Here is a 72,089-nt window from a genome sequence, read left to right as displayed (position 1 = left end):
CGGTCAAAAGACGACCGTAACCCTAACCCTAGCCCCATAACCCTAACCCTAACCCTAGCCTCAGCCTTAAGCCAGCCTCATGAAACATTGTCCCTCTCACTAAAATATTCGCCAAAAATACAAATTTCACCCGAATCCAATGGGGACTGCTGTGTCTCGTTCAGCCAGTATAGGACCACGTCTGGGAGAAATTTCGAGTCAATCGGTCCAAAGACCTGGAAGCTATTGAAAAAATCGGCCGACGTTTTCATGAAAGATGCCATTTTTTCTTTAAAATATTCGCCAAAAATACAAATTCCACCAGAATCCAACCAAAACCGGCGAGCCTCATTCCACCAGTGAGGAGGACATGCGTGTGCAATTTCGAGTCAATCGGTCAAAAGACGACCGTAACCCTAACCCTAGCCCCATAACCCTAACCCTAACCCTAGCCTCAGCCTTAAGCCAGCCTCATGAAACATTGTCCCTCTCACTAAAATATTCGCCAAAAATACAAATTTCACCCGAATCCAATGGGGACTGCTGTGTCTCGTTCAGCCAGTATAGGACCACGTCTGGGAGAAATTTCGAGTCAATCGGTCCAAAGACCTGGAAGCTATTGAAAAAATCGGCCGACGTTTTCATGAAAAAGGCCATTTTTTTCTTTAAAATATTCACCAAAAATACAAATTCCACCAGAATCCAACCAAAACCGGCGAGCCTCATTCCACCAGTGAGGAGGACATGCGTGTGCAATTTCGAGTCAATCGCTCAAAAGACGACCGTAACCCTAACCCTAGCCCCATAACCCTAACCCTAGCCCCATAACCCTAACCCTAACCCTAACCCTAGCCTCAGCCTTAAGCCAGCCTCATGAAACATTGTCCCTCTCACTAAAATATTCGCCAAAAATACAAATTTCACCCGAATCCAATGGGGACTGCTGTGTCTCGTTCAGCCAGTATAGGACCACGTCTGGGAGAAATTTCGAGTCAATCGGTCCAAAGACCTGGAAGCTATTGAAAAAATCGGCCGACGTTTTAATGAAAAAGGCCATTTTTTTCTTTAAAATATTCACCAAAAATACAAATTCCACCAGAATCCAACCAAAACCGGCGAGCCTCATTCCACCAGTGAGGAGGACATGCGTGTGCAATTTCGAGTCAATCGGTCAAAAGACGACCGTAACCCTAACCCTAGCCCCATAACCCTAACCCTAACCCTAGCCTCAGCCTTAAGCCAGCCTCATGAAACATTGTCCCTCTCACTAAAATATTCGCCAAAAATACAAATTTCACCCGAATCCAATGGGGACTGCTGTGTCTCGTTCAGCCAGTATAGGACCACGTCTGGGAGAAATTTCGAGTCAATCGGTCCAAAGACCTGGAAGCTATTGAAAAAATCGGCCGACGTTTTCTTGAAAAAGGCCATTTTTTTCTTTAAAATATTCACCAAAAATACAAATTCCACCAGAATCCAACCAAAACCGGCGAGCCTCATTCCACCAGTGAGGAGGACATGCGTGTGCAATTTCGAGTCAATCGGTCAAAAGACGACCGTAACCCTAACCCTAGCCCCATAACCCTAACCCTAACCCTAGCCTCAGCCTTAAGCCAGCCTCATGAAACATTGTCCCTCTCACTAAAATATTCGCCAAAAATACAAATTTCACCCGAATCCAATGGGGACTGCTGTGTCTCGTTCAGCCAGTATAGGACCACGTCTGGGAGAAATTTCGAGTCAATCGGTCCAAAGACCTGGAAGCTATTGAAAAAATCGGCCGACGTTTTCTTGAAAAAGGCCATTTTTTTCTTTAAAATATTCACCAAAAATACAAATTCCACCAGAATCCAACCAAAACCGGCGAGCCTCATTCCACCAGTGAGGAGGACATGCGTGTGCAATTTCGAGTCAATCGGTCAAAAGACGACCGTAACCCTAACCGTAGCCTCATAACCCTAACCCTAGCCCCATAACCCTAACCCTAACCCTAACCCTAGCCTCAGCCTTAAGCCAGCCTCATGAAACATTGTCCCTCTCACTAAAATATTCGCCAAAAATACAAATTTCACCCGAATCCAATGGGGACTGCTGTGTCTCGTTCAGCCAGTATAGGACCACGTCTGGGAGAAATTTCGAGTCAATCGGTCCAAAGACCTGGAAGCTATTGAAAAAATCGGCCGACGTTTTCATGAAAAAGGCCATTTTTTTCTTTAAAATATTCACCAAAAATACAAATTCCACCGGAATCCAACCAAAACCAGCGAGCCTCATTCCACCAGTGAGGAGGACATGCGTGTGCAATTTCGAGTCAATCGCTCAAAAGACGACCGTAACCCTAACCCTAGCCCCATAACCCTAACCCTAACCCTAGCCTCAGCCTTAAGCCAGCCTCATGAAACATTGTCCCTCTCACTAAAATATTCGCCAAAAATACAAATTTCACCCGAATCCAATGGGGACTGCTGTGTCTCGTTCAGCCAGTATAGGACCACGTCTGGGAGAAATTTCGAGTCAATCGGTCCAAAGACCTGGAAGCTATTGAAAAAATCGGCCGACGTTTTCATGAAAAAGGCCATTTTTTTCTTTAAAATATTCACCAAAAATACAAATTCCACCAGAATCCAACCAAAACCGGCGAGCCTCATTCCACCAGTGAGGAGCACATGCGTGTGCAATTTCGAGTCAATCGGTCAAAAGACGACCGTAACCCTAACCGTAGCCTCATAACCCTAACCCTAGCCCCATAACCCTAACCCTAACCCTAACCCTAGCCTCAGCCTTAAGCCAGCCTCATGAAACATTGTCCCTCTCACTAAAATATTCGCCAAAAATACAAATTTCACCCGAATCCAATGGGGACTGCTGTGTCTCGTTCAGCCAGTATAGGACCACGTCTGGGAGAAATTTCGAGTCAATCGGTCCAAAGACCTGGAAGCTATTGAAAAAATCGGCCGACGTTTTCATGAAAAAGGCCATTTTTTTCTTTAAAATATTCACCAAAAATACAAATTCCACCGGAATCCAACCAAAACCGGCGAGCCTCATTCCACCAGTGAGGAGGACATGCGTGTGCAATTTCGAGTCAATCGCTCAAAAGACGACCGTAACCCTAACCCTAGCCCCATAACCCTAACCCTAGCCCCATAACCCTAACCCTAACCCTAACCCTAGCCTCAGCCTTAAGCCAGCCTCATGAAACATTGTCCCTCTCACTAAAATATTCGCCAAAAATACAAATTTCACCCGAATCCAATGGGGACTGCTGTGTCTCGTTCAGCCAGTATAGGACCACGTCTGGGAGAAATTTCGAGTCAATCGGTCCAAAGACCTGGAAGCTATTGAAAAAATCGGCCGACGTTTTCTTGAAAAAGGCCATTTTTTTCTTTAAAATATTCACCAAAAATACAAATTCCACCAGAATCCAACCAAAACCGGCGAGCCTCATTCCACCAGTGAGGAGGACATGCGTGTGCAATTTCGAGTCAATCGGTCAAAAGACGACCGTAACCCTAACCGTAGCCTCATAACCCTAACCCTAGCCCCATAACCCTAACCCTAACCCTAACCCTAGCCTCAGCCTTAAGCCAGCCTCATGAAACATTGTCCCTCTCACTAAAATATTCGCCAAAAATACAAATTTCACCCGAATCCAATGGGGACTGCTGTGTCTCGTTCAGCCAGTATAGGACCACGTCTGGGAGAAATTTCGAGTCAATCGGTCCAAAGACCTGGAAGCTATTGAAAAAATCGGCCGACGTTTTCATGAAAAAGGCCATTTTTTTCTTTAAAATATTCACCAAAAATACAAATTCCACCGGAATCCAACCAAAACCGGCGAGCCTCATTCCACCAGTGAGGAGGACATGCGTGTGCAATTTCGAGTCAATCGCTCAAAAGACGACCGTAACCCTAACCCTAGCCCCATAACCCTAACCCTAACCCTAGCCTCAGCCTTAAGCCAGCCTCATGAAACATTGTCCCTCTCACTAAAATATTCGCCAAAAATACAAATTTCACCCGAATCCAATGGGGACTGCTGTGTCTCGTTCAGCCAGTATAGGACCACGTCTGGGAGAAATTTCGAGTCAATCGGTCCAAAGACCTGGAAGCTATTGAAAAAATCGGCCGACGTTTTCATGAAAAAGGCCATTTTTTTCTTTAAAATATTCACCAAAAATACAAATTCCACCAGAATCCAACCAAAACCGGCGAGCCTCATTCCACCAGTGAGGAGCACATGCGTGTGCAATTTCGAGTCAATCGGTCAAAAGACGACCGTAACCCTAACCGTAGCCTCATAACCCTAACCCTAGCCCCATAACCCTAACCCTAACCCTAACCCTAGCCTCAGCCTTAAGCCAGCCTCATGAAACATTGTCCCTCTCACTAAAATATTCGCCAAAAATACAAATTTCACCCGAATCCAATGGGGACTGCTGTGTCTCGTTCAGCCAGTATAGGACCACGTCTGGGAGAAATTTCGAGTCAATCGGTCCAAAGACCTGGAAGCTATTGAAAAAATCGGCCGACGTTTTCATGAAAAAGGCCATTTTTTTCTTTAAAATATTCACCAAAAATACAAATTCCACCGGAATCCAACCAAAACCGGCGAGCCTCATTCCACCAGTGAGGAGGACATGCGTGTGCAATTTCGAGTCAATCGCTCAAAAGACGACCGTAACCCTAACCCTAGCCCCATAACCCTAACCCTAGCCCCATAACCCTAACCCTAACCCTAACCCTAGCCTCAGCCTTAAGCCAGCCTCATGAAACATTGTCCCTCTCACTAAAATATTCGCCAAAAATACAAATTTCACCCGAATCCAATGGGGACTGCTGTGTCTCGTTCAGCCAGTATAGGACCACGTCTGGGAGAAATTTCGAGTCAATCGGTCCAAAGACCTGGAAGCTATTGAAAAAATCGGCCGACGTTTTCATGAAAAAGGCCATTTTTTTCTTTAAAATATTCACCAAAAATACAAATTCCACCAGAATCCAACCAAAACCGGCGAGCCTCATTCCACCAGTGAGGAGCACATGCGTGTGCAATTTCGAGTCAATCGGTCAAAAGACGACCGTAACCCTAACCGTAGCCTCATAACCCTAACCCTAGCCCCATAACCCTAACCCTAACCCTAACCCTAGCCTCAGCCTTAAGCCAGCCTCATGAAACATTGTCCCTCTCACTAAAATATTCGCCAAAAATACAAATTTCACCCGAATCCAATGGGGACTGCTGTGTCTCGTTCAGCCAGTATAGGACCACGTCTGGGAGAAATTTCGAGTCAATCGGTCCAAAGACCTGGAAGCTATTGAAAAAATCGGCCGACGTTTTCATGAAAAAGGCCATTTTTTTCTTTAAAATATTCACCAAAAATACAAATTCCACCAGAATCCAACCAAAACCGGCGAGCCTCATTCCACCAGTGAGGAGCACATGCGTGTGCAATTTCGAGTCAATCGGTCAAAAGACGACCGTAACCCTAACCGTAGCCTCATAACCCTAACCCTAGCCCCATAACCCTAACCCTAACCCTAGCCTCAGCCTTAAGCCAGCCTCATGAAACATTGTCCCTCTCACTAAAATATTCGCCAAAAATACAAATTTCACCCGAATCCAATGGGGACTGCTGTGTCTCGTTCAGCCAGTATAGGACCACGTCTGGGAGAAATTTCGAGTCAATCGGTCCAAAGACCTGGAAGCTATTGAAAAAATCGGCCGACGTTTTCATGAAAAAGGCCATTTTTTTCTTTAAAATATTCACCAAAAATACAAATTCCACCAGAATCCAACCAAAACCGGCGAGCCTCATTCCACCAGTGAGGAGCACATGCGTGTGCAATTTCGAGTCAATCGGTCAAAAGACGACCGTAACCCTAACCGTAGCCTCATAACCCTAACCCTAGCCCCATAACCCTAACCCTAACCCTAACCCTAGCCTCAGCCTTAAGCCAGCCTCATGAAACATTGTCCCTCTCACTAAAATATTCGCCAAAAATACAAATTTCACCCGAATCCAATGGGGACTGCTGTGTCTCGTTCAGCCAGTATAGGACCACGTCTGGGAGAAATTTCGAGTCAATCGGTCCAAAGACCTGGAAGCTATTGAAAAAATCGGCCGACGTTTTCATGAAAAAGGCCATTTTTTTCTTTAAAATATTCACCAAAAATACAAATTCCACCGGAATCCAACCAAAACCGGCGAGCCTCATTCCACCAGTGAGGAGGACATGCGTGTGCAATTTCGAGTCAATCGCTCAAAAGACGACCGTAACCCTAACCCTAGCCCCATAACCCTAACCCTAACCCTAACCCTAGCCTCAGCCTTAAGCCAGCCTCATGAAACATTGTCCCTCTCACTAAAATATTCGCCAAAAATACAAATTTCACCCGAATCCAATGGGGACTGCTGTGTCTCGTTCAGCCAGTATAGGACCACGTCTGGGAGAAATTTCGAGTCAATCGGTCCAAAGACCTGGAAGCTATTGAAAAAATCGGCCGACGTTTTCATGAAAAAGGCCATTTTTTTCTTTAAAATATTCACCAAAAATACAAATTCCACCGGAATCCAACCAAAACCGGCGAGCCTCATTCCACCAGTGAGGAGGACATGCGTGTGCAATTTCGAGTCAATCGCTCAAAAGACGACCGTAACCCTAACCCTAGCCCCATAACCCTAACCCTAGCCCCATAACCCTAACCCTAACCCTAACCCTAGCCTCAGCCTTAAGCCAGCCTCATGAAACATTGTCCCTCTCACTAAAATATTCGCCAAAAATACAAATTTCACCCGAATCCAATGGGGACTGCTGTGTCTCGTTCAGCCAGTATAGGACCACGTCTGGGAGAAATTTCGAGTCAATCGGTCCAAAGACCTGGAAGCTATTGAAAAAATCGGCCGACGTTTTCATGAAAAAGGCCATTTTTTTCTTTAAAATATTCACCAAAAATACAAATTCCACCAGAATCCAACCAAAACCGGCGAGCCTCATTCCACCAGTGAGGAGCACATGCGTGTGCAATTTCGAGTCAATCGGTCAAAAGACGACCGTAACCCTAACCGTAGCCTCATAACCCTAACCCTAGCCCCATAACCCTAACCCTAACCCTAACCCTAGCCTCAGCCTTAAGCCAGCCTCATGAAACATTGTCCCTCTCACTAAAATATTCGCCAAAAATACAAATTTCACCCGAATCCAATGGGGACTGCTGTGTCTCGTTCAGCCAGTATAGGACCACGTCTGGGAGAAATTTCGAGTCAATCGGTCCAAAGACCTGGAAGCTATTGAAAAAATCGGCCGACGTTTTCATGAAAAAGGCCATTTTTTTCTTTAAAATATTCACCAAAAATACAAATTCCACCGGAATCCAACCAAAACCGGCGAGCCTCATTCCACCAGTGAGGAGGACATGCGTGTGCAATTTCGAGTCAATCGCTCAAAAGACGACCGTAACCCTAACCCTAGCCCCATAACCCTAACCCTAGCCCCATAACCCTAACCCTAACCCTAACCCTAGCCTCAGCCTTAAGCCAGCCTCATGAAACATTGTCCCTCTCACTAAAATATTCGCCAAAAATACAAATTTCACCCGAATCCAATGGGGACTGCTGTGTCTCGTTCAGCCAGTATAGGACCACGTCTGGGAGAAATTTCGAGTCAATCGGTCCAAAGACCTGGAAGCTATTGAAAAAATCGGCCGACGTTTTCATGAAAAAGGCCATTTTTTTCTTTAAAATATTCACCAAAAATACAAATTCCACCAGAATCCAACCAAAACCGGCGAGCCTCATTCCACCAGTGAGGAGCACATGCGTGTGCAATTTCGAGTCAATCGGTCAAAAGACGACCGTAACCCTAACCGTAGCCTCATAACCCTAACCCTAGCCCCATAACCCTAACCCTAACCCTAACCCTAGCCTCAGCCTTAAGCCAGCCTCATGAAACATTGTCCCTCTCACTAAAATATTCGCCAAAAATACAAATTTCACCCGAATCCAATGGGGACTGCTGTGTCTCGTTCAGCCAGTATAGGACCACGTCTGGGAGAAATTTCGAGTCAATCGGTCCAAAGACCTGGAAGCTATTGAAAAAATCGGCCGACGTTTTCATGAAAAAGGCCATTTTTTTCTTTAAAATATTCACCAAAAATACAAATTCCACCGGAATCCAACCAAAACCGGCGAGCCTCATTCCACCAGTGAGGAGGACATGCGTGTGCAATTTCGAGTCAATCGCTCAAAAGACGACCGTAACCCTAACCCTAGCCCCATAACCCTAACCCTAGCCCCATAACCCTAACCCTAACCCTAACCCTAGCCTCAGCCTTAAGCCAGCCTCATGAAACATTGTCCCTCTCACTAAAATATTCGCCAAAAATACAAATTTCACCCGAATCCAATGGGGACTGCTGTGTCTCGTTCAGCCAGTATAGGACCACGTCTGGGAGAAATTTCGAGTCAATCGGTCCAAAGACCTGGAAGCTATTGAAAAAATCGGCCGACGTTTTCATGAAAAAGGCCATTTTTTTCTTTAAAATATTCACCAAAAATACAAATTCCACCAGAATCCAACCAAAACCGGCGAGCCTCATTCCACCAGTGAGGAGCACATGCGTGTGCAATTTCGAGTCAATCGGTCAAAAGACGACCGTAACCCTAACCGTAGCCTCATAACCCTAACCCTAGCCCCATAACCCTAACCCTAACCCTAACCCTAGCCTCAGCCTTAAGCCAGCCTCATGAAACATTGTCCCTCTCACTAAAATATTCGCCAAAAATACAAATTTCACCCGAATCCAATGGGGACTGCTGTGTCTCGTTCAGCCAGTATAGGACCACGTCTGGGAGAAATTTCGAGTCAATCGGTCCAAAGACCTGGAAGCTATTGAAAAAATCGGCCGACGTTTTCATGAAAAAGGCCATTTTTTTCTTTAAAATATTCACCAAAAATACAAATTCCACCAGAATCCAACCAAAACCGGCGAGCCTCATTCCACCAGTGAGGAGCACATGCGTGTGCAATTTCGAGTCAATCGGTCAAAAGACGACCGTAACCCTAACCGTAGCCTCATAACCCTAACCCTAGCCCCATAACCCTAACCCTAACCCTAGCCTCAGCCTTAAGCCAGCCTCATGAAACATTGTCCCTCTCACTAAAATATTCGCCAAAAATACAAATTTCACCCGAATCCAATGGGGACTGCTGTGTCTCGTTCAGCCAGTATAGGACCACGTCTGGGAGAAATTTCGAGTCAATCGGTCCAAAGACCTGGAAGCTATTGAAAAAATCGGCCGACGTTTTCATGAAAAAGGCCATTTTTTTCTTTAAAATATTCACCAAAAATACAAATTCCACCGGAATCCAACCAAAACCGGCGAGCCTCATTCCACCAGTGAGGAGCACATGCGTGTGCAATTTCGAGTCAATCGCTCAAAAGACGACCGTAACCCTAACCCTAGCCCCATAACCCTAACCCTAGCCCCATAACCCTAACCCTAACCCTAACCCTAGCCTCAGCCTTAAGCCAGCCTCATGAAACATTGTCCCTCTCACTAAAATATTCGCCAAAAATACAAATTTCACCCGAATCCAATGGGGACTGCTGTGTCTCGTTCAGCCAGTATAGGACCACGTCTGGGAGAAATTTCGAGTCAATCGGTCCAAAGACCTGGAAGCTATTGAAAAAATCAGCCGACGTTTTCATGAAAAAGGCCATTTTTTTCTTTAAAATATTCACCAAAAATACAAATTCCACCGGAATCCAACCAAAACCGGCGAGCCTCATTCCACCAGTGAGGAGGACATGCGTGTGCAATTTCGAGTCAATCGCTCAAAAGACGACCGTAACCCTAACCCTAGCCCCATAACCCTAACCCTAGCCCCATAACCCTAACCCTAACCCTAACCCTAACCCTAGCCTCAGCCTTAAGCCAGCCTCATGAAACATTGTCCCTCTCACTAAAATATTCGCCAAAAATACAAATTTCACCCGAATCCAATGGGGACTGCTGTGTCTCGTTCAGCCAGTATAGGACCACGTCTGGGAGAAATTTCGAGTCAATCGGTCCAAAGACCTGGAAGCTATTGAAAAAATCGGCCGACGTTTTCATGAAAAAGGCCATTTTTTTCTTTAAAATATTCACCAAAAATACAAATTCCACCGGAATCCAACCAAAACCGGCGAGCCTCATTCCACCAGTGAGGAGGACATGCGTGTGCAATTTCGAGTCAATCGCTCAAAAGACGACCGTAACCCTAACCCTAGCCCCATAACCCTAACCCTAGCCCCATAACCCTAACCCTAACCCTAACCCTAGCCTCAGCCTTAAGCCAGCCTCATGAAACATTGTCCCTCTCACTAAAATATTCGCCAAAAATACAAATTTCACCCGAATCCAATGGGGACTGCTGTGTCTCGTTCAGCCAGTATAGGACCACGTCTGGGAGAAATTTCGAGTCAATCGGTCCAAAGACCTGGAAGCTATTGAAAAAATCGGCCGACGTTTTCATGAAAAAGGCCATTTTTTTCTTTAAAATATTCACCAAAAATACAAATTCCACCAGAATCCAACCAAAACCGGCGAGCCTCATTCCACCAGTGAGGAGCACATGCGTGTGCAATTTCGAGTCAATCGGTCAAAAGACGACCGTAACCCTAACCGTAGCCTCATAACCCTAACCCTAGCCCCATAACCCTAACCCTAACCCTAACCCTAGCCTCAGCCTTAAGCCAGCCTCATGAAACATTGTCCCTCTCACTAAAATATTCGCCAAAAATACAAATTTCACCCGAATCCAATGGGGACTGCTGTGTCTCGTTCAGCCAGTATAGGACCACGTCTGGGAGAAATTTCGAGTCAATCGGTCCAAAGACCTGGAAGCTATTGAAAAAATCGGCCGACGTTTTCATGAAAAAGGCCATTTTTTTCTTTAAAATATTCACCAAAAATACAAATTCCACCGGAATCCAACCAAAACCGGCGAGCCTCATTCCACCAGTGAGGAGGACATGCGTGTGCAATTTCGAGTCAATCGCTCAAAAGACGACCGTAACCCTAACCCTAGCCCCATAACCCTAACCCTAGCCCCATAACCCTAACCCTAACCCTAGCCTCAGCCTTAAGCCAGCCTCATGAAACATTGTCCCTCTCACTAAAATATTCGCCAAAAATACAAATTTCACCCGAATCCAATGGGGACTGCTGTGTCTCGTTCAGCCAGTATAGGACCACGTCTGGGAGAAATTTCGAGTCAATCGGTCCAAAGACCTGGAAGCTATTGAAAAAATCGGCCGACGTTTTCATGAAAAAGGCCATTTTTTTCTTTAAAATATTCACCAAAAATACAAATTCCACCAGAATCCAACCAAAACCGGCGAGCCTCATTCCACCAGTGAGGAGCACATGCGTGTGCAATTTCGAGTCAATCGGTCAAAAGACGACCGTAACCCTAACCGTAGCCTCATAACCCTAACCCTAGCCCCATAACCCTAACCCTAACCCTAACCCTAGCCTCAGCCTTAAGCCAGCCTCATGAAACATTGTCCCTCTCACTAAAATATTCGCCAAAAATACAAATTTCACCCGAATCCAATGGGGACTGCTGTGTCTCGTTCAGCCAGTATAGGACCACGTCTGGGAGAAATTTCGAGTCAATCGGTCCAAAGACCTGGAAGCTATTGAAAAAATCGGCCGACGTTTTCATGAAAAAGGCCATTTTTTTCTTTAAAATATTCACCAAAAATACAAATTCCACCAGAATCCAACCAAAACCGGCGAGCTTCATTCCACCAGTGAGGAGCACATGCGTGTGCAATTTCGAGTCAATCGGTCAAAAGATGACCGTAACCCTAACCGTAGCCTCATAACCCTAACCCTAGCCCCATAACCCTAACCCTAACCCTAACCCTAGCCTCAGCCTTAAGCCAGCCTCATGAAACATTGTCCCTCTCACTAAAATATTCGCCAAAAATACAAATTTCACCCGAATCCAATGGGGACTGCTGTGTCTCGTTCAGCCAGTATAGGACCACGTCTGGGAGAAATTTCGAGTCAATCGGTCCAAAGACCTGGAAGCTATTGAAAAAATCGGCCGACGTTTTCATGAAAAAGGCCATTTTTTTCTTTAAAATATTCACCAAAAATACAAATTCCACCAGAATCCAACCAAAACCGGCGAGCCTCATTCCACCAGTGAGGAGCACATGCGTGTGCAATTTCGAGTCAATCGGTCAAAAGACGACCGTAACCCTAACCGTAGCCTCATAACCCTAACCCTAGCCCCATAACCCTAACCCTAACCCTAACCCTAGCCTCAGCCTTAAGCCAGCCTCATGAAACATTGTCCCTCTCACTAAAATATTCGCCAAAAATACAAATTTCACCCGAATCCAATGGGGACTGCTGTGTCTCGTTCAGCCAGTATAGGACCACGTCTGGGAGAAATTTCGAGTCAATCGGTCCAAAGACCTGGAAGCTATTGAAAAAATCGGCCGACGTTTTCATGAAAAAGGCCATTTTTTTCTTTAAAATATTCACCAAAAATACAAATTCCACCAGAATCCAACCAAAACCGGCGAGCCTCATTCCACCAGTGAGGAGCACATGCGTGTGCAATTTCGAGTCAATCGGTCAAAAGACGACCGTAACCCTAACCGTAGCCTCATAACCCTAACCCTAGCCCCATAACCCTAACCCTAACCCTAACCCTAGCCTCAGCCTTAAGCCAGCCTCATGAAACATTGTCCCTCTCACTAAAATATTCGCCAAAAATACAAATTTCACCCGAATCCAATGGGGACTGCTGTGTCTCGTTCAGCCAGTATAGGACCACGTCTGGGAGAAATTTCGAGTCAATCGGTCCAAAGACCTGGAAGCTATTGAAAAAATCGGCCGACGTTTTCATGAAAAAGGCCATTTTTTTCTTTAAAATATTCACCAAAAATACAAATTCCACCAGAATCCAACCAAAACCGGCGAGCCTCATTCCACCAGTGAGGAGCACATGCGTGTGCAATTTCGAGTCAATCGCTCAAAAGACGACCGTAACCCTAACCCTAGCCCCATAACCCTAACCCTAGCCCCATAACCCTAACCCTAACCCTAACCCTAGCCTCAGCCTTAAGCCAGCCTCATGAAACATTGTCCCTCTCACTAAAATATTCGCCAAAAATACAAATTTCACCCGAATCCAATGGGGACTGCTGTGTCTCGTTCAGCCAGTATAGGACCACGTCTGGGAGAAATTTCGAGTCAATCGGTCCAAAGACCTGGAAGCTATTGAAAAAATCGGCCGACGTTTTCATGAAAAAGGCCATTTTTTTCTTTAAAATATTCACCAAAAATACAAATTCCACCGGAATCCAACCAAAACCGGCGAGCCTCATTCCACCAGTGAGGAGGACATGCGTGTGCAATTTCGAGTCAATCGCTCAAAAGACGACCGTAACCCTAACCCTAGCCCCATAACCCTAACCCTAACCCTAACCCTAGCCTCAGCCTTAAGCCAGCCTCATGAAACATTGTCCCTCTCACTAAAATATTCGCCAAAAATACAAATTTCACCCGAATCCAATGGGGACTGCTGTGTCTCGTTCAGCCAGTATAGGACCACGTCTGGGAGAAATTTCGAGTCAATCGGTCCAAAGACCTGGAAGCTATTGAAAAAATCAGCCGACGTTTTCATGAAAAAGGCCATTTTTTTCTTTAAAATATTCACCAAAAATACAAATTCCACCGGAATCCAACCAAAACCGGCGAGCCTCATTCCACCAGTGAGGAGGACATGCGTGTGCAATTTCGAGTCAATCGCTCAAAAGACGACCGTAACCCTAACCCTAGCCCCATAACCCTAACCCTAGCCCCATAACCCTAACCCTAACCCTAACCCTAACCCTAGCCTCAGCCTTAAGCCAGCCTCATGAAACATTGTCCCTCTCACTAAAATATTCGCCAAAAATACAAATTTCACCCGAATCCAATGGGGACTGCTGTGTCTCGTTCAGCCAGTATAGGACCACGTCTGGGAGAAATTTCGAGTCAATCGGTCCAAAGACCTGGAAGCTATTGAAAAAATCGGCCGACGTTTTCATGAAAAAGGCCATTTTTTTCTTTAAAATATTCACCAAAAATACAAATTCCACCGGAATCCAACCAAAACCGGCGAGCCTCATTCCACCAGTGAGGAGGACATGCGTGTGCAATTTCGAGTCAATCGCTCAAAAGACGACCGTAACCCTAACCCTAGCCCCATAACCCTAACCCTAGCCCCATAACCCTAACCCTAACCCTAACCCTAGCCTCAGCCTTAAGCCAGCCTCATGAAACATTGTCCCTCTCACTAAAATATTCGCCAAAAATACAAATTTCACCCGAATCCAATGGGGACTGCTGTGTCTCGTTCAGCCAGTATAGGACCACGTCTGGGAGAAATTTCGAGTCAATCGGTCCAAAGACCTGGAAGCTATTGAAAAAATCGGCCGACGTTTTCATGAAAAAGGCCATTTTTTTCTTTAAAATATTCACCAAAAATACAAATTCCACCAGAATCCAACCAAAACCGGCGAGCCTCATTCCACCAGTGAGGAGCACATGCGTGTGCAATTTCGAGTCAATCGGTCAAAAGACGACCGTAACCCTAACCGTAGCCTCATAACCCTAACCCTAGCCCCATAACCCTAACCCTAACCCTAACCCTAGCCTCAGCCTTAAGCCAGCCTCATGAAACATTGTCCCTCTCACTAAAATATTCGCCAAAAATACAAATTTCACCCGAATCCAATGGGGACTGCTGTGTCTCGTTCAGCCAGTATAGGACCACGTCTGGGAGAAATTTCGAGTCAATCGGTCCAAAGACCTGGAAGCTATTGAAAAAATCGGCCGACGTTTTCATGAAAAAGGCCATTTTTTTCTTTAAAATATTCACCAAAAATACAAATTCCACCGGAATCCAACCAAAACCGGCGAGCCTCATTCCACCAGTGAGGAGGACATGCGTGTGCAATTTCGAGTCAATCGCTCAAAAGACGACCGTAACCCTAACCCTAGCCCCATAACCCTAACCCTAGCCCCATAACCCTAACCCTAACCCTAGCCTCAGCCTTAAGCCAGCCTCATGAAACATTGTCCCTCTCACTAAAATATTCGCCAAAAATACAAATTTCACCCGAATCCAATGGGGACTGCTGTGTCTCGTTCAGCCAGTATAGGACCACGTCTGGGAGAAATTTCGAGTCAATCGGTCCAAAGACCTGGAAGCTATTGAAAAAATCGGCCGACGTTTTCATGAAAAAGGCCATTTTTTTCTTTAAAATATTCACCAAAAATACAAATTCCACCAGAATCCAACCAAAACCGGCGAGCCTCATTCCACCAGTGAGGAGCACATGCGTGTGCAATTTCGAGTCAATCGGTCAAAAGACGACCGTAACCCTAACCGTAGCCTCATAACCCTAACCCTAGCCCCATAACCCTAACCCTAACCCTAACCCTAGCCTCAGCCTTAAGCCAGCCTCATGAAACATTGTCCCTCTCACTAAAATATTCGCCAAAAATACAAATTTCACCCGAATCCAATGGGGACTGCTGTGTCTCGTTCAGCCAGTATAGGACCACGTCTGGGAGAAATTTCGAGTCAATCGGTCCAAAGACCTGGAAGCTATTGAAAAAATCGGCCGACGTTTTCATGAAAAAGGCCATTTTTTTCTTTAAAATATTCACCAAAAATACAAATTCCACCAGAATCCAACCAAAACCGGCGAGCCTCATTCCACCAGTGAGGAGCACATGCGTGTGCAATTTCGAGTCAATCGGTCAAAAGATGACCGTAACCCTAACCGTAGCCTCATAACCCTAACCCTAGCCCCATAACCCTAACCCTAACCCTAACCCTAGCCTCAGCCTTAAGCCAGCCTCATGAAACATTGTCCCTCTCACTAAAATATTCGCCAAAAATACAAATTTCACCCGAATCCAATGGGGACTGCTGTGTCTCGTTCAGCCAGTATAGGACCACGTCTGGGAGAAATTTCGAGTCAATCGGTCCAAAGACCTGGAAGCTATTGAAAAAATCGGCCGACGTTTTCATGAAAAAGGCCATTTTTTTCTTTAAAATATTCACCAAAAATACAAATTCCACCAGAATCCAACCAAAACCGGCGAGCCTCATTCCACCAGTGAGGAGCACATGCGTGTGCAATTTCGAGTCAATCGGTCAAAAGACGACCGTAACCCTAACCGTAGCCTCATAACCCTAACCCTAGCCCCATAACCCTAACCCTAACCCTAACCCTAGCCTCAGCCTTAAGCCAGCCTCATGAAACATTGTCCCTCTCACTAAAATATTCGCCAAAAATACAAATTTCACCCGAATCCAATGGGGACTGCTGTGTCTCGTTCAGCCAGTATAGGACCACGTCTGGGAGAAATTTCGAGTCAATCGGTCCAAAGACCTGGAAGCTATTGAAAAAATCGGCCGACGTTTTCATGAAAAAGGCCATTTTTTTCTTTAAAATATTCACCAAAAATACAAATTCCACCAGAATCCAACCAAAACCGGCGAGCCTCATTCCACCAGTGAGGAGCACATGCGTGTGCAATTTCGAGTCAATCGGTCAAAAGACGACCGTAACCCTAACCGTAGCCTCATAACCCTAACCCTAGCCCCATAACCCTAACCCTAACCCTAACCCTAGCCTCAGCCTTAAGCCAGCCTCATGAAACATTGTCCCTCTCACTAAAATATTCGCCAAAAATACAAATTTCACCCGAATCCAATGGGGACTGCTGTGTCTCGTTCAGCCAGTATAGGACCACGTCTGGGAGAAATTTCGAGTCAATCGGTCCAAAGACCTGGAAGCTATTGAAAAAATCGGCCGACGTTTTCATGAAAAAGGCCATTTTTTTCTTTAAAATATTCACCAAAAATACAAATTCCACCAGAATCCAACCAAAACCGGCGAGCCTCATTCCACCAGTGAGGAGCACATGCGTGTGCAATTTCGAGTCAATCGCTCAAAAGACGACCGTAACCCTAACCCTAGCCCCATAACCCTAACCCTAGCCCCATAACCCTAACCCTAACCCTAACCCTAGCCTCAGCCTTAAGCCAGCCTCATGAAACATTGTCCCTCTCACTAAAATATTCGCCAAAAATACAAATTTCACCCGAATCCAATGGGGACTGCTGTGTCTCGTTCAGCCAGTATAGGACCACGTCTGGGAGAAATTTCGAGTCAATCGGTCCAAAGACCTGGAAGCTATTGAAAAAATCGGCCGACGTTTTCATGAAAAAGGCCATTTTTTTCTTTAAAATATTCACCAAAAATACAAATTCCACCGGAATCCAACCAAAACCGGCGAGCCTCATTCCACCAGTGAGGAGGACATGCGTGTGCAATTTCGAGTCAATCGCTCAAAAGACGACCGTAACCCTAACCCTAGCCCCATAACCCTAACCCTAGCCCCATAACCCTAACCCTAACCCTAGCCTCAGCCTTAAGCCAGCCTCATGAAACATTGTCCCTCTCACTAAAATATTCGCCAAAAATACAAATTTCACCCGAATCCAATGGGGACTGCTGTGTCTCGTTCAGCCAGTATAGGACCACGTCTGGGAGAAATTTCGAGTCAATCGGTCCAAAGACCTGGAAGCTATTGAAAAAATCGGCCGACGTTTTCATGAAAAAGGCCATTTTTTTCTTTAAAATATTCACCAAAAATACAAATTCCACCAGAATCCAACCAAAACCGGCGAGCCTCATTCCACCAGTGAGGAGCACATGCGTGTGCAATTTCGAGTCAATCGGTCAAAAGACGACCGTAACCCTAACCGTAGCCTCATAACCCTAACCCTAGCCCCATAACCCTAACCCTAACCCTAACCCTAGCCTCAGCCTTAAGCCAGCCTCATGAAACATTGTCCCTCTCACTAAAATATTCGCCAAAAATACAAATTTCACCCGAATCCAATGGGGACTGCTGTGTCTCGTTCAGCCAGTATAGGACCACGTCTGGGAGAAATTTCGAGTCAATCGGTCCAAAGACCTGGAAGCTATTGAAAAAATCGGCCGACGTTTTCATGAAAAAGGCCATTTTTTTCTTTAAAATATTCACCAAAAATACAAATTCCACCAGAATCCAACCAAAACCGGCGAGCCTCATTCCACCAGTGAGGAGCACATGCGTGTGCAATTTCGAGTCAATCGGTCAAAAGACGACCGTAACCCTAACCGTAGCCTCATAACCCTAACCCTAGCCCCATAACCCTAACCCTAACCCTAGCCTCAGCCTTAAGCCAGCCTCATGAAACATTGTCCCTCTCACTAAAATATTCGCCAAAAATACAAATTTCACCCGAATCCAATGGGGACTGCTGTGTCTCGTTCAGCCAGTATAGGACCACGTCTGGGAGAAATTTCGAGTCAATCGGTCCAAAGACCTGGAAGCTATTGAAAAAATCGGCCGACGTTTTCATGAAAAAGGCCATTTTTTTCTTTAAAATATTCACCAAAAATACAAATTCCACCGGAATCCAACCAAAACCGGCGAGCCTCATTCCACCAGTGAGGAGGACATGCGTGTGCAATTTCGAGTCAATCGCTCAAAAGACGACCGTAACCCTAACCCTAGCCCCATAACCCTAACCCTAGCCCCATAACCCTAACCCTAACCCTAACCCTAGCCTCAGCCTTAAGCCAGCCTCATGAAACATTGTCCCTCTCACTAAAATATTCGCCAAAAATACAAATTTCACCCGAATCCAATGGGGACTGCTGTGTCTCGTTCAGCCAGTATAGGACCACGTCTGGGAGAAATTTCGAGTCAATCGGTCCAAAGACCTGGAAGCTATTGAAAAAATCGGCCGACGTTTTCATGAAAAAGGCCATTTTTTTCTTTAAAATATTCACCAAAAATACAAATTCCACCGGAATCCAACCAAAACCGGCGAGCCTCATTCCACCAGTGAGGAGGACATGCGTGTGCAATTTCGAGTCAATCGCTCAAAAGACGACCGTAACCCTAACCCTAGCCCCATAACCCTAACCCTAGCCCCATAACCCTAACCCTAACCCTAGCCTCAGCCTTAAGCCAGCCTCATGAAACATTGTCCCTCTCACTAAAATATTCGCCAAAAATACAAATTTCACCCGAATCCAATGGGGACTGCTGTGTCTCGTTCAGCCAGTATAGGACCACGTCTGGGAGAAATTTCGAGTCAATCGGTCCAAAGACCTGGAAGCTATTGAAAAAATCGGCCGACGTTTTCATGAAAAAGGCCATTTTTTTCTTTAAAATATTCACCAAAAATACAAATTCCACCAGAATCCAACCAAAACCGGCGAGCCTCATTCCACCAGTGAGGAGCACATGCGTGTGCAATTTCGAGTCAATCGGTCAAAAGACGACCGTAACCCTAACCGTAGCCTCATAACCCTAACCCTAGCCCCATAACCCTAACCCTAACCCTAACCCTAGCCTCAGCCTTAAGCCAGCCTCATGAAACATTGTCCCTCTCACTAAAATATTCGCCAAAAATACAAATTTCACCCGAATCCAATGGGGACTGCTGTGTCTCGTTCAGCCAGTATAGGACCACGTCTGGGAGAAATTTCGAGTCAATCGGTCCAAAGACCTGGAAGCTATTGAAAAAATCGGCCGACGTTTTCATGAAAAAGGCCATTTTTTTCTTTAAAATATTCACCAAAAATACAAATTCCACCAGAATCCAACCAAAACCGGCGAGCCTCATTCCACCAGTGAGGAGCACATGCGTGTGCAATTTCGAGTCAATCGGTCAAAAGACGACCGTAACCCTAACCGTAGCCTCATAACCCTAACCCTAGCCCCATAACCCTAACCCTAACCCTAACCCTAGCCTCAGCCTTAAGCCAGCCTCATGAAACATTGTCCCTCTCACTAAAATATTCGCCAAAAATACAAATTTCACCCGAATCCAATGGGGACTGCTGTGTCTCGTTCAGCCAGTATAGGACCACGTCTGGGAGAAATTTCGAGTCAATCGGTCCAAAGACCTGGAAGCTATTGAAAAAATCGGCCGACGTTTTCATGAAAAAGGCCATTTTTTTCTTTAAAATATTCACCAAAAATACAAATTCCACCAGAATCCAACCAAAACCGGCGAGCCTCATTCCACCAGTGAGGAGCACATGCGTGTGCAATTTCGAGTCAATCGGTCAAAAGACGACCGTAACCCTAACCGTAGCCTCATAACCCTAACCCTAGCCCCATAACCCTAACCCTAACCCTAACCCTAGCCTCAGCCTTAAGCCAGCCTCATGAAACATTGTCCCTCTCACTAAAATATTCGCCAAAAATACAAATTTCACCCGAATCCAATGGGGACTGCTGTGTCTCGTTCAGCCAGTATAGGACCACGTCTGGGAGAAATTTCGAGTCAATCGGTCCAAAGACCTGGAAGCTATTGAAAAAATCGGCCGACGTTTTCATGAAAAAGGCCATTTTTTTCTTTAAAATATTCACCAAAAATACAAATTCCACCAGAATCCAACCAAAACCGGCGAGCCTCATTCCACCAGTGAGGAGCACATGCGTGTGCAATTTTGAGTCAATCGGTCAAAAGACGACCGTAACCCTAACCGTAGCCTCATAACCCTAACCCTAGCCCCATAACCCTAACCCTAACCCTAACCCTAGCCTCAGCCTTAAGCCAGCCTCATGAAACATTGTCCCTCTCACTAAAATATTCGCCAAAAATACAAATTTCACCCGAATCCAATGGGGACTGCTGTGTCTCGTTCAGCCAGTATAGGACCACGTCTGGGAGAAATTTCGAGTCAATCGGTCCAAAGACCTGGAAGCTATTGAAAAAATCGGCCGACGTTTTCATGAAAAAGGCCATTTTTTTCTTTAAAATATTCACCAAAAATACAAATTCCACCGGAATCCAACCAAAACCGGCGAGCCTCATTCCACCAGTGAGGAGGACATGCGTGTACAATTTCGAGTCAATCGCTCAAAAGACGACCGTAACCCTAACCCTAGCCCCATAACCCTAACCCTAACCCTAACCCTAGCCTCAGCCTTAAGCCAGCCTCATGAAACATTGTCCCTCTCACTAAAATATTCGCCAAAAATACAAATTTCACCCGAATCCAATGGGGACTGCTGTGTCTCGTTCAGCCAGTATAGGACCACGTCTGGGAGAAATTTCGAGTCAATCGGTCCAAAGACCTGGAAGCTATTGAAAAAATCAGCCGACGTTTTCATGAAAAAGGCCATTTTTTTCTTTAAAATATTCACCAAAAATACAAATTCCACCGGAATCCAACCAAAACCGGCGAGCCTCATTCCACCAGTGAGGAGGACATGCGTGTGCAATTTCGAGTCAATCGCTCAAAAGACGACCGTAACCCTAACCCTAGCCCCATAACCCTAACCCTAGCCCCATAACCCTAACCCTAACCCTAACCCTAACCCTAGCCTCAGCCTTAAGCCAGCCTCATGAAACATTGTCCCTCTCACTAAAATATTCGCCAAAAATACAAATTTCACCCGAATCCAATGGGGACTGCTGTGTCTCGTTCAGCCAGTATAGGACCACGTCTGGGAGAAATTTCGAGTCAATCGGTCCAAAGACCTGGAAGCTATTGAAAAAATCGGCCGACGTTTTCATGAAAAAGGCCATTTTTTTCTTTAAAATATTCACCAAAAATACAAATTCCACCGGAATCCAACCAAAACCGGCGAGCCTCATTCCACCAGTGAGGAGGACATGCGTGTGCAATTTCGAGTCAATCGCTCAAAAGACGACCGTAACCCTAACCCTAGCCCCATAACCCTAACCCTAGCCCCATAACCCTAACCCTAACCCTAACCCTAGCCTCAGCCTTAAGCCAGCCTCATGAAACATTGTCCCTCTCACTAAAATATTCGCCAAAAATACAAATTTCACCCGAATCCAATGGGGACTGCTGTGTCTCGTTCAGCCAGTATAGGACCACGTCTGGGAGAAATTTCGAGTCAATCGGTCCAAAGACCTGGAAGCTATTGAAAAAATCGGCCGACGTTTTCATGAAAAAGGCCATTTTTTTCTTTAAAATATTCACCAAAAATACAAATTCCACCAGAATCCAACCAAAACCGGCAAGCCTCATTCCACCAGTGAGGAGCACATGCGTGTGCAATTTCGAGTCAATCGGTCAAAAGACGACCGTAACCCTAACCGTAGCCTCATAACCCTAACCCTAGCCCCATAACCCTAACCCTAACCCTAACCCTAGCCTCAGCCTTAAGCCAGCCTCATGAAACATTGTCCCTCTCACTAAAATATTCGCCAAAAATACAAATTTCACCCGAATCCAATGGGGACTGCTGTGTCTCGTTCAGCCAGTATAGGACCACGTCTGGGAGAAATTTCGAGTCAATCGGTCCAAAGACCTGGAAGCTATTGAAAAAATCGGCCGACGTTTTCATGAAAAAGGCCATTTTTTTCTTTAAAATATTCACCAAAAATACAAATTCCACCAGAATCCAACCAAAACCGGCGAGCCTCATTCCACCAGTGAGGAGCACATGCGTGTGCAATTTCGAGTCAATCGGTCAAAAGACGACCGTAACCCTAACCGTAGCCTCATAACCCTAACCCTAGCCCCATAACCCTAACCCTAACCCTAACCCTAGCCTCAGCCTTAAGCCAGCCTCATGAAACATTGTCCCTCTCACTAAAATATTCGCCAAAAATACAAATTTCACCCGAATCCAATGGGGACTGCTGTGTCTCGTTCAGCCAGTATAGGACCACGTCTGGGAGAAATTTCGAGTCAATCGGTCCAAAGACCTGGAAGCTATTGAAAAAATCGGCCGACGTTTTCATGAAAAAGGCCATTTTTTTCTTTAAAATATTCACCAAAAATACAAATTCCACCAGAATCCAACCAAAACCGGCGAGCCTCATTCCACCAGTGAGGAGCACATGCGTGTGCAATTTCGAGTCAATCGCTCAAAAGACGACCGTAACCCTAACCCTAGCCCCATAACCCTAACCCTAGCCCCATAACCCTAACCCTAACCCTAACCCTAGCCTCAGCCTTAAGCCAGCCTCATGAAACATTGTCCCTCTCACTAAAATATTCGCCAAAAATACAAATTTCACCCGAATCCAATGGGGACTGCTGTGTCTCGTTCAGCCAGTATAGGACCACGTCTGGGAGAAATTTCGAGTCAATCGGTCCAAAGACCTGGAAGCTATTGAAAAAATCGGCCGACGTTTTCATGAAAAAGGCCATTTTTTTCTTTAAAATATTCACCAAAAATACAAATTCCACCGGAATCCAACCAAAACCGGCGAGCCTCATTCCACCAGTGAGGAGGACATGCGTGTGCAATTTCGAGTCAATCGCTCAAAAGACGACCGTAACCCTAACCCTAGCCCCATAACCCTAACCCTAGCCCCATAACCCTAACCCTAACCCTAGCCTCAGCCTTAAGCCAGCCTCATGAAACATTGTCCCTCTCACTAAAATATTCGCCAAAAATACAAATTTCACCCGAATCCAATGGGGACTGCTGTGTCTCGTTCAGCCAGTATAGGACCACGTCTGGGAGAAATTTCGAGTCAATCGGTCCAAAGACCTGGAAGCTATTGAAAAAATCGGCCGACGTTTTCATGAAAAAGGCCATTTTTTTCTTTAAAATATTCACCAAAAATACAAATTCCACCAGAATCCAACCAAAACCGGCGAGCCTCATTCCACCAGTGAGGAGCACATGCGTGTGCAATTTCGAGTCAATCGGTCAAAAGACGACCGTAACCCTAACCGTAGCCTCATAACCCTAACCCTAGCCCCATAACCCTAACCCTAACCCTAACCCTAGCCTCAGCCTTAAGCCAGCCTCATGAAACATTGTCCCTCTCACTAAAATATTCGCCAAAAATACAAATTTCACCCGAATCCAATGGGGACTGCTGTGTCTCGTTCAGCCAGTATAGGACCACGTCTGGGAGAAATTTCGAGTCAATCGGTCCAAAGACCTGGAAGCTATTGAAAAAATCGGCCGACGTTTTCATGAAAAAGGCCATTTTTTTCTTTAAAATATTCACCAAAAATACAAATTCCACCAGAATCCAACCAAAACCGGCGAGCCTCATTCCACCAGTGAGGAGCACATGCGTGTGCAATTTCGAGTCAATCGGTCAAAAGACGACCGTAACCCTAACCGTAGCCTCATAACCCTAACCCTAGCCCCATAACCCTAACCCTAACCCTAGCCTCAGCCTTAAGCCAGCCTCATGAAACATTGTCCCTCTCACTAAAATATTCGCCAAAAATACAAATTTCACCCGAATCCAATGGGGACTGCTGTGTCTCGTTCAGCCAGTATAGGACCACGTCTGGGAGAAATTTCGAGTCAATCGGTCCAAAGACCTGGAAGCTATTGAAAAAATCGGCCGACGTTTTCATGAAAAAGGCCATTTTTTTCTTTAAAATATTCACCAAAAATACAAATTCCACCGGAATCCAACCAAAACCGGCGAGCCTCATTCCACCAGTGAGGAGGACATGCGTGTGCAATTTCGAGTCAATCGCTCAAAAGACGACCGTAACCCTAACCCTAGCCCCATAACCCTAACCCTAGCCCCATAACCCTAACCCTAACCCTAACCCTAGCCTCAGCCTTAAGCCAGCCTCATGAAACATTGTCCCTCTCACTAAAATATTCGCCAAAAATACAAATTTCACCCGAATCCAATGGGGACTGCTGTGTCTCGTTCAGCCAGTATAGGACCACGTCTGGGAGAAATTTCGAGTCAATCGGTCCAAAGACCTGGAAGCTATTGAAAAAATCGGCCGACGTTTTCATGAAAAAGGCCATTTTTTTCTTTAAAATATTCACCAAAAATACAAATTCCACCGGAATCCAACCAAAACCGGCGAGCCTCATTCCACCAGTGAGGAGGACATGCGTGTGCAATTTCGAGTCAATCGCTCAAAAGACGACCGTAACCCTAACCCTAGCCCCATAACCCTAACCCTAGCCCCATAACCCTAACCCTAACCCTAGCCTCAGCCTTAAGCCAGCCTCATGAAACATTGTCCCTCTCACTAAAATATTCGCCAAAAATACAAATTTCACCCGAATCCAATGGGGACTGCTGTGTCTCGTTCAGCCAGTATAGGACCACGTCTGGGAGAAATTTCGAGTCAATCGGTCCAAAGACCTGGAAGCTATTGAAAAAATCGGCCGACGTTTTCATGAAAAAGGCCATTTTTTTCTTTAAAATATTCACCAAAAATACAAATTCCACCAGAATCCAACCAAAACCGGCGAGCCTCATTCCACCAGTGAGGAGCACATGCGTGTGCAATTTCGAGTCAATCGGTCAAAAGACGACCGTAACCCTAACCGTAGCCTCATAACCCTAACCCTAGCCCCATAACCCTAACCCTAACCCTAACCCTAGCCTCAGCCTTAAGCCAGCCTCATGAAACATTGTCCCTCTCACTAAAATATTCGCCAAAAATACAAATTTCACCCGAATCCAATGGGGACTGCTGTGTCTCGTTCAGCCAGTATAGGACCACGTCTGGGAGAAATTTCGAGTCAATCGGTCCAAAGACCTGGAAGCTATTGAAAAAATCGGCCGACGTTTTCATGAAAAAGGCCATTTTTTTCTTTAAAATATTCACCAAAAATACAAATTCCACCAGAATCCAACCAAAACCGGCGAGCCTCATTCCACCAGTGAGGAGCACATGCGTGTGCAATTTCGAGTCAATCGGTCAAAAGACGACCGTAACCCTAACCGTAGCCTCATAACCCTAACCCTAGCCCCATAACCCTAACCCTAACCCTAACCCTAGCCTCAGCCTTAAGCCAGCCTCATGAAACATTGTCCCTCTCACTAAAATATTCGCCAAAAATACAAATTTCACCCGAATCCAATGGGGACTGCTGTGTCTCGTTCAGCCAGTATAGGACCACGTCTGGGAGAAATTTCGAGTCAATCGGTCCAAAGACCTGGAAGCTATTGAAAAAATCGGCCGACGTTTTCATGAAAAAGGCCATTTTTTTCTTTAAAATATTCACCAAAAATACAAATTCCACCAGAATCCAACCAAAACCGGCGAGCCTCATTCCACCAGTGAGGAGCACATGCGTGTGCAATTTCGAGTCAATCGGTCAAAAGACGACCGTAACCCTAACCGTAGCCTCATAACCCTAACCCTAGCCCCATAACCCTAACCCTAACCCTAACCCTAGCCTCAGCCTTAAGCCAGCCTCATGAAACATTGTCCCTCTCACTAAAATATTCGCCAAAAATACAAATTTCACCCGAATCCAATGGGGACTGCTGTGTCTCGTTCAGCCAGTATAGGACCACGTCTGGGAGAAATTTCGAGTCAATCGGTCCAAAGACCTGGAAGCTATTGAAAAAATCGGCCGACGTTTTCATGAAAAAGGCCATTTTTTTCTTTAAAATATTCACCAAAAATACAAATTCCACCAGAATCCAACCAAAACCGGCGAGCCTCATTCCACCAGTGAGGAGCACATGCGTGTGCAATTTTGAGTCAATCGGTCAAAAGACGACCGTAACCCTAACCGTAGCCTCATAACCCTAACCCTAGCCCCATAACCCTAACCCTAACCCTAACCCTAGCCTCAGCCTTAAGCCAGCCTCATGAAACATTGTCCCTCTCACTAAAATATTCGCCAAAAATACAAATTTCACCCGAATCCAATGGGGACTGCTGTGTCTCGTTCAGCCAGTATAGGACCACGTCTGGGAGAAATTTCGAGTCAATCGGTCCAAAGACCTGGAAGCTATTGAAAAAATCGGCCGACGTTTTCATGAAAAAGGCCATTTTTTTCTTTAAAATATTCACCAAAAATACAAATTCCACCGGAATCCAACCAAAACCGGCGAGCCTCATTCCACCAGTGAGGAGGACATGCGTGTACAATTTCGAGTCAATCGCTCAAAAGACGACCGTAACCCTAACCCTAGCCCCATAACCCTAACCCTAACCCTAACCCTAGCCTCAGCCTTAAGCCAGCCTCATGAAACATTGTCCCTCTCACTAAAATATTCGCCAAAAATACAAATTTCACCCGAATCCAATGGGGACTGCTGTGTCTCGTTCAGCCAGTATAGGACCACGTCTGGGAGAAATTTCGAGTCAATCGGTCCAAAGACCTGGAAGCTATTGAAAAAATCAGCCGACGTTTTCATGAAAAAGGCCATTTTTTTCTTTAAAATATTCACCAAAAATACAAATTCCACCGGAATCCAACCAAAACCGGCGAGCCTCATTCCACCAGTGAGGAGGACATGCGTGTGCAATTTCGAGTCAATCGCTCAAAAGACGACCGTAACCCTAACCCTAGCCCCATAACCCTAACCCTAGCCCCATAACCCTAACCCTAACCCTAACCCTAACCCTAGCCTCAGCCTTAAGCCAGCCTCATGAAACATTGTCCCTCTCACTAAAATATTCGCCAAAAATACAAATTTCACCCGAATCCAATGGGGACTGCTGTGTCTCGTTCAGCCAGTATAGGACCACGTCTGGGAGAAATTTCGAGTCAATCGGTCCAAAGACCTGGAAGCTATTGAAAAAATCGGCCGACGTTTTCATGAAAAAGGCCATTTTTTTCTTTAAAATATTCACCAAAAATACAAATTCCACCGGAATCCAACCAAAACCGGCGAGCCTCATTCCACCAGTGAGGAGGACATGCGTGTGCAATTTCGAGTCAATCGCTCAAAAGACGACCGTAACCCTAACCCTAGCCCCATAACCCTAACCCTAGCCCCATAACCCTAACCCTAACCCTAACCCTAGCCTCAGCCTTAAGCCAGCCTCATGAAACATTGTCCCTCTCACTAAAATATTCGCCAAAAATACAAATTTCACCCGAATCCAATGGGGACTGCTGTGTCTCGTTCAGCCAGTATAGGACCACGTCTGGGAGAAATTTCGAGTCAATCGGTCCAAAGACCTGGAAGCTATTGAAAAAATCGGCCGACGTTTTCATGAAAAAGGCCATTTTTTTCTTTAAAATATTCACCAAAAATACAAATTCCACCAGAATCCAACCAAAACCGGCAAGCCTCATTCCACCAGTGAGGAGCACATGCGTGTGCAATTTCGAGTCAATCGGTCAAAAGACGACCGTAACCCTAACCGTAGCCTCATAACCCTAACCCTAGCCCCATAACCCTAACCCTAACCCTAACCCTAGCCTCAGCCTTAAGCCAGCCTCATGAAACATTGTCCCTCTCACTAAAATATTCGCCAAAAATACAAATTTCACCCGAATCCAATGGGGACTGCTGTGTCTCGTTCAGCCAGTATAGGACCACGTCTGGGAGAAATTTCGAGTCAATCGGTCCAAAGACCTGGAAGCTATTGAAAAAATCGGCCGACGTTTTCATGAAAAAGGCCATTTTTTTCTTTAAAATATTCACCAAAAATACAAATTCCACCGGAATCCAACCAAAACCGGCGAGCCTCATTCCACCAGTGAGGAGGACATGCGTGTGCAATTTCGAGTCAATCGCTCAAAAGACGACCGTAACCCTAACCCTAGCCCCATAACCCTAACCCTAACCCTAACCCTAGCCTCAGCCTTAAGCCAGCCTCATGAAACATTGTCCCTCTCACTAAAATATTCGCCAAAAATACAAATTTCACCCGAATCCAATGGGGACTGCTGTGTCTCGTTCAGCCAGTATAGGACCACGTCTGGGAGAAATTTCGAGTCAATCGGTCCAAAGACCTGGAAGCTATTGAAAAAATCGGCCGACGTTTTCATGAAAAAGGCCATTTTTTTCTTTAAAATATTCACCAAAAATACAAATTCCACCAGAATCCAACCAAAACCGGCGAGCCTCATTCCACCAGTGAGGAGCACATGCGTGTGCAATTTCGAGTCAATCGGTCAAAAGACGACCGTAACCCTAACCGTAGCCTCATAACCCTAACCCTAGCCCCATAACCCTAACCCTAACCCTAACCCTAGCCTCAGCCTTAAGCCAGCCTCATGAAACATTGTCCCTCTCACTAAAATATTCGCCAAAAATACAAATTTCACCCGAATCCAATGGGGACTGCTGTGTCTCGTTCAGCCAGTATAGGACCACGTCTGGGAGAAATTTCGAGTCAATCGGTCCAAAGACCTGGAAGCTATTGAAAAAATCGGCCGACGTTTTCATGAAAAAGGCCATTTTTTTCTTTAAAATATTCACCAAAAATACAAATTCCACCGGAATCCAACCAAAACCGGCGAGCCTCATTCCACCAGTGAGGAGGACATGCGTGTACAATTTCGAGTCAATCGCTCAAAAGACGACCGTAACCCTAACCCTAGCCCCATAACCCTAACCCTAGCCCCATAACCCTAACCCTAACCCTAACCCTAGCCTCAGCCTTAAGCCAGCCTCATGAAACATTGTCCCTCTCACTAAAATATTCGCCAAAAATACAAATTTCACCCGAATCCAATGGGGACTGCTGTGTCTCGTTCAGCCAGTATAGGACCACGTCTGGGAGAAATTTCGAGTCAATCGGTCCAAAGACCTGGAAGCTATTGAAAAAATCGGCCGACGTTTTCATGAAAAAGGCCATTTTTTTCTTTAAAATATTCACCAAAAATACAAATTCCACCGGAATCCAACCAAAACCGGCGAGCCTCATTCCACCAGTGAGGAGGACATGCGTGTGCAATTTCGAGTCAATCGCTCAAAAGACGACCGTAACCCTAACCCTAGCCCCATAACCCTAACCCTAGCCCCATAACCCTAACCCTAACCCTAACCCTAACCCTAGCCTCAGCCTTAAGCCAGCCTCATGAAACATTGTCCCTCTCACTAAAATATTCGCCAAAAATACAAATTTCACCCGAATCCAATGGGGACTGCTGTGTCTCGTTCAGCCAGTATAGGACCACGTCTGGGAGAAATTTCGAGTCAATCGGTCCAAAGACCTGGAAGCTATTGAAAAAATCGGCCGACGTTTTCATGAAAAAGGCCATTTTTTTCTTTAAAATATTCACCAAAAATACAAATTCCACCGGAATCCAACCAAAACCGGCGAGCCTCATTCCACCAGTGAGGAGGACATGCGTGTGCAATTTCGAGTCAATCGCTCAAAAGACGACCGTAACCCTAACCCTAGCCCCATAACCCTAACCCTAGCCCCATAACCCTAACCCTAACCCTAACCCTAGCCTCAGCCTTAAGCCAGCCTCATGAAACATTGTCCCTCTCACTAAAATATTCGCCAAAAATACAAATTTCACCCGAATCCAATGGGGACTGCTGTGTCTCGTTCAGCCAGTATAGGACCACGTCTGGGAGAAATTTCGAGTCAATCGGTCCAAAGACCTGGAAGCTATTGAAAAAATCGGCCGACGTTTTCATGAAAAAGGCCATTTTTTTCTTTAAAATATTCACCAAAAATACAAATTCCACCAGAATCCAACCAAAACCGGCAAGCCTCATTCCACCAGTGAGGAGCACATGCGTGTGCAATTTCGAGTCAATCGGTCAAAAGACGACCGTAACCCTAACCGTAGCCTCATAACCCTAACCCTAGCCCCATAACCCTAACCCTAACCCTAACCCTAGCCTCAGCCTTAAGCCAGCCTCATGAAACATTGTCCCTCTCACTAAAATATTCGCCAAAAATACAAATTTCACCCGAATCCAATGGGGACTGCTGTGTCTCGTTCAGCCAGTATAGGACCACGTCTGGGAGAAATTTCGAGTCAATCGGTCCAAAGACCTGGAAGCTATTGAAAAAATCGGCCGACGTTTTCATGAAAAAGGCCATTTTTTTCTTTAAAATATTCACCAAAAATACAAATTCCACCGGAATCCAACCAAAACCGGCGAGCCTCATTCCACCAGTGAGGAGGACATGCGTGTGCAATTTCGAGTCAATCGCTCAAAAGACGACCGTAACCCTAACCCTAGCCCCATAACCCTAACCCTAACCCTAACCCTAGCCTCAGCCTTAAGCCAGCCTCATGAAACATTGTCCCTCTCACTAAAATATTCGCCAAAAATACAAATTTCACCCGAATCCAATGGGGACTGCTGTGTCTCGTTCAGCCAGTATAGGACCACGTCTGGGAGAAATTTCGAGTCAATCGGTCCAAAGACCTGGAAGCTATTGAAAAAATCGGCCGACGTTTTCATGAAAAAGGCCATTTTTTTCTTTAAAATATTCACCAAAAATACAAATTCCACCGGAATCCAACCAAAACCGGCGAGCCTCATTCCACCAGTGAGGAGGACATGCGTGTGCAATTTCGAGTCAATCGCTCAAAAGACGACCGTAACCCTAACCCTAGCCCCATAACCCTAACCCTAACCCTAACCCTAGCCTCAGCCTTAAGCCAGCCTCATGAAACATTGTCCCTCTCACTAAAATATTCGCCAAAAATACAAATTTCACCCGAATCCAATGGGGACTGCTGTGTCTCGTTCAGCCAGTATAGGACCACGTCTGGGAGAAATTTCGAGTCAATCGGTCCAAAGACCTGGAAGCTATTGAAAAAATCGGCCGACGTTTTCATGAAAAAGGCCATTTTTTTCTTTAAAATATTCACCAAAAATACAAATTCCACCAGAATCCAACCAAAACCGGCGAGCCTCATTCCACCAGTGAGGAGCACATGCGTGTGCAATTTCGAGTCAATCGGTCAAAAGACGACCGTAACCCTAACCGTAGCCTCATAACCCTAACCCTAGCCCCATAACCCTAACCCTAACCCTAACCCTAGCCTCAGCCTTAAGCCAGCCTCATGAAACATTGTCCCTCTCACTAAAATATTCGCCAAAAATACAAATTTCACCCGAATCCAATGGGGACTGCTGTGTCTCGTTCAGCCAGTATAGGACCACGTCTGGGAGAAATTTCGAGTCAATCGGTCCAAAGACCTGGAAGCTATTGAAAAAATCGGCCGACGTTTTCATGAAAAAGGCCATTTTTTTCTTTAAAATATTCACCAAAAATACAAATTCCACCGGAATCCAACCAAAACCGGCGAGCCTCATTCCACCAGTGAGGAGGACATGCGTGTACAATTTCGAGTCAATCGCTCAAAAGACGACCGTAACCCTAACCCTAGCCCCATAACCCTAACCCTAGCCCCATAACCCTAACCCTAACCCTAACCCTAGCCTCAGCCTTAAGCCAGCCTCATGAAACATTGTCCCTCTCACTAAAATATTCGCCAAAAATACAAATTTCACCCGAATCCAATGGGGACTGCTGTGTCTCGTTCAGCCAGTATAGGACCACGTCTGGGAGAAATTTCGAGTCAATCGGTCCAAAGACCTGGAAGCTATTGAAAAAATCGGCCGACGTTTTCATGAAAAAGGCCATTTTTTTCTTTAAAATATTCACCAAAAATACAAATTCCACCGGAATCCAACCAAAACCGGCGAGCCTCATTCCACCAGTGAGGAGGACATGCGTGTGCAATTTCGAGTCAATCGCTCAAAAGACGACCGTAACCCTAACCCTAGCCCCATAACCCTAACCCTAACCCTAACCCTAGCCTCAGCCTTAAGCCAGCCTCATGAAACATTGTCCCTCTCACTAAAATATTCGCCAAAAATACAAATTTCACCCGAATCCAATGGGGACTGCTGTGTCTCGTTCAGCCAGTATAGGACCACGTCTGGGAGAAATTTCGAGTCAATCGGTCCAAAGACCTGGAAGCTATTGAAAAAATCGGCCGACGTTTTCATGAAAAAGGCCATTTTTTTCTTTAAAATATTCACCAAAAATACAAATTCCACCAGAATCCAACCAAAACCGGCGAGCCTCATTCCACCAGTGAGGAGCACATGCGTGTGCAATTTCGAGTCAATCGGTCAAAAGACGACCGTAACCCTAACCGTAGCCTCATAACCCTAACCCTAGCCCCATAACCCTAACCCTAACCCTAACCCTAGCCTCAGCCTTAAGCCAGCCTCATGAAACATTGTCCCTCTCACTAAAATATTCGCCAAAAATACAAATTTCACCCGAATCCAATGGGGACTGCTGTGTCTCGTTCAGCCAGTATAGGACCACGTCTGGGAGAAATTTCGAGTCAATCGGTCCAAAGACCTGGAAGCTATTGAAAAAATCGGCCGACGTTTTCATGAAAAAGGCCATTTTTTTCTTTAAAATATTCACCAAAAATACAAATTCCACCGGAATCCAACCAAAACCGGCGAGCCTCATTCCACCAGTGAGGAGGACATGCGTGTACAATTTCGAGTCAATCGCTCAAAAGACGACCGTAACCCTAACCCTAGCCCCATAACCCTAACCCTAGCCCCATAACCCTAACCCTAACCCTAACCCTAGCCTCAGCCTTAAGCCAGCCTCATGAAACATTGTCCCTCTCACTAAAATATTCGCCAAAAATACAAATTTCACCCGAATCCAATGGGGACTGCTGTGTCTCGTTCAGCCAGTATAGGACCACGTCTGGGAGAAATTTCGAGTCAATCGGTCCAAAGACCTGGAAGCTATTGAAAAAATCGGCCGACGTTTTCATGAAAAAGGCCATTTTTTTCTTTAAAATATTCACCAAAAATACAAATTCCACCGGAATCCAACCAAAACCGGCGAGCCTCATTCCACCAGTGAGGAGGACATGCGTGTACAATTTCGAGTCAATCGCTCAAAAGACGACCGTAACCCTAACCCTAGCCCCATAACCCTAACCCTAGCCCCATAACCCTAACCCTAACCCTAACCCTAGCCTCAGGCTTAAGCCAGCCTCATGAAACATTGTCCCTCTCACTAAAATATTCGCCAAAAATACAAATGTCACCCGAATCCAATGGGGACTGCTGTGTCTCGTTCAGCCAGTATAGGACCACGTCTGGGAGAAATTTCGAGTCAATCGGTCCAAAGACCTGGAAGCTATTGAAAAAATCGGCCGACGTTTTCATGAAAAAGGCCATTTTTTTCTTTAAAATATTCACCAAAAATACAAATTCCACCGGAATCCAACCAAAACCGGCGAGCCTCATTCCACCAGTGAGGAGGACATGCGTGTGCAATTTCGAGTCAATCGCTCAAAAGACGACCGTAACCCTAACCCTAGCCCCATAACCCTAACCCTAGCCCCATAACCCTAACCCTAACCCTAGCCTCAGCCTTAAGCCAGCCTCATGAAACATTGTCCCTCTCACTAAAATATTCGCCAAAAATACAAATTTCACCCGAATCCAATGGGGACTGCTGTGTCTCGTTCAGCCAGTATAGGACCACGTCTGGGAGAAATTTCGAGTCAATCGGTCCAAAGACCTGGAAGCTATTGAAAAAATCGGCCGACGTTTTCATGAAAAAGGCCATTTTTTTCTTTAAAATATTCACCAAAAATACAAATTCCACCAGAATCCAACCAAAACCGGCAAGCCTCATTCCACCAGTGAGGAGCACATGCGTGTGCAATTTCGAGTCAATCGGTCAAAAGACGACCGTAACCCTAACCGTAGCCTCATAACCCTAACCCTAGCCCCATAACCCTAACCCTAACCCTAACCCTAGCCTCAGCCTTAAGCCAGCCTCATGAAACATTGTCCCTCTCACTAAAATATTCGCCAAAAATACAAATTTCACCCGAATCCAATGGGGACTGCTGTGTCTCGTTCAGCCAGTATAGGACCACGTCTGGGAGAAATTTCGAGTCAATCGGTCCAAAGACCTGGAAGCTATTGAAAAAATCGGCCGACGTTTTCATGAAAAAGGCCATTTTTTTCTTTAAAATATTCACCAAAAATACAAATTCCACCGGAATCCAACCAAAACCGGCGAGCCTCATTCCACCAGTGAGGAGGACATGCGTGTGCAATTTCGAGTCAATCGCTCAAAAGACGACCGTAACCCTAACCCTAGCCCCATAACCCTAACCCTAACCCTAACCCTAGCCTCAGCCTTAAGCCAGCCTCATGAAACATTGTCCCTCTCACTAAAATATTCGCCAAAAATACAAATTTCACCCGAATCCAATGGGGACTGCTGTGTCTCGTTCAGCCAGTATAGGACCACGTCTGGGAGAAATTTCGAGTCAATCGGTCCAAAGACCTGGAAGCTATTGAAAAAATCGGCCGACGTTTTCATGAAAAAGGCCATTTTTTTCTTTAAAATATTCACCAAAAATACAAATTCCACCAGAATCCAACCAAAACCGGCGAGCCTCATTCCACCAGTGAGGAGCACATGCGTGTGCAATTTCGAGTCAATCGGTCAAAAGACGACCGTAACCCTAACCGTAGCCTCATAACCCTAACCCTAGCCCCATAACCCTAACCCTAACCCTAACCCTAGCCTCAGCCTTAAGCCAGCCTCATGAAACATTGTCCCTCTCACTAAAATATTCGCCAAAAATACAAATTTCACCCGAATCCAATGGGGACTGCTGTGTCTCGTTCAGCCAGTATAGGACCACGTCTGGGAGAAATTTCGAGTCAATCGGTCCAAAGACCTGGAAGCTATTGAAAAAATCGGCCGACGTTTTCATGAAAAAGGCCATTTTTTTCTTTAAAATATTCACCAAAAATACAAATTCCACCGGAATCCAACCAAAACCGGCGAGCCTCATTCCACCAGTGAGGAGGACATGCGTGTGCAATTTCGAGTCAATCGCTCAAAAGACGACCGTAACCCTAACCCTAGCCCCATAACCCTAACCCTAACCCTAACCCTAGCCTCAGCCTTAAGCCAGCCTCATGAAACATTGTCCCTCTCACTAAAATATTCGCCAAAAATACAAATTTCACCCGAATCCAATGGGGACTGCTGTGTCTCGTTCAGCCAGTATAGGACCACGTCTGGGAGAAATTTCGAGTCAATCGGTCCAAAGACCTGGAAGCTATTGAAAAAATCGGCCGACGTTTTCATGAAAAAGGCCATTTTTTTCTTTAAAATATTCACCAAAAATACAAATTCCACCAGAATCCAACCAAAACCGGCGAGCCTCATTCCACCAGTGAGGAGCACATGCGTGTGCAATTTCGAGTCAATCGGTCAAAAGACGACCGTAACCCTAACCGTAGCCTCATAACCCTAACCCTAGCCCCATAACCCTAACCCTAACCCTAACCCTAGCCTCAGCCTTAAGCCAGCCTCATGAAACATTGTCCCTCTCACTAAAATATTCGCCAAAAATACAAATTTCACCCGAATCCAATGGGGACTGCTGTGTCTCGTTCAGCCAGTATAGGACCACGTCTGGGAGAAATTTCGAGTCAATCGGTCCAAAGACCTGGAAGCTATTGAAAAAATCGGCCGACGTTTTCATGAAAAAGGCCATTTTTTTCTTTAAAATATTCACCAAAAATACAAATTCCACCGGAATCCAACCAAAACCGGCGAGCCTCATTCCACCAGTGAGGAGGACATGCGTGTACAATTTCGAGTCAATCGCTCAAAAGACGACCGTAACCCTAACCCTAGCCCCATAACCCTAACCCTAGCCCCATAACCCTAACCCTAACCCTAACCCTAGCCTCAGCCTTAAGCCAGCCTCATGAAACATTGTCCCTCTCACTAAAATATTCGCCAAAAATACAAATTTCACCCGAATCCAATGGGGACTGCTGTGTCTCGTTCAGCCAGTATAGGACCACGTCTGGGAGAAATTTCGAGTCAATCGGTCCAAAGACCTGGAAGCTATTGAAAAAATCGGCCGACGTTTTCATGAAAAAGGCCATTTTTTTCTTTAAAATATTCACCAAAAATACAAATTCCACCGGAATCCAACCAAAACCGGCGAGCCTCATTCCACCAGTGAGGAGGACATGCGTGTGCAATTTCGAGTCAATCGCTCAAAAGACGACCGTAACCCTAACCCTAGCCCCATAACCCTAACCCTAACCCTAACCCTAGCCTCAGCCTTAAGCCAGCCTCATGAAACATTGTCCCTCTCACTAAAATATTCGCCAAAAATACAAATTTCACCCGAATCCAATGGGGACTGCTGTGTCTCGTTCAGCCAGTATAGGACCACGTCTGGGAGAAATTTCGAGTCAATCGGTCCAAAGACCTGGAAGCTATTGAAAAAATCGGCCGACGTTTTCATGAAAAAGGCCATTTTTTTCTTTAAAATATTCACCAAAAATACAAATTCCACCAGAATCCAACCAAAACCGGCGAGCCTCATTCCACCAGTGAGGAGCACATGCGTGTGCAATTTCGAGTCAATCGGTCAAAAGACGACCGTAACCCTAACCGTAGCCTCATAACCCTAACCCTAGCCCCATAACCCTAACCCTAACCCTAACCCTAGCCTCAGCCTTAAGCCAGCCTCATGAAACATTGTCCCTCTCACTAAAATATTCGCCAAAAATACAAATTTCACCCGAATCCAATGGGGACTGCTGTGTCTCGTTCAGCCAGTATAGGACCACGTCTGGGAGAAATTTCGAGTCAATCGGTCCAAAGACCTGGAAGCTATTGAAAAAATCGGCCGACGTTTTCATGAAAAAGGCCATTTTTTTCTTTAAAATATTCACCAAAAATACAAATTCCACCGGAATCCAACCAAAACCGGCGAGCCTCATTCCACCAGTGAGGAGGACATGCGTGTACAGTTTCGAGTCAATCGCTCAAAAGACGACCGTAACCCTAACCCTAGCCCCATAACCCTAACCCTAGCCCCATAACCCTAACCCTAACCCTAACCCTAGCCTCAGCCTTAAGCCAGCCTCATGAAACATTGTCCCTCTCACTAAAATATTCGCCAAAAATACAAATTTCACCCGAATCCAATGGGGACTGCTGTGTCTCGTTCAGCCAGTATAGGACCACGTCTGGGAGAAATTTCGAGTCAATCGGTCCAAAGACCTGGAAGCTATTGAAAAAATCGGCCGACGTTTTCATGAAAAAGGCCATTTTTTTCTTTAAAATATTCACCAAAAATACAAATTCCACCGGAATCCAACCAAAACCGGCGAGCCTCATTCCACCAGTGAGGAGGACATGCGTGTACAATTTCGAGTCAATCGCTCAAAAGACGACCGTAACCCTAACCCTAGCCCCATAACCCTAACCCTAGCCCCATAACCCTAACCCTAACCCTAACCCTAGCCTCAGGCTTAAGCCAGCCTCATGAAACATTGTCCCTCTCACTAAAATATTCGCCAAAAATACAAATGTCACCCGAATCCAATGGGGACTGCTGTGTCTCGTTCAGCCAGTATAGGACCACGTCTGGGAGAAATTTCGAGTCAATCGGTCCAAAGACCTGGAAGCTATTGAAAAAATCGGCCGACGTTTTCATGAAAAAGGCCATTTTTTTCTTTAAAATATTCACCAAAAATACAAATTCCACCGGAATCCAACCAAAACCGGCGAGCCTCATTCCACCAGTGAGGAGGACATGCGTGTGCAATTTCGAGTCAATCGCTCAAAAGACGACCGTAACCCTAACCCTAGCCCCATAACCCTAACCCTAGCCCCATAACCCTAACCCTAACCCTAGCCTCAGCCTTAAGCCAGCCTCATGAAACATTGTCCCTCTCACTAAAATATTCGCCAAAAATACAAATTTCACCCGAATCCAATGGGGACTGCTGTGTCTCGTTCAGCCAGTATAGGACCACGTCTGGGAGAAATTTCGAGTCAATCGGTCCAAAGACCTGGAAGCTATTGAAAAAATCGGCCGACGTTTTCATGAAAAAGGCCATTTTTTTCTTTAAAATATTCACCAAAAATACAAATTCCACCAGAATCCAACCAAAACCGGCGAGCCTCATTCCACCAGTGAGGAGCACATGCGTGTGCAATTTCGAGTCAATCGGTCAAAAGACGACCGTAACCCTAACCGTAGCCTCATAACCCTAACCCTAGCCCCATAACCCTAACCCTAACCCTAACCCTAGCCTCAGCCTTAAGCCAGCCTCATGAAACATTGTCCCTCTCACTAAAATATTCGCCAAAAATACAAATTTCACCCGAATCCAATGGGGACTGCTGTGTCTCGTTCAGCCAGTATAGGACCACGTCTGGGAGAAATTTCGAGTCAATCGGTCCAAAGACCTGGAAGCTATTGAAAAAATCGGCCGACGTTTTCATGAAAAAGGCCATTTTTTTCTTTAAAATATTCACCAAAAATACAAATTCCACCAGAATCCAACCAAAACCGGCGAGCCTCATTCCACCAGTGAGGAGCACATGCGTGTGCAATTTCGAGTCAATCGGTCAAAAGACGACCGTAACCCTAACCGTAGCCTCATAACCCTAACCCTAGCCCCATAACCCTAACCCTAACCCTAACCCTAGCCTCAGCCTTAAGCCAGCCTCATGAAACATTGTCCCTCTCACTAAAATATTCGCCAAAAATACAAATTTCACCCGAATCCAATGGGGACTGCTGTGTCTCGTTCAGCCAGTATAGGACCACGTCTGGGAGAAATTTCGAGTCAATCGGTCCAAAGACCTGGAAGCTATTGAAAAAATCGGCCGACGTTTTCATGAAAAAGGCCATTTTTTTCTTTAAAATATTCACCAAAAATACAAATTCCACCGGAATCCAACCAAAACCGGCGAGCCTCATTCCACCAGTGAGGAGGACATGCGTGTGCAATTTCGAGTCAATCGCTCAAAAGACGACCGTAACCCTAACCCTAGCCCCATAACCCTAACCCTAGCCCCATAACCCTAACCCTAACCCTAACCCTAGCCTCAGCCTTAAGCCAGCCTCATGAAACATTGTCCCTCTCACTAAAATATTCGCCAAAAATACAAATTTCACCCGAATCCAATGGGGACTGCTGTGTCTCGTTCAGCCAGTATAGGACCACGTCTGGGAGAAATTTCGAGTCAATCGGTCCAAAGACCTGGAAGCTATTGAAAAAATCGGCCGACGTTTTCATGAAAAAGGCCATTTTTTTCTTTAAAATATTCACCAAAAATACAAATTCCACCAGAATCCAACCAAAACCGGCGAGCCTCATTCCACCAGTGAGGAGCACATGCGTGTGCAATTTCGAGTCAATCGGTCAAAAGACGACCGTAACCCTAACCGTAGCCTCATAACCCTAACCCTAGCCCCATAACCCTAACCCTAACCCTAACCCTAGCCTCAGCCTTAAGCCAGCCTCATGAAACATTGTCCCTCTCACTAAAATATTCGCCAAAAATACAAATTTCACCCGAATCCAATGGGGACTGCTGTGTCTCGTTCAGCCAGTATAGGACCACGTCTGGGAGAAATTTCGAGTCAATCGGTCCAAAGACCTGGAAGCTATTGAAAAAATCGGCCGACGTTTTCATGAAAAAGGCCATTTTTTTCTTTAAAATATTCACCAAAAATACAAATTCCACCGGAATCCAACCAAAACCGGCGAGCCTCATTCCACCAGTGAGGAGGACATGCGTGTACAATTTCGAGTCAATCGCTCAAAAGACGACCGTAACCCTAACCCTAGCCCCATAACCCTAAACCTAGCCCCATAACCCTAACCCTAACCCTAACCCTAGCCTCAGCCTTAAGCCAGCCTCATGAAACATTGTCCCTCTCACTAAAATATTCGCCAAAAATACAAATTTCACCCGAATCCAATGGGGACTGCTGTGTCTCGTTCAGCCAGTATAGGACCACGTCTGGGAGAAATTTCGAGTCAATCGGTCCAAAGACCTGGAAGCTATTGAAAAAATCGGCCGACGTTTTCATGAAAAAGGCCATTTTTTTCTTTAAAATATTCACCAAAAATACAAATTCCACCAGAATCCAACCAAAACCGGCGAGCCTCATTCCACCAGTGAGGAGCACATGCGTGTGCAATTTCGAGTCAATCGGTCAAAAGACGACCGTAACCCTAACCGTAGCCTCATAACCCTAACCCTAGCCCCATAACCCTAACCCTAACCCTAACCCTAGCCTCAGCCTTAAGCCAGCCTCATGAAACATTGTCCTTCTCACTAAAATATTCGCCAAAAATACAAATTTCACCCGAATCCAATGGGGACTGCTGTGTCTCGTTCAGCCAGTATAGGACCACGTCTGGGAGAAATTTCGAGTCAATCGGTCCAAAGACCTGGAAGCTATTGAAAAAATCGGCCGACGTTTTCATGAAAAAGGCCATTTTTTTCTTTAAAATATTCACCAAAAATACAAATTCCACCAGAATCCAACCAAAACCGGCGAGCCTCATTCCACCAGTGAGGAGCACATGCGTGTGCAATTTCGAGTCAATCGGTCAAAAGACGACCGTAACCCTAACCGTAGCCTCATAACCCTAACCCTAGCCCCATAACCCTAACCCTAACCCTAACCCTAGCCTCAGCCTTAAGCCAGCCTCATGAAACATTGTCCCTCTCACTAAAATATTCGCCAAAAATACAAATTTCACCCGAATCCAATGGGGACTGCTGTGTCTCGTTCAGCCAGTATAGGACCACGTCTGGGAGAAATTTCGAGTCAATCGGTCCAAAGACCTGGAAGCTATTGAAAAAATCGGCCGACGTTTTCATGAAAAAGGCCATTTTTTTCTTTAAAATATTCACCAAAAATACAAATTCCACCGGAATCCAACCAAAACCGGCGAGCCTCATTCCACCAGTGAGGAGGACATGCGTGTGCAATTTCGAGTCAATCGCTCAAAAGACGACCGTAACCCTAACCCTAGCCCCATAACCCTAACCCTAGCCCCATAACCCTAACCCTAACCCTAGCCTCAGCCTTAAGCCAGCCTCATGAAACATTGTCCCTCTCACTAAAATATTCGCCAAAAATACAAATTTCACCCGAATCCAATGGGGACTGCTGTGTCTCGTTCAGCCAGTATAGGACCACGTCTGGGAGAAATTTCGAGTCAATCGGTCCAAAGACCTGGAAGCTATTGAAAAAATCGGCCGACGTTTTCATGAAAAAGGCCATTTTTTTCTTTAAAATATTCACCAAAAATACAAATTCCACCGGAATCCAACCAAAACCGGCGAGCCTCATTCCACCAGTGAGGAGGACATGCGTGTGCAATTTCGAGTCAATCGCTCAAAAGACGACCGTAACCCTAACCCTAGCCCCATAACCCTAACCCTAGCCCCATAACCCTAACCCTAACCCTAGCCTCAGCCTTAAGCCAGCCTCATGAAACATTGTCCCTCTCACTAAAATATTCGCCAAAAATACAAATTTCACCCGAATCCAATGGGGACTGCTGTGTCTCGTTCAGCCAGTATAGGACCACGTCTGGGAGAAATTTCGAGTCAATCGGTCCAAAGACCTGGAAGCTATTGAAAAAATCGGCCGACGTTTTCATGAAAAAGGCCATTTTTTTCTTTAAAATATTCACCAAAAATACAAATTCCACCAGAATCCAACCAAAACCGGCGAGCCTCATTCCACCAGTGAGGAGCACATGCGTGTGCAATTTCGAGTCAATCGGTCAAAAGACGACCGTAACCCTAACCGTAGCCTCATAACCCTAACCCTAGCCCCATAACCCTAACCCTAACCCTAACCCTAGCCTCAGCCTTAAGCCAGCCTCATGAAACATTGTCCCTCTCACTAAAATATTCGCCAAAAATACAAATTTCACCCGAATCCAATGGGGACTGCTGTGTCTCGTTCAGCCAGTATAGGACCACGTCTGGGAGAAATTTCGAGTCAATCGGTCCAAAGACCTGGAAGCTATTGAAAAAATCGGCCGACGTTTTCATGAAAAAGGCCATTTTTTTCTTTAAAATATTCACCAAAAATACAAATTCCACCAGAATCCAACCAAAACCGGCGAGCCTCATTCCACCAGTGAGGAGCACATGCGTGTGCAATTTCGAGTCAATCGGTCAAAAGACGACCATAACCCTAACCGTAGCCTCATAACCCTAACCCTAGCCCCATAACCCTAACCCTAACCCTAACCCTAGCCTCAGCCTTAAGCCAGCCTCATGAAACATTGTCCCTCTCACTAAAATATTCGCCAAAAATACAAATTTCACCCGAATCCAATGGGGACTGCTGTGTCTCGTTCAGCCAGTATAGGACCACGTCTGGGAGAAATTTCGAGTCAATCGGTCCAAAGACCTGGAAGCTATTGAAAAAATCGGCCGACGTTTTCATGAAAAAGGCCATTTTTTTCTTTAAAATATTCACCAAAAATACAAATTCCACCGGAATCCAACCAAAACCGGCGAGCCTCATTCCACCAGTGAGGAGGACATGCGTGTACAATTTCGAGTCAATCGCTCAAAAGACGACCGTAACCCTAACCCTAGCCCCATAACCCTAAACCTAGCCCCATAACCCTAACCCTAACCCTAACCCTAGCCTCAGCCTTAAGCCAGCCTCATGAAACATTGTCCCTCTCACTAAAATATTCGCCAAAAATACAAATTTCACCCGAATCCAATGGGGACTGCTGTGTCTCGTTCAGCCAGTATAGGACCACGTCTGGGAGAAATTTCGAGTCAATCGGTCCAAAGACCTGGAAGCTATTGAAAAAATCGGCCGACGTTTTCATGAAAAAGGCCATTTTTTTCTTTAAAATATTCACCAAAAATACAAATTCCACCGGAATCCAACCAAAACCGGCGAGCCTCATTCCACCAGTGAGGAGGACATGCGTGTGCAATTTCGAGTCAATCGCTCAAAAGACGACCGTAACCCTAACCCTAGCCCCATAACCCTAACCCTAGCCCCATAACCCTAACCCTAACCCTAGCCTCAGCCTTAAGCCAGCCTCATGAAACATTGTCCCTCTCACTAAAATATTCGCCAAAAATACAAATTTCACCCGAATCCAATGGGGACTGCTGTGTCTCGTTCAGCCAGTATAGGACCACGTCTGGGAGAAATTTCGAGTCAATCGGTCCAAAGACCTGGAAGCTATTGAAAAAATCGGCCGACGTTTTCATGAAAAAGGCCATTTTTTTCTTTAAAATATTCACCAAAAATACAAATTCCACCAGAATCCAACCAAAACCGGCGAGCCTCATTCCACCAGTGAGGAGCACATGCGTGTGCAATTTCGAGTCAATCGGTCAAAAGACGACCGTAACCCTAACCGTAGCCTCATAACCCTAACCCTAGCCCCATAACCCTAACCCTAACCCTAACCCTAGCCTCAGCCTTAAGCCAGCCTCATGAAACATTGTCCCTCTCACTAAAATATTCGCCAAAAATACAAATTTCACCCGAATCCAATGGGGACTGCTGTGTCTCGTTCAGCCAGTATAGGACCACGTCTGGGAGAAATTTCGAGTCAATCGGTCCAAAGACCTGGAAGCTATTGAAAAAATCGGCCGACGTTTTCATGAAAAAGGCCATTTTTTTCTTTAAAATATTCACCAAAAATACAAATTCCACCAGAATCCAACCAAAACCGGCGAGCCTCATTCCACCAGTGAGGAGCACATGCGTGTGCAATTTCGAGTCAATCGGTCAAAAGACGACCATAACCCTAACCGTAGCCTCATAACCCTAACCCTAGCCCCATAACCCTAACCCTAACCCTAACCCTAGCCTCAGCCTTAAGCCAGCCTCATGAAACATTGTCCCTCTCACTAAAATATTCGCCAAAAATACAAATTTCACCCGAATCCAATGGGGACTGCTGTGTCTCGTTCAGCCAGTATAGGACCACGTCTGGGAGAAATTTCGAGTCAATCGGTCCAAAGACCTGGAAGCTATTGAAAAAATCGGCCGACGTTTTCATGAAAAAGGCCATTTTTTTCTTTAAAATATTCACCAAAAATACAAATTCCACCGGAATCCAACCAAAACCGGCGAGCCTCATTCCACCAGTGAGGAGGACATGCGTGTACAATTTCGAGTCAATCGCTCAAAAGACGACCGTAACCCTAACCCTAGCCCCATAACCCTAACCCTAGCCCCATAACCCTAACCCTAACCCTAACCCTAGCCTCAGCCTTAAGCCAGCCTCATGAAACATTGTCCCTCTCACTAAAATATTCGCCAAAAATACAAATTTCACCCGAATCCAATGGGGACTGCTGTGTCTCGTTCAGCCAGTATAGGACCACGTCTGGGAGAAATTTCGAGTCAATCGGTCCAAAGACCTGGAAGCTATTGAAAAAATCGGCCGACGTTTTCATGAAAAAGGCCATTTTTTTCTTTAAAATATTCACCAAAAATACAAATTCCACCGGAATCCAACCAAAACCGGCGAGCCTCATTCCACCAGTGAGGAGGACATGCGTGTACAATTTCGAGTCAATCGCTCAAAAGACGACCGTAACCCTAACCCTAGCCCCATAACCCTAACCCTAGCCCCATAACCCTAACCCTAACCCTAACCCTAGCCTCAGCCTTAAGCCAGCCTCATGAAACATTGTCCCTCTCACTAAAATATTCGCCAAAAATACAAATTTCACCCGAATCCAATGGGGACTGCTGTGTCTCGTTCAGCCAGTATAGGACCACGTCTGGGAGAAATTTCGAGTCAATCGGTCCAAAGACCTGGAAGCTATTGAAAAAATCGGCCGACGTTTTCATGAAAAAGGCCATTTTTTTCTTTAAAATATTCACCAAAAATACAAATTCCACCGGAATCCAACCAAAACCGGCGAGCCTCATTCCACCAGTGAGGAGGACATGCGTGTGCAATTTCGAGTCAATCGCTCAAAAGACGACCGTAACCCTAACCCTAGCCCCATAACCCTAACCCTAGCCCCATAACCCTAACCCTAACCCTAACCCTAGCCTCAGCCTTAAGCCAGCCTCATGAAACATTGTCCCTCTCACTAAAATATTCGCCAAAAATACAAATTTCACCCGAATCCAATGGGGACTGCTGTGTCTCGTTCAGCCAGTATAGGACCACGTCTGGGAGAAATTTCGAGTCAATCGGTCCAAAGACCTGGAAGCTATTGAAAAAATCGGCCGACGTTTTCATGAAAAAGGCCATTTTTTTCTTTAAAATATTCACCAAAAATACAAATTCCACCAGAATCCAACCAAAACCGGCGAGCCTCATTCCACCAGTGAGGAGCACATGCGTGTGCAATTTCGAGTCAATCGGTCAAAAGACGACCGTAACCCTAACCGTAGCCTCATAACCCTAACCCTAGCCCCATAACCCTAACCCTAACCCTAACCCTAGCCTCAGCCTTAAGCCAGCCTCATGAAACATTGTCCCTCTCACTAAAATATTCGCCAAAAATACAAATTTCACCCGAATCCAATGGGGACTGCTGTGTCTCGTTCAGCCAGTATAGGACCACGTCTGGGAGAAATTTCGAGTCAATCGGTCCAAAGACCTGGAAGCTATTGAAAAAATCGGCCGACGTTTTCATGAAAAAGGCCATTTTTTTCTTTAAAATATTCACCAAAAATACAAATTCCACCAGAATCCAACCAAAACCGGCGAGCCTCATTCCACCAGTGAGGAGCACATGCGTGTGCAATTTCGAGTCAATCGGTCAAAAGACGACCGTAACCCTAACCGTAGCCTCATAACCCTAACCCTAGCCCCATAACCCTAACCCTAACCCTAACCCTAGCCTCAGCCTTAAGCCAGCCTCATGAAACATTGTCCCTCTCACTAAAATATTCGCCAAAAATACAAATTTCACCCGAATCCAATGGGGACTGCTGTGTCTCGTTCAGCCAGTATAGGACCACGTCTGGGAGAAATTTCGAGTCAATCGGTCCAAAGACCTGGAAGCTATTGAAAAAATCGGCCGACGTTTTCATGAAAAAGGCCATTTTTTTCTTTAAAATATTCACCAAAAATACAAATTCCACCGGAATCCAACCAAAACCGGCGAGCCTCATTCCACCAGTGAGGAGGACATGCGTGTGCAATTTCGAGTCAATCGCTCAAAAGACGACCGTAACCCTAACCCTAGCCCCATAACCCTAACCCTAGCCCCATAACCCTAACCCTAACCCTAACCCTAACCCTAGCCTCAGCCTTAAGCCAGCCTCATGAAACATTGTCCCTCTCACTAAAATATTCGCCAAAAATACAAATTTCACCCGAATCCAATGGGGACTGCTGTGTCTCGTTCAGCCAGTATAGGACCACGTCTGGGAGAAATTTCGAGTCAATCGGTCCAAAGACCTGGAAGCTATTGAAAAAATCGGCCGACGTTTTCATGAAAAAGGCCATTTTTTTCTTTAAAATATTCACCAAAAATACAAATTCCACCGGAATCCAACCAAAACCGGCGAGCCTCATTCCACCAGTGAGGAGGACATGCGTGTGCAATTTCGAGTCAATCGGTCAAAAGACGACCGTAACCCTAACCCTAGCCCCATAACCCTAACCCTAACCCTAACCCTAGCCTCAGCCTTAAGCCAGCCTCATGAAACATTGTCCCTCTCACTAAAATATTCGCCAAAAATACAAATTTCACCCGAATCCAATGGGGACTGCTGTGTCTCGTTCAGCCAGTATAGGACCACGTCTGGGAGAAATTTCGAGTCAATCGGTCCAAAGACCTGGAAGCTATTGAAAAAATCGGCCGACGTTTTCATGAAAAAGGCCATTTTTTCTTTAAAATATTCGCCAAAAATACAAATTTCACCCGATTCCAATGGGGACTGCTGTGTCTCGTTCAGCCAGTATAGGACCACGTCTGGGAGAAATTTCGAGTCAATCGGTCCAAAGACCTGGAAGCTATTGAAAAAATCGGCCGACGTTTTCATGAAAAAGGCCATTTTTTTCTTTAAAATATTCACCAAAAATACAAATTCCACCAGAATCCAACCAAAACCGGCGAGCCTCATTCCACCAGTGAGGAGGACATGCGTGTGCAATTTCGAGTCAATCGGTCAAAAGACGACCGTAACCCTAACCCTAGCCTCATAACCCTAACCCTAGCCCCATAACCCTAACCCTAACCCTAACCCTAGCCTCAGCCTTAAGCCAGCCTCATGAAACATTGTCCCTCTCACTAAAATATTCGCCAAAAATACAAATTTCACCCGAATCCAATGGGGACTGCTGTGTCTCGTTCAGCCAGTATAGGACCACGTCTGGGAGAAATTTCGAGTCAATCGGTCCAAAGACCTGGAAGCTATTGAAAAAATCGGCCGACGTTTTCATGAAAAAGGCCATTTTTTTCTTTAAAATATTCACCAAAAATACAAATTCCACCAGAATCCAACCAAAACCGGCGAGCCTCATTCCACCAGTGAGGAGGACATGCGTGTGCAATTTCGAGTCAATCGGTCAAAAGACGACCGTAACCCTAACCCTAGCCTCATAACCCTAACCCTAGCCCCATAACCCTAACCCTAACCCTAGCCTCAGCCTTAAGCCAGCCTCATGAAACATTGTCCCTCTCACTAAAATATTCGCCAAAAATACAAATTTCACCCGAATCCAATGGGGACTGCTGTGTCTCGTTCAGCCAGTATAGGACCACGTCTGGGAGAAATTTCGAGTCAATCGGTCCAAAGACCTGGAAGCTATTGAAAAAATCGGCCGACGTTTTCATGAAAAAGGCCATTTTTTCTTTAAAATATTCGCCAAAAATACAAATTTCACCCGATTCCAATGGGGACTGCTGTGTCTCGTTCAGCCAGTATAGGACCACGTCTGGGAGAAATTTCGAGTCAATCGGTCCAAAGACCTGGAAGCTATTGAAAAAATCGGCCGACGTTTTCATGAAAAAGGCCATTTTTTTCTTTAAAATATTCACCAAAAATACAAATTCCACCAGAATCCAACCAAAACCGGCGAGCCTCATTCCACCAGTGAGGAGGACATGCGTGTGCAATTTCGAGTCAATCGGTCAAAAGACGACCGTAACCCTAACCCTAGCCCCATAACCCTAACCCTAACCCTAACCCTAGCCTCAGCCTTAAGCCAGCCTCATGAAACATTGTCCCTCTCACTAAAATATTCGCCAAAAATACAAATTTCACCCGAATCCAATGGGGACTGCTGTGTCTCGTTCAGCCAGTATAGGACCACGTCTGGGAGAAATTTCGAGTCAATCGGTCCAAAGACCTGGAAGCTATTGAAAAAATCGGCCGACGTTTTCATGAAAAAGGCCATTTTTTCTTTAAAATATTCGCCAAAAATACAAATTTCACCCGATTCCAATGGGGACTGCTGTGTCTCGTTCAGCCAGTATAGGACCACGTCTGGGAGAAATTTCGAGTCAATCGGTCCAAAGACCTGGAAGCTATTGAAAAAATCGGCCGACGTTTTCATGAAAAAGGCCATTTTTTTCTTTAAAATATTCACCAAAAATACAAATTCCACCAGAATCCAACCAAAACCGGCGAGCCTCATTCCACCAGTGAGGAGGACATGCGTGTGCAATTTCGAGTCAATCGGTCAAAAGACGACCGTAACCCTAACCCTAGCCTCATAACCCTAACCCTAGCCCCATAACCCTAACCCTAACCCTAACCCTAGCCTCAGCCTTAAGCCAGCCTCATGAAACATTGTCCCTCTCACTAAAATATTCGCCAAAAATACAAATTTCACCCGAATCCAATGGGGACTGCTGTGTCTCGTTCAGCCAGTATAGGACCACGTCTGGGAGAAATTTCGAGTCAATCGGTCCAAAGACCTGGAAGCTATTGAAAAAATCGGCCGACGTTTTCATGAAAAAGGCCATTTTTTTCTTTAAAATATTCACCAAAAATACAAATTCCACCAGAATCCAACCAAAACCGGCGAGCCTCATTCCACCAGTGAGGAGGACATGCGTGTGCAATTTCGAGTCAATCGGTCAAAAGACGACCGTAACCCTAACCCTAGCCTCATAACCCTAACCCTAGCCCCATAACCCTAACCCTAACCCTAGCCTCAGCCTTAAGCCAGCCTCATGAAACATTGTCCCTCTCACTAAAATATTCGCCAAAAATACAAATTTCACCCGAATCCAATGGGGACTGCTGTGTCTCGTTCAGCCAGTATAGGACCACGTCTGGGAGAAATTTCGAGTCAATCGGTCCAAAGACCTGGAAGCTATTGAAAAAATCGGCCGACGTTTTCATGAAAAAGGCCATTTTTTCTTTAAAATATTCGCCAAAAATACAAATTTCACCCGATTCCAATGGGGACTGCTGTGTCTCGTTCAGCCAGTATAGGACCACGTCTGGGAGAAATTTCGAGTCAATCGGTCCAAAGACCTGGAAGCTATTGAAAAAATCGGCCGACGTTTTCATGAAAAAGGCCATTTTTTTCTTTAAAATATTCACCAAAAATACAAATTCCACCAGAATCCAACCAAAACCGGCGAGCCTCATTCCACCAGTGAGGAGGACATGCGTGTGCAATTTCGAGTCAATCAGTCAAAAGACGACCGTAACCCTAACCCTAACCCCAGCCTTAAGCCAGCCTCATGAAACATTGTCCCTCTCACTAAAATATTCACCAAAAATACAAATTCCACCCGAATCCAATGGGGACTGCTGTGTCTCGTTCAGCCAGTATAGGGCCACATCTGGGAGGAATTTTGAGTCAATCGGTCCAAAGACCTGGAAGCTACTGAAAAAATTGGCCGACGTCTTCGTGAAAAAGGCGACTTTTTTCATTAAAATATTCACCAAAAATACAAATTCCACCCGAATCCAATGGGGACTGCTGTGTCTCGTTCAGCCAGTATAGGGCCACATCTGGGAGGAATTTCGAGTCAATCGGTCCAAAGACCTGGAAGCTATTGAAAAAATCGGCCGACGTTTTCGTGAAAAAGGCGACTTTTTTCATTAAAATATTCACCAAAAATACAAATTCCACCCGATTCCAATGGTGACTGCTGTGTCTCGTTCAGCCAGTATAGGGCCACATCTGGGAGAAATTTTGAGCCAATCGGTCCAAAGACCTGGAAGCTATTGAAAAAATCGGCCGACGTTTTCATGAAAAAGGCAACTTTTTTCATTAAAATATTCACCAAAAATACAAATTTCACTAAAATCCAATAAAAACTGCTGGCCTGTCTTTCGCCAGTATGGACAACATCTGTGTTCAATTTCGAGTCAATCCGTCAAAAGACGACCGTAATATTGTATTGTTTCAGCTGTAACCTGCTGGATAAACCAGTAAGATCTAAAACTGACTTTTCAAGACTTTTTACAGGAGTTTTGTTTTAAATATATATTTTTTAAAAATACATCGTTTTTGAACTGAAATGATAAGTTGATTAACAGATCAACAGTAAATTGATAATTGAAGCCATATTTCAAGCAAAAGTATTGCAAACTGCTTGATTCAGAATCTGAAATGTGAGGATTTTCCTGTTTTTACTATCATATCTATTATTTTAAACTAAATATCTTTACTTTTAAGACTGTTGGTCGAACAAAAAAAGACATTTGAAGACGTCACTTTCAGGTGTGAGAAATTGTAGCAGGTACTCTGAGATTTTAGAGGCAAAACAATCTATTGATTAAGAAAATCTGCAGATTTATGAATAAAAATGACTTGGAATTCATTTTAATTTGATAAAAGAAGCCAAAAAATTCTCCTGGAAACTTTTTCTTTGTCTGTTTCAAACTTTTTTTTCTTTGAAAAAGTTGAAAATGTTAGAAAGGTTTTGAACATTTTGAAAAAAATTCAAACTTTTTCAAAAGTTTAAAAAAAAAAATGTTTTAAAAAATTCTAAATTTTCGAGAAACAAAAATGAAAATTCAAACTTTCAAAGAAAAATAAGTCTGAAAAGACAAAAAAAAAAAAAGTTTCCAGGAGAATGTATTTTTACCTTTTCATGTGTGACGAAAAACATTTTTCACACACGTTATCTTTAAATGTAAATCGTTGTTCTGTATAACATTTTCATTATCAATAATCAATGATTTGGTCCATAAACATTTTGAAAATGAGTCAAAACAACAACAACAACAGGTCAATGAATTTATTGTTTCAGCTGTAGTCTGCTGGATAAACCAGTAAGACCTAAAACTGACTTTAAGGCTTCGAGGCTGAACTGAAAGCAGCTTTCAAACTTTGGACCACAAGTTATTAAAAAAGAGACACTACAGCTGAATAGGGTCAAAACTTTAACTATTAAATATTAAATATCACCATGAAACTCTCACAGGGCTTCAGGAGACTTGGATTACTCCAGTCGAGCTGCATGGAGCCATTTTATGTTTTTATTAAATGTTTTAAAACAAGTCTCCAGCTACTTCAGTTGTTCAGGAGAAAGCTGCAACCCTGTTTTGCTGTGAAGCTCCAGAAATGTTTTGTGGACAACGAAACTTCACCCAACAATGAAAATTCAAACGTTATCTTCTCACCACTGTGCTGATGCTGACTGAAGGTAGCGTCGACTGCTCCTTTAAAGAAATTTAAACTTTCACACGAGATAAATATAAAGAAAAGATCAGCGCTGGACGACAGTCGAGGCATGTTTGGTCACTTTTTGATTCAGAATCTCAAATGTGAGGATTTAACTGTTTTTACTATCATATCTATTATTTTAAACTAAATATCTTTACTTTTAAGACTGTTGGTCGAACAAAAAAAGACATTTGAAGATGTCACTTTCAGGTGTGAGAAATTGTAACAGGTTCTCTGAGATTTTAGAGACAAAACAATCTATTGATTAAGAAAATCTGCTGATTTATGAATAAAAATGACTTGGAATTCATTTTAATTTGATAAAAGAAGCAAAAAATTATCCTGGAAACTTTTTTTTTTGGGTATGTTTCAAACTTTTTTTTCTTTGAAAAACTGAGAATTTTTGAAAGTTTTGGAAAGTTTTGGAAAAATTCAAACTTTCTCAAAAACTTTTTAAAAAAAAGTAGTTTTTTTTTTTAAATTTCCAAGAAAAAAAAAATCGAAACTTTTTCAAAGAAAAAGTCTGAAACAGACAAAAAAATATCTTCCAGGAGAATTTATTTTTACCTTTTCATGTGTGACGAAAAACATTTTTCACACACGTTATCTTTAAATGTAAATCGTTGTTCTGTATAAACATTTTCATTATCAATAATCAATGATTTGGTCCATAAACATTTTGAAAATGAGTCAAAACAACAAAAACAACAACAACAACAACAACAACAGGTCAATGAATTTATTGTTTCAGTTGTAACCTGCTGGATAAACCAGTAAGATCTAAAACTGACTTTTCAAGACTTTTTACAGGAGTTTTGGTTTAAATGATTTTTTAAAAATACATAGTTTTTGAGCTGAAATGATAAGTTGATTAACAGATCAACAATAAATTAATAATTTAAGCCATATTTCAAGCAAAAGTATTGCAAACTGCTTGATTCAGAATCTCAAATGTGAAGATTTTCCTGTTTTTACTATCATATCTATTATTTTAAACTAAATATCTTTACTTTTAAGACTGTTGGTCAAACAAAAAAAGACATTTAAAGACGTCACTTTCAGGTGTGAGAAATTGTAACAGGTACTCTGAGATTTTAGAGACAAAACAATCTATTGATTAAGAAAATCTGCAGATTTATGAATAAAAATGACTTGGAATTCATTTTAATTTGATAAAAGAAGCAAAAAATTCTCCCGGAAACTTTTTTTCTTTGAAAAAGTTTGAATTTGAAAAAGAAATTGGGAAAAAAATGGGGGGGGGGGGAAAAAAAGGGAAAAAAATTGATTTTTTGGGGGGGGGGAGAAAAGATAAAAAAAAAAAAAAAAAAAAAAAAACAACTTGAAAAAATGAAAAAATTGGAAGAAATTGAAAACTTTTGGGAAAAAAATCGTTTTTTGGGGGGAAAATAAAATAAAAAATTTTTGGAAAAAAACCTGAAAAAAAATCTAACTTTTTCAAAGAAAAAGTGAAAACTGATAAAAAAAATAAGTCTGAATCAGACAAAAAAAAAATTCCTGGATAATTTTTTTTTGACCTTTTCATGTATGAAACCGAGTGAACATTTTTCACACACGTTATCTTCAAATGTAAATCGTCGTTCTGTATAAACATTTTCGTTATCAATAATCAGGTCCGTAAACATTTTGAAAATTAGTAAAAACAACAACAGGTCAATGAATTTATTGTTTCAGCTGTAGTCTGCTGGATGCTGCAACCCTGTTTTACCGTGAAGCTCCAGAAATGTTTTGTGGACTACGAAACTTCACCCAACACTGAAAATTCAAACGTTATCTTCTCACCACCGTGCTGATGCTGACTGAAGGTAGCGTCGACTGCTCCTTTAAAGAAATTTAAACTTTCACACGAGATAAATATAAAGAAAAGATCAGTGCTGGACAACAGTAGAGGCATGTTTGGTCACTTTTTATTGCACGATTCAACAGACGTGAGATCCTGCACAAAAGTGTTTCAGCACTGCATCAAGAAAAAAAAAAAAAAAAAACTTAAACAAAAACATACAATGTCAGAGAAATTGTATGATATTTACAAATAGATGCATCACTATTACCACTTATACATTATGTACATATTAGTCTCTGGTTTACTATGACAGTAGTTACAGAAGGAAACCCCTACGCACACAATAACACTTGAGCTCTACAGGGAATTACAGTGCTTATAAAAATAACTGGCTGAACTACATTCACTCAACACAAGGTTAGGATACACACAAAGTCGAAAATACTCGTACGAGACTCGCTGCACCTCTTGGACATGTCCCATTCACACGCCCTGGGAAAAATGAAAAAGACAAAACAAAAAAAAGGTGCAGATATATAAAAAAATAAAAAATAAAAAATGGCCTCCTGTTGCATCTGTACAACTCTGATATTTTTGTAGAAACTGTAAAGAAAAAAGCACCGATGGCGGCTTTAACAGTCCGAAAACAAGCCGCCTGTTTGTAGAGATTCTGAAGATGAATATGTCAAACATGAAATAAAAAAGCAGGAGATGCGTTTGTGTTTGTAGCCTCGTGCATGACACAATAAACGAGGCAGATGATCAACTCTCGATGCAGAACAGACTTAAATATAACAGCTAAATTTGACAATCATACAATAATCACTGATGGCCAAACTGGCAACTCCCAATTTGTGAAAGAACTACGACGGCCATCTTTTTCTCAACCTGCATCATGCATCATCAGTGGGCGTCTGAAATGGTGTCAAAGCTGCTAGTGTGGCGGCCATTTTAGGACATTTCAGACTCAGTTTTTCAAGTCTCAGATCTACATATTTTAATAACAGCTCCGGTCTGTTAGGCTCATCACCTCAGGGCACACGTAGTCAGTTTGGGGGATCAAACACACGTCTGCTATCGGTTGTGGCAGCGACTTTGCTGCTTTAAGTTTTACATATGTGACCGTCCCTGACCTTAAAATAGATGTGCCGATAGTGAACGTACACGAGACGTTTAGTATCGACATCATCGGTCATCGATCGCAAATACATTAAACAAGATAGCTTCTCACACACTTTCCTAATGAGCGCTCACAGTGAAATGTGTTAAATAAGAAATCATCTTGTGTAGGAAACTGCATGCATGATTGAAATTTAGTGAAACCGTCTCCAACTTGTTAATGCTTCATCATGTAATAAATCTACATTTTCCAAAATTATGAGCCTCAGTAGATCAGACTGGATCTGTTACAGTAGCACACCAACACTGGGAAGATCAGCATAAAATCCTAGATGGCGGTAAGACTGCAGAGGTGGTCCCAAAAAAGTGTATTGACATTATTTTTCCAACATAATCTGAGATTTAAAGACCAACAAATTAGAGGCCAGAGTCGGAGAATTTCTAGAAAAAATACTTTAGTTGGGGATCAATATGTTAGTTTAGTAGACAACAAATCTAAACCAGTAATTATAGCGACTTCAATCGACATAAAGGCAGCGTTAGTGATGAACGATGAAGTCTGACATGTCCCAAAATGGCCACTGTACTCTATAGTTTTCTAAACTTTCTTTGTTATGCTTCACGTCTAGTACACATATGAAATATTCACCAGAAATTGCAGTTAAAGTTGTTAGCCAGTGTGCCGTTAGCCTGTGTCTAAGTCAACAACAGGCAGGATGCAGTTTAGAGACTAAAAACCTCCTGAGGAATAAAAAAAGTCGAGGTCTTTCTTTTACAACCTGATCAACTATCAATAAAACGCCCGGCCAGCAACACTGAAAGACCTTCAGACTTTGAATCAGCATGACTTGTACAGTTATACATGATAAAATCTTTGTACCTTTAAGATTTCAGATACTTCAGTGGAAAAATAAACAGCACCTTTAAGGTTCGGATTCAAAACTCAGCTTAGAGAAACGTTCAAGAAGATCTCCCGTTTTCCTTCATTTAAACATCGAGCAGAGAGCGCTCAAGACCTCCCAGTAGTGTTTTTACGTCAGGCGGCTGTTTAAAAGCGCCCTCGGTGTTATACTTTCTGCAATCCCTCGTTCTCTGGACAGGCAGGTTTGTGTTGCCATCGTTCAGCATGCCGATATTATAAAAAAAAGATCAAATCTAAACAGTAAAACTGAGCTAAAACAAAATAACAGGTTGTAAAATATTAAACAAAATGTCTACAGTTAAATGTAACCTATGGCTACGAAACAGAAGAAAAGAGGTCATCTGAGGCCTATCCATAGTGTCTTCGATATTACATCTGGCATATATACACTATATATAAAAATAAAAACAATCCATTTGGCAACCTGTTTGATGTCTTACACTATTCCAGTAATCATAATTTTGGTCTTTGATATACACATATATAGATATAGCTATAAAACTCTGCTGTTCAAGATCATCCGTGTTGAGAGACAAAGGGGCTGACTGAGATTCAAGTTAGCAGACGGTGACGCTCGGCTGCAGAAACAAACTGGTTTCTTTTGTTATCAGGAAAATAAAACGGTGAGACTAAATTTAAAATAAAGCCGTTTGTTTGGTGGAATTTAAGTTTCCTGACCTGCACTCGCGTCGCTGCGTTGTGCTTTACCACAGATGGTTCGCCTCAGTGCAGACAAGAGAAAAACAAAACCTGAAAATCTTAAAAAACAAAAAGCATGACGTGTTGGAGCAGTGAGCTGGAGGCGGTTGCCGAGCATGTGAGAGATCAGCGGCGTTCCCTGATGACGAAGATGTACAGTGCCTTGGTTCTTGTAATTTTTGTTGACGACAGTACGAGGGGTTTTTATTTGTTCATGAACGGGGGGGGGGGGGGGAGCAGGTGTCAGAGTCTAGTTTGGTCTTCCGGCTCTCTGAGAGGTCAAAGGTCACTTCAGGCCTCTGCTGCTTTCCTCTTGGAGCCCTTCGTTTTGGCCTCGGCTCCCTCTGCCTTTCTGGAGCCTTTAGGACGGCTGGCGGTGGCGGCAGTAGTGGCAGTCGTTGGATTCGTCTCGGAGTCGACGTCTTGATCCTGGCTGTCCGGTCCTTCGAGCTCGTCGTGCTCCAGACAGCACAGCTGTCCTGTGGCAGGCCAGGGACGCAGCGCCCCCTCCTGGTGAGCCTTGCAGAAGGAGTTGGGGCAGAGCTGGCAGAAAGCCTCCGAGTTTTTCCCGCAGACGTCACAATGGTGCCAGGGGCAGTCCCAGCGGCCTGCAGGGAGGACGAGTGATGTGGACATAAAGGTCAGAACACAGAATCTGAAGTCATAAATAACAACCTGTGAAATTAACTCACGGAGCAAAGACGTAAAGCGCCGAAAGCAGAATTTAAATAAATGCAGATACAAGCAGTAAAACATTTAATTACAAAGACACACCCAAACCTGGTTAATTATAAGTAAACTTCACATAAATGTAGTTTAACTCTGGGAGCAGCAGGTTGCACCAAACCTAATATGAAACTTTATAACTTTTAAGGGCTGGCACATCATCAGGGTGTCTGCAGGTATCACACTTCAGGTGTTTCTTACCAAAGGGTCTCTTGGTGAGGTTCAGGCAGGACAGGTGATAAGCTTTGGTGCAGGTCTTCTTGTCACAGAGCACCAGCTGACCTCCGTCCCCGCAGCGGAAACACTCGTCGTCAGACTTCTTCTTTCCCTCAGATTTCCTCTTCTTATACTTTCTCTTCACCCTCTTCCCTTTTGGCTCGGCTGTTTGGCCGTTGGAGTTCTGCAGAGGAAAAAACACCGGGTCAGAATGAATCGGATCAATGCTGCGTGGAACTCTAACCGTCTATGGATTAACGGTTCTGATGTAACTGAACCTGCCTCGACAACTTCACATCTCAACTTTCAAACGTCTTTCAAACTTCTGGAAACACCTGGACATGTGACATCATCTCTGATCCACAGATACATTCAAATAACAAAAATATACTACCAACAAAAAAAAAAAAAAAAGCATTTTTCCATCAATGATCCAAAAGTAGGACCACAAATACAAGAACCTGGCATAGTTTCAGACATGAATCAAGGTCGGTAACTCTTACAACAACAACATCAACACAAAAAATTTCCAAAGACTTGTGGTAACCCTACACAATTTCAACACAAGCCTGCAGGTGTGACGCTCACCTTCGGTCGATCACCAAGAAAACCGCTACAGTTTGGAGCATCGCAGCGACAGACGGTCTTCTCATTCCCGAGACAATCCAGGTTGTAATTAAAGGTCAGCTCAGTACCTGAAAAACAAAACAAAAACGCAATCAGCAAAGTGTCCATCTCATACTTTTGTTTTAAAAGTAATAATTCTCAAGGCACGTGGGAGGAGTCTCACTTGTCTCACCTACGGGGATGTCACAGACGGCGAACAGGCCGACCCGAGTGTCGCCGTTCACCGTCCACTTCTGCGTCTCACAGTTGGGCTGACAGCTGTGGTTCATGAAGCGAGAGTAGTTTCCCTTCGGACCAGCGTCGATGATCCGGTCCTTCAGAGGATCAACAGATTCTGAGTTAGTGACAGTCTCTTTAACTTATACTTTTTATAATTTGCAGATTGTATTACCACAGTTTCCTATATAATCATTACAACTGCTTATTATATTATCTATGCAGCTGAGGTTGTGTTTGTAGTATTGACTACTGTAATGTTACATTTGTCTGTAATGCAACATTCCCAATGCAATACCAGTCTGTTTCTCTCGCTCCCAGTAGAAAAGGTGCTGCTGCAGAGAACGCAGCACCCCGATACTCTGTGGAGCAAAAAGTACTTCCCATTTTCTAGTTTCTAGGCCACTCACCTTGTCGATGGTGAGCATGTAGAAATCTGTGATGTTGTTCTCCTGGGCGTACTTGATCCTCGCCCTGCACTCCTCCTCGTCTATCAGCTCTCCGATGTACTCGTTCACAAACTCGCCCTGTTTGAGAAACGTCAACATCAGACCAGCGACGACTTGATACTAGAAATGTCTGGAGCCGATCCGCGAGGACTTCCGACGATCCAGGTGTTTTTTTGTGTTAGTTTAACCTTGAAGTTTGCCGTTTGTTCTTCTGTTACCATGCACATTAGCCCCACTGAACGATTAAACCCGTCTCCTCACCTTCTTGATGTCCCGCAGATTGATCAGGCCCCAGCCCTTGCCGGGTGTCTTGATGATCTTGGTGTCGGGGTAGAGACGTTTGGTGAAGTCCTGGTTACAGCAGCGCTCCCCGCTGGGACACACCTGAGGGTGGCACTCGTACTGCAGCATGCGGTTCAGACACTCGGACTCGAACCCGCACGGCCTCTCGTCCGTCGGCTTGCAGTTACACTTGGGGATCTCGGAGATGTCTGCGGTGTAGACCTGAACCCTTCCGAAGGGTTTGTTAACCTGACAGACGTAAAAACAACAAAGTTTATCATTCATTCATTAATTTAGAGTCCTCTTCTCATGTATCAATTGTGTTTGTATCTTTAAAACTGCAACTGAACAGCGAAACAAAAGCAAAAGAGATTACAGACCTTGATAAATTTATACGGGGGTGGTTTTCGGCTGTTCTGTTGTGCTTCTTTAGCCTCTCGTTTTATCTTTATCTCCTTGAATCGAGCTTCAGCCTCCAACAGAGCTGAGAAGAAAAGACAACAAAAGGTCATCACATCTTGTTTCCTCTGTGGAAACATTCAACTGAACATTGAGCTTAAGATGAGGCTTACAAATGAATGTTGCAGTAGTTTGTATGACGCAACAAGAGGGTTTATAACTACATAAAATGTGTAGTTAACAATATTGTTTGGGTTATTTTTCAGACTTCTGTGCAACTTCCACACTACTTCAAACCTGAAAATGTCTAGTTCAGTACACTTTCTAAAAGTCATTATGGAAACATTTAATTCCAGGCGGTAGATCTTCACCATTCTTGAAGACTTTGCCGATGCCGTTCCTCTGGTGCTTGCTGCCTCGGTCTCCCTCCATGTACGGAAACACTCGGCCCTGATGAGTCCAGAAATAATCCTTAGAGCCGAAGAAGAAGACGGGGAACTCTCCGATCTCATGTCGAAGGTGCTGGATGTTGGTGGGGATGTTTCTGGGGTGGTGGATCTCTGCAGGCCACCATCTGAGGAGGAAAAATTGAGGAGCACGTAGGGGTTATTTATTGAGCGTTGAGGTCAAACAAGAAACAAACTGCATCAGTACTGAAGGATCAGTTTCTTTCACCTGTATGTTCCCAGTTTGACCCAGATGATGTCCCTGTATTTCGGTTTCTTTCCGGCCCGGCAGTCGTTGCAGAACCAGCTCCCATCAGGCATAGCGATGTTAAGACAGTCGGGATGAAAAGCTGCCGGACAGGATTCACAGCACAGCAGCTGCCCTCCTGCAAAACAAAGGGAGACTGAATTAAAACCCGAGTGTGGAAAAACTTTACACTAATTACAGCTGAGTCATCTGCACAAGGGCAATAAAATCGAGCACAACAAAAGAAGTCGGACAAGCGGCTCAAAAAACTCCCACTCGTTAAATCGACCCCACACAAACAGAAATGTAATTGAAGTTAAAGTTATTTTCTGAAGCACAACAACAGAACATAACTCCCATCTGACTTTACAGCTGTCTCTGCAAAACTGGCTTCGATTTGGGAGTTCAGCATTTCCTCAGATTTTCAGTAGCAGCAGTCTGTGTGATTAAGAGCTTCACATCCGCCCTGCGGCAGCTCCAGCGCAGTCCGCTGTGCAAAAATTAATTTTCTCACACAGATTAAGGAGATATTGATCAGTTTCAGACTACACTTTGTTGCCCTGGAGGAACATCTGGAAAATATATAACCTTTAAAATCTCTTTATCTATTGAGTCATTACATCATGTCAGAGCAGGATTGCCTGCAGTGTTTGAAAGCAGAGGTGGGCCACTGCACCTATTTTTAAAAAAAGGTATAATCCAATATAGCATACCGTCATACTTTTTTGTATTAGTGTGGTGCTCGTTTTTGCTGCCGAACTAAAATCTCAGCTGTTAATTCTACAAAATTAAAATAAATAAACACACCTCCTACAATAAGAAACTATATGACAGAGGAGGATAAGAGGCAAACCTTTGGAGCAGACGAAGCACCAGCTGACGTTGACATGACTGTGGTGGCTGTAGGCCTTCTTGGCGTTGAAGTGGTTGGTGCAGATGATGGCGCTGTTGGTGATCATCTCACTGCCTGCAGCCACACACAGGTCACCCACGTGATACGCGACAGGGCAGCGCAGGCAACGCATCAACCTGCCTACAGTTCAGAGAGCGAGAGAGAGAAAATATTATGTTTCCAGCTGATAAGGATGATGCGTTTCCTTTACAGTTATAAAAATGGAATTTTTTGTGTGGGCAGGACATTTATGAGTCAACTGTCCATCAACTGCAGAACTGAAGTTTCATCTGCAAGAGGTAAGTGAAACTGCTTTTATATATTACGATATAAACAAGAAAATTAGTCATTCTTCAACTTTAGCAACGAGTGCATTTGATCCTTCACTGATGCCAGGATTGAACTCAAGTCAAAGCACTAATTGTAAAAAGTCTCTACAGTAAAAATGAGACGCATTCAGTGCTGCACAGCCTCACCTTTGGTGGCCTTGTGCTTGGTACGGGAGCCGTAGTGGCAGCCCAGGCAGGTGTGGAGCGGACAGCGGAAGCCCTTGTTGTCGAACACAGTGAGGGGGTTGAGGCGGATGCACGCCTCGTGGTAAAACTTGCCGCAGTGTTGGACGTGGCAGCGACGCACATCGCCCTCCGACTGCTTACAGTGGAAACACGAGTGTTTTCCTGAGGAGAAATGCAGCAATGATTGATCAGATTCATACAATTGTAAACTGATTAACTTAAAAAATATCTTGTTGTTTTAACATTTGGTCAGAAAAAACTACCACAAAACAAAAATAGGAAACATTTTTCAGAAAGAAAAATAAATTAATACATAAGTAAAGTAACAATTAGCTGTAAATAAAAGAGACCTACTCAGGGGACAGTTACACCTTCCCATCCAAGTGGCTGACAGTGTGTCACAGTCGAGAAGTGATCGAGTGCAGCGAGAGAAGGTCACTTATAAGATAAAATAACTGCTCACCTGTGCTGCACTCCTGACACAGCAGCTTCTCGTCAGGTTTGAGTGACAGGCCGAGACAGTGGAGGTGAAACATCCCACAGCACTGGCCTTCACAGGGGACCAAGTCCTCACCAGCCTGCTCACACATCTGCAGGGAAAAAACATAATACATCCATCAAAACATGAGCAGAGACTGATCAATGACCCACGTGTCCAAGAGAGTTTTAGTGGCACTTTGTATATTTTTCCGGGCCCAGCAGCCCAAAAATGTTTTTTATGCATAGATGGAAAAGTGAAAGAAGGAACATAATGGTATTTGTTTGCAAGACATCTTCTGGTTGACTGTTCCTGCATTCCTGAAGGGCTGGATTGACTGGTTGCTCACACCGGGTGTTCTCACAAGAGAAGTGATACAGCGGGCGTCTTCAAGGGCTAAATGGGGGAAGCTGGTCGTGTCTACTAGGCAGATAGGTTTGATTTTGTTCATGGCGAAAGAAAAAAGGCTTCATCAGTGGAGCTCCCATGCCACGATTCACCATGGCAACAGGTAGAGGCTCCACTTAAAGCCAGTGGACACGAGCTATTAATGCATGTATATGCGGACTGCACACATCTATCTTTTAGCCGGGTCGGAGCGAATATGGTCATAACAGTCACCAGGATACATTTGTATTTAAAGAGGCAGCATTTTCCAAGGAAATATCCCACATTTAAATAGTTTGAGGTTTGAATTTAAAACAGTAAAATGTCGAGGAGGCAGCCATACCTGGCAGACGCACTCTTTCTTCCGTTCGCCTTTCTTCGTCCCGTCTAAACTGTCGCTCGGAGAATCAGGACGCTCTTCACTCCCAGAGCCCTGCAGCGAACAAATGTGGTGAACGATTATATAACTATACATCCACACGGTCTGCAACTGAAGTCCATTTACTGCCAACAGAACAGAGTGATGTATTGTTCTCAAACAATACAAACATAAACATCTCAAAAATGATGCTTGAAGACAACTTTTACCATTAATAATAAACATGTTTGATTATATTACTACCACATAAATTGCACTTGCAGGCTAATTAATAAAATAATCATTTAGCAACATCAGACGGCAAAAATTACAAGTATGTCTCAGACTGATCCGAGGTCATCTCCTCTCACCTCGGGATCAAGACAGAGCGAGGACCGCCTCTTCTTCGCCTTGGAGGGCATGGCCTGGTTCTCTCCATCCCGTTTCCTTTTCCTCCTACGCTTTGGTTTCTCTGCATCTTGGTCCTCTGTGAAAAGAAACCAAAAGGACCATGAAGGAGAGTATAGCCAGAACAAAATAGCTAGAATGTTGTGCAGTCGAGAGCGAGGATACTGCGCGAAAATCAGTGTTTTTAGATGTGAATTTAAAAGAAAGTAGTTTACCTGTGAGGAGAGTGGTTGACTTTTTCCGTCGTCTCTTGGGTTCTTTCACGTCTTTGTCAGTTTTCTTCCTTCGTCTTTGCTTTTTCTCCGTTCCGTCTGAAGCGGTGGCCTGAGAAAATTTGAAGATAAACAAGATTTTGTTGGGGAACAAACTTGTGGCTGCATTTTAAACAAAGCTTCTCGTAAGACGCTTATAATTTAGATTCTCCACAGCAGGGTCCACCACAATATCTGTTATCTTGCAAGAACAGGTGCAGTTTGGGATGTGAAATCTCACCTGTTTCTCAGCATCTTTGTTTGTTCTGCGTCTCTTCTTAGGCTGTGGACCTTTCTCTGCAGCAGCATCTGTTAATGGCCTTTTCTTCTGCCGCTCCCTCTTGACTAAAAACAAAATAGAGAAAAGGTCCTCACTCTAATATTGCTTGGCCACAGATTTCTATCTGCTGTTAATCGTTACAACAGGAAATGCTTAATGTGTTCAGGCAGCTTTTAGAGTCGACCGATGACTCATTTAAAAGCTTTCTCCCGCTGTGTGGTGAGTAACTGGGCTGAAGAAAATATACGAAAGGCCGAAATGAAAAACCCAGACTCACCTGAGGAATCAGCCGTCTGCTCATCTGGAGTCTTTTTCTTTCGCCTTCTCTTCACTTTATCACCTACAACAACAAAAGAAGACTCAGTTCCAGTAATTCAGCTATCAAGTGTCAAATACGCAATCAATGGCCATTAAAACTGGGTGTTAGCCATGATCTTAGCGATATCAGTGATTTTTGTGTTGTGCGACAACCTTAAAAAGGCTACACGACTAACTCTAAGCATTACTAAGCTTCAGTTTTATCAAGAATAAAGAAAAAATTCCACAATAAACAACCGCTTCTCTATTTTACTAGCCACATATGGACTCCACAGTTCTGGTAAACACATACCAGCCACAGCCACATTTAACCGGCTCCTGACTAGCGTAGATCTGCTGCACACGTTTCAACTTTCAACCAACCTGGAACTGAAACTGGAAGTGAGGCTGGCTCCAAAACATCTTCTGTCGAAGAAACGGGCTTGGATTTCCTTTTCCTCACAGGGGCAGAGGTGTTGTCCGTTGGAGACTTTTTCCTTCTCCTCACAGTCTTGGTGGTAGACTGAGCTTGTCGCGGTCTCCTCTTTTTCTTCTGAGGTATGACTGATTCAGCTTGTAAATCTGGTGCAGAAGTGGTGGGATCCTACGGAGAGAACAACAAAAACCAAATGTATTAAATAAAAGCAACTAAAAACGTTCTCAGGCTGCCGAAACAGGACCACAGAATGAGCCTGTTTCCATTACAAAATGCTGCATGTTCACACCTCGACTTTGTTGGAAAAGTCACACAATTAAGTTGATATTGAAAGGTTAAAATATACAGTTAGTTGTGGGTTAATATGACTGTTTGTGTGGTGACACCTTCTACCCTGGCTCTAATTCTTTACAGTTGTTGGTGGATCATTGACAAAATAAACTATACACTTGTTGCGAGCGGCTGAAAAGCTTCTTCTAGTGTGTTTTTCCACGTGGCAACATAATCCCTTGTTAAATCTGCACAAAAATAAGGTAAAAATTATGTATGACATACGTTTTCCATAGGAGATTAATTTTAGTGAGTTATCCAAACCTGTGCGTCTGGCTGCAGATGAAGCATTTCTTTGGAAGAAACAGCGTCGGTCAACAGGAAGTCATTTAGATGGCCTTTGCCCCTTTTCTGCCAGTCTCCCATTTTGAGTTTAATTCTGGGTACTAGTGTCTTTTTCCCTGTTGAAGTGCTGTCTTGGGACTGAGGGGCGGCTGTGGGGTCGTTGGCAGGGTCCGCCAGCAGCAATGACAGAACCGGGCTAAGCCTGGAGCCCGTTTCCTGCTCCATCACGTTGCACGGTTCTGGTTTCAGCTTCTCCATGATGTGTGGGTTCAGATGAGGGCCGTCATCATCATACAGAAACGCGAAGTTCGCCATGCGCTCGTCCAGTGACATGCTGACGGCCTCCTTGGCCTGAATCACGCCCATGTTCCACTGAACCTGGAGTTTGCGGGGCACAGAGGGAGCCGTCTGCACAACACAAGGAGAAAACAGCAAGATTATACGACAAGTTATAAAAGACACAGTAGAGTGATGTTGGGGAACACGTGTTGCTACTGAGAAGACCGGTTTAAACAAATACTAGGCAAATATTTAAAAACAAGATTGCATACTTGATTAGACTCATGTGAAAGTTGTGTAGGAGAAGACTTGAAAACAAACAGCAAAAATGATCTGAATGAATGTTTTACTCCTTTCTTTTTTGCTGGTGTTGAGAAAAACAGATTAAAAGTGTTACTGCTCGTTGAGTTTCAGGGGGAAAAGCCGATAACAACTGAATTAATCAAGTTCCAAGATGTATCTTGGTGTTTACTCGTACAATCAGCATTGTTAAAATTGCCTTCGATTAACTTTTATTTGGATCGCACTTCTCCAAATTTAAAACCTTGTGTAAAACATTTTAAGGAAGTGAAGTATTTCAGAGTTGTAAGGTTTCTGTGTTTCTAAACAACAGCACGCCACATCCTCCACAGACTAAGACACAGGGGTGTCACAGAGTAGGAGAAGCTCATTTACCTTTTTGTGGATGACACGGGCGGCTGGCTGTTTGTTGCCCTGGCTAAGCTCCTGATATTGATCCTCCCCAGTAAAGGACACCATGTTCTTCTCAAATATATAGCCTCTCTCCGGAGCGTCTCCAAAATACTGCACATGGTACAGGAGGCCCGACCGGCTGCTGGCTGCAAAAATAAAAACCCAAAACAAATTAATTCAATGATCAAATAAATTTCTACTTTTATTAAAGAAACGATACATTATAAATGTAATAAAGAATAAATCTTCACCCTTAAACTTGAAGATTAAATTGATGTAGGTGGTCGTGACTGTATCTCACCTTTCTGTTTCGGTTTGAAGTGACTGCTGAACTCAGGGTCTGTGGTCACCATGCAAGGCCACCAGGGGTATCCTGACACCTTGGTCCAAACCAAATCACCAACAGAAAAACTCATCAGCAGAGGGGACTCCTCTGGAGGCTCCTCTGTCAACTCTGGGATGAGATCAGACTGCAGAAAAGAGGAATCAGTTAGTCAATAAATAAAAATAGAAACTAATCATGTTTCTGACATCTTTTTAAAAAAGAAAAAAATAATTTCCTTTCCCCAAACACCATCTCAGACACATAACGCATCACTACCAGTATTTTACACCTTTACTTACTTTATCTTTTGCATTAAATTGCCCCAAAGTAAGAGCAAGTGTTTACATTTCAACATGTCAAATTCACTTTATAACTGTTTATTGAAGGCCTGTGAGAGTTGGGTCGAATCTGTGTGGTCCTTTAGTCTTAACATCATCTATCAGAATAAGTGTAGTGTTAATGTTTGTCTTTAAACCAGTATTAGCTAGACATGTTTGCAGTATTTGCCACCTGCAAATACATAACAAAAAATATTTATTTCTGTAGGAATAAAAAAGTCAAACCTGATCAGCTTCTCCGGTTTCATCCTCAGCATTTGTGTGGTCAAGCGTTTCCCCAGTGATGCCAGAGTTTGGTTGAGGTTTTGGTTTATGAGGTCTCCCCCTTCTTTTCTTCGCGTCCTGTCTCTTCTCAGATCCAGATATAGTATCTTCGGTGGTTGTGGCCAAACTGGTGCCATTGGCACAGCTCGGCTCAAGCAGCGGCTGCGTGACCACCTGGGGTATCGTCACCTTCAGCTCAGGTTCAGGATGAGGAGTGCAGTTGTGCTGATGGGTGCCATTCGTAGCAGGGACTTCTGCAGCCTTAATCATGGGTGGCTCTGGAGCACAAAGATTGGGCAGCGCATCTTGGTCCCCGTTGAGCACACGGGAGGTGAGGTCTTTGAGCCTCTCGTGGCTGTGGTTGTTGTGACTGTGGCCAGCCATCTTCTGAAGGACACCGTCTTGTAGTGTGGCGGCCAGCTGGGCAGCAGCTTTGTCCATTAGTAGTGCAGGTTCACTGCTCATGTCCCCCCCACCTTTCCGTACACTGAGGGACTCTGGTGGCTGCTTCATGCTGATCGGGTTGGCTGGTTCAGGCATCGAAGGCAGGGAGCTACCTATGCTGTCCATCCCATCTAACCCCCTCCAGGCTTACAGGGCTACAGGACAGGGAACACACAGAAACTTATTATTCCACAGGTACAATCAGACAACATTCACCATCTCATGCAGTCGATTTTTCGTGCTTTTCATTTTGCAATTTGTAAAAATGGGATTCTGGGATATGAATCCTATGAGCATAACGTTACACATTTTACAAAATGGCACTCACTTGCTCCAGCGGAGCATGAACAGAGAGCTCGGAGGCGACTGGGAAAACTGCACCTGTCACGGAATCTGCAAGCCGCGTAGTTTTGGATGTTTTTGCAAGAAAAGTCGAGCTTCTCAGCGAACCAAGCCTCGGAAGCAACAATACCTCTGTATAGTAAATGATTACTAATGCCTTAATGAATTCCAGATCTGTAGGTTGATCACAACTAATGTGAACGAGGTCAAGTCAAACCCCAGTCTCGATTACATCCATGCATACCAACAAAAAACCACAGGGCGGGCGGAACAGCTTCTTACCGCGACAATTTTAAGTTGGCTTTCTCCTGGAAAAATAGGGACTAGCTAGCTGCTAGCTGCAGTCTGTGGAAAGCGGTATGGAGAAGGCAGGAGGGCTGGCTGCAGGCTGCAAGCTCCACCGCATGCAGCCAATACCCAATGAGTGGGTGGCTGGCTGTGCTGCGTAACCACCGCATCACCGGCGAGAAAAGCCGCGGAAATGGAAGCAGCTGACAACTCGGAGTAGCACTGATGGAAATGAACGTATCCACCTCCAATTAAAAGCTAACATTAGCATGTTGCACTGCGGTTTCCGTCAAAATGTGGCGTTAACGTCTGTAGGTTTTGCTGCAATGAATGTGCCTGCAAGGCGCCTGGACGTGTCTATTTACAGTAACGTTAAAGCAAGCCGCTCAGTCATTTTTTAGGTTATCCATCAACTCTTTTCTGAAGTAAATCCCCAACCTTACATTAAACAGCATTTACACTGCCATGTCATGCACACAGCGGGCACCGACTACAATCCGTAGCGGAAGCCACGATGTGGGAATCTCATGGATCCCAGCCATGGACAAGCATTTTCCCCGTACCGTACAACGGCATCTCTGTCACCGCTACAGTCAGCCATTACGAAGCATTCCAGCAATTAGACAAAGCCGCCACCCAAAAGCTAAATGAGGTTACCGCACGGGCTAGCTTACGTGATAAAAGCACATATCTACGCGAATAAATAAACAGAGTCGCGGCCGGGTGACTGTCGTTGTTTTCGTAAACTGTTTTGCTATTGTTTCGGTGATATACTCAATTTGTAGGCGCCATGACAGCTCGTTTCAAAAAGCTAACCGTGCTAGCCGAAGCTAACCAGAGTACCACTGACGCCAAGCCAAATCGCGCATTCAGCGTTAGCATAGCTAGCTAGCATGCTAGCTAGCAGGTCCTCCCTGACTAAAATGGATGGTCGGCCCCGAACAAGTGCATTTGCAAAAACTAATGCCGGCTAATATCCTCCGCGTTGACAATAACATGAAAGACCGTTTCTTTGTGGTTACCTGTTGAATCTCCTCTCGGCGGTTAAAGGGAAATAATGGCCGTATTCATCCTGTAAAGCGAAGGATTTCATTCAAGTCGAATCAAAAGCTTGCGGGAAACTCAAACTCTCCGGCCAGCCAGCGCGAAAAATACTCACTTCCGATTGGTCGGGACCAGAGCGAGGCTCCAACCGGTCCTTTCAAAAAGCCCAACCACAGGAAGTAGCTGACCCCGGTGTCTCCCGACTGTTTTCACGCCGTTTCACCGCTTTACTGGACCACTTTCACGTATTTAGCGCTTATACTAACTTTATATAAATGTTTATTTGTTTCCTCAAACTGTAATGTTCTCGATTTGTATAAATTGCGTGTCGCTTTTGGAGTGGCTCCTCATTAAAACACAGCATTGCTGACTTTACAGTGTTAAAAATGTGAAATATGAAATTAAATAAACATGGAAATATGTCACATGTGTTTCCCCCACGTTTAATAAATTATTTTTAAAAGTTTAAAATTACCATAAAAGTTTAAGTGGGGGATACAGTGCATGAACAGGTCGGTCCAGCCTCAGGTAAATTGAATTAACATGTCCTTCTTATTGTACTGTTTTATCTTCTATCAGGCAAAATGTGACTATTAAATCAGAAATATTGTTAAATATTTATCTAATTGTGATGTATTTCATAGGCTATATTTTGCAATCTTGTGAGGTATGGTGGCCTTGGACCCTTATCCTAATTAAACAGATGTTACAAGCAGATGTTAATTAAGGTCAAAGCCTATAATCACATTTTCTACCTCTGACACATGTCAAATTCAATGCATAACCACATAATGGCCAAAAAATACAAGCCCCTTGTTCTCCTAGAAGGCAGAAACTATTTAAATTGTTATCACATGTATTTGTTTGCTCTGTGTTCAGATTAAAAAATAAAACTTAATGCTAAAAGGAAGCTCTCCCTCAAAGCACAACCTGGTTATAGGCCCTGATTCCTACTTGCCCCACATAGATCATGTACAGTACATTTAATCTGAGGCCTGCAGTACCAGCAGAGGAACGCTAGGGGGCGAGGCATTCACTGACACAACACTCCCAACTTCCGGCAAAAGTCTGCCCTTCAAAACAAAAGCCATCATCCTTTGATTGAGTATTATTGCAATGAATGACAGACAACACAATGAGTTATGATGAGGCTTTGCAGAGATAATAGTTGAGATTAGGGTTGTGATAGGTTAAAAAGGACAGACACAAATAAATAGATTAACAAACATCAATTAAATATTTGTTTACAAGTCACAGTGCAAATGCAAAAACTGTGCAGTTATTTGTTCAATCATTGTCATTTAATTATAGAAGTGAGCGACACTGGAGACCTTTGTTTATTTTTAGTTTCTTTATTCATCCTTGAAAGCTTTCCAGCAATGCTTTCTCGCTCACACTCACATGGTTACACATTCACATCTGAAAGCCGCCACTTTGTAGGTTGCTGAGCAGCGGCACTACAGTTGGGCTTCAGGGCCTCATCAGCGGCAGTAATGAGGAAGGAGCAGATGCTGCTCGTTCGCTTCTCTCACCCACAGTATCCTGTTGGTTTGGGGATCACACAGCACTGCTTCTCTAATACCGTGTTTAAACTTTTAAGTGTGAGAAAATGCAGTGGGAAAGAAATAACCTCATCTTTCTCTCATGGTAATTGATTTAGTTTACATTGATCGCACTGTATCATTGTTCATTTTGGTTGTTGTTAAAGCTTTTCCCCAGACACATTTCATTTTACCCCCTCTTTTATTAAGAATACTTAAACATGGAAGATGACAGGAATCGATGTAAAGTAAAATCGAAACAGTTTTTTAAAAGAAATATCAGTTATGTAGAGTTTTATTTTATCTGATTGCATCATAGCTTGTGGTTTTGTTTCCATGTTGAGATTCAAGAATCATCTTGTTGACTTTTGTTTATTAGGCCTATGGAAGGAAGGGCATTAAAAAATATAACTTAGACCACAAATGCTGTGGTATGTGACAAAAATAAACCTGAAACAAACAAACAAATGAATGAATTAATAATTATAAGCTTGATATATTCATGCATCTTCAGAGTGGCAGTATGCACACTTCTGTTTAATCAGATCAGAAATACTTTATTTGTCCCCAAGCTGAAATTGGTAAATGTTGGTAATATGTGTGGTCCACTCAAATCCATATTGTACCTCTCTTTCACTATAATCAGTTTATAAATTGCATTTAAATTGTGTTGTTTTTGCATTTAACTTTTTTAAAGATGAAATGTCATGTTGCCTGTCTTTTTTCTTTTGATTTTCTCTTTTTATTCAAGAACTTAAAATACATACAAACAATCCATACAAGTTCAAAACTCCAGTCCACCCTCAGCACAACCAAACATCAACAAACAAAACAAAATAAAACAAAACAAAACACAGTTTAGAGGTCTGCAAACTAAAAGGAGTACATTTAAAATTTCTGTTTTTTCAGATTAAAATTTTCAATGGAAACAAATATGATTTCAAATCTGTAACCTTAAAAGTGTGACAGGAGGGCAATATTTCAAGCCTTTTAATTTAATTCATGTAATATTTTGCTAAAATAACAATTAAATTAATAATTAATAATTATTAATTAATATAAATTTCATCTGGAGAGAAGTTGGACTTTTTAAAGATGAGTAACATATCAATCTTTGTTAGACTGACATCTATTTCCAAGCATTTCTGAAAGGTATTTCTGTAAATGTTACCTGTCAACCACCTCGCAACACCGGAACCACGTGCTTTTATTTTATAGCCACGCCGGAAGTTCATCCCCCATTCACGGCATCAGAAGCTGCTTAACAAACAACA

The 72,089-nt window shown here is 44.1% G+C and overlaps 2 protein-coding genes across 12 annotated transcripts in view; one reads left to right on the top strand and one right to left on the bottom strand.

Annotated features, from left to right (window-relative positions):
- Window positions 1-54,100: 54,100 nt before the first annotated feature.
- On the bottom strand, window positions 54,101-69,375 carry nsd2 (nuclear receptor binding SET domain protein 2). 3 transcript variants are annotated; one of them, XM_084381645.1, is made up of 23 exons: window positions 69,253-69,375; window positions 67,118-67,755; window positions 66,531-66,699; window positions 66,212-66,375; window positions 65,237-65,665; window positions 64,591-64,810; window positions 64,187-64,249; window positions 63,871-63,974; window positions 63,594-63,702; window positions 63,342-63,457; window positions 62,956-63,045; window positions 62,211-62,337; window positions 61,709-61,909; window positions 61,194-61,373; window positions 60,323-60,479; window positions 60,019-60,221; window positions 59,629-59,732; window positions 59,228-59,497; window positions 58,928-59,044; window positions 58,474-58,615; window positions 58,263-58,369; window positions 57,660-57,858; window positions 54,101-57,340 (listed from the first exon to the last, which is right to left on the bottom strand). In XM_084381645.1, the coding sequence occupies exons 2-23, from the start codon at window positions 67,724-67,726 to the stop codon at window positions 57,024-57,026; spliced, it is 4,197 nt and encodes a 1,398-aa protein (XP_084237771.1). In that variant the 5' UTR covers window positions 67,727-67,755; window positions 69,253-69,375; the 3' UTR covers window positions 54,101-57,023. The 3 variants fall into 3 exon arrangements, with proteins under 3 accessions (XP_084237771.1, XP_084237772.1, XP_084237773.1); XM_084381646.1 differs by lacking the exon at window positions 69,253-69,375 and adding an exon at window positions 68,225-68,305; XM_084381647.1 differs by lacking the exon at window positions 69,253-69,375 and adding an exon at window positions 67,929-68,202.
- A 2,690-nt stretch (window positions 69,376-72,065) lies between these two features.
- The window catches only part of letm1 (leucine zipper-EF-hand containing transmembrane protein 1), a 24,210-nt gene continuing 24,186 nt past the window's right edge, over window positions 72,066-72,089 (top strand). For 5 of the 9 annotated variants that reach the window (XM_084380449.1, XM_084380448.1, XM_084380444.1 and 2 more), the window contains exon 1: window positions 72,066-72,089. This exon is cut by the window's right edge and continues 349 nt beyond it. The gene's annotated coding sequence lies outside the window, so the exon portion shown is untranslated. The other 4 variants (XM_084380451.1, XM_084380450.1, XM_084380447.1 and 1 more) reach the window with 1 other exon arrangement.

Source organism: Pagrus pagrus (assembly GCF_965226575.1).
Source record: "Pagrus pagrus genome assembly, chromosome: 18".
Taxonomy (NCBI): Eukaryota; Metazoa; Chordata; class Actinopteri; order Spariformes; family Sparidae; genus Pagrus; species Pagrus pagrus.
This window is presented reverse-complemented; position numbering and strand designations above follow the sequence as displayed.

Bases quoted from the DNA above. Each gene is read 5' to 3' on its own strand.
- nsd2 (XM_084381645.1), bottom strand. From the start codon at position 67,726: ATGGACAGCATAGGTAGCTCCCTGCCTTCGATGCCTGAACCAGCCAAC. The intron at 62,338-62,955 runs GTATGGCTGCCT...TTTTCCCTGCAG, and splicing joins AGAAAGAGTGCGTCTGCCAG to ATGTGTGAGCAGGCTGGTGA. The intron at 60,480-61,193 runs GTTTGCCTCTTA...TTTGTTTTGCAG, and splicing joins GTGCTTCGTCTGCTCCAAAG to GAGGGCAGCTGCTGTGCTGT.